This window comes from Bombus pyrosoma, linkage group LG10, assembly GCF_014825855.1.
Source record: "Bombus pyrosoma isolate SC7728 linkage group LG10, ASM1482585v1, whole genome shotgun sequence".
Lineage (NCBI taxonomy): Eukaryota > Metazoa > Arthropoda > Insecta > Hymenoptera > Apidae > Bombus > Bombus pyrosoma.
Genome location: NC_057779.1, coordinates 14,088,290 through 14,156,357, shown reverse-complemented (window position 1 = coordinate 14,156,357; position 68,068 = coordinate 14,088,290). Strand labels below are relative to the sequence as shown.

The 68,068-nt window shown below is 31.9% G+C and overlaps 5 protein-coding genes and 1 pseudogene across 8 annotated transcripts in view; 3 read left to right on the top strand and 3 right to left on the bottom strand.

Annotated features, from left to right (window-relative positions):
- The first annotated feature begins 4,420 nt into the window (after positions 1–4,420).
- LOC122571569 lies at positions 4,421–10,213 on the top strand. The gene is made up of 3 exons (XM_043735494.1): positions 4,421–4,707; positions 6,017–6,175; positions 8,722–10,213. Exons 1-3 carry the CDS (start codon positions 4,647–4,649, stop codon positions 8,961–8,963), a joined length of 462 nt encoding a protein of 153 aa, XP_043591429.1. The 5' UTR covers positions 4,421–4,646; the 3' UTR covers positions 8,964–10,213.
- Positions 10,214–12,137: 1,924 nt separating this feature from the next.
- LOC122571846 (protein spaetzle 3) lies at positions 12,138–45,772 on the bottom strand. 2 transcript variants are annotated; one of them, XM_043736081.1, is made up of 8 exons: positions 45,673–45,772; positions 30,078–30,571; positions 29,171–29,668; positions 27,798–28,029; positions 16,692–16,816; positions 15,524–15,814; positions 14,719–14,844; positions 12,138–14,650 (listed from the first exon to the last, which is right to left on the bottom strand). In XM_043736081.1, the coding sequence occupies exons 3-8, from the start codon at positions 29,653–29,655 to the stop codon at positions 14,458–14,460; spliced, it is 1,452 nt and encodes a 483-aa protein (XP_043592016.1). In that variant the 5' UTR covers positions 29,656–29,668; positions 30,078–30,571; positions 45,673–45,772; the 3' UTR covers positions 12,138–14,457. The 2 variants fall into 2 exon arrangements, with proteins under 2 accessions (XP_043592016.1, XP_043592015.1); XM_043736080.1 differs by lacking the exon at positions 45,673–45,772 and adding an exon at positions 35,507–35,898.
- On the top strand, positions 44,286–50,426 carry LOC122571719 (annotated as a pseudogene).
- Positions 50,427–51,688: 1,262 nt separating this feature from the next.
- On the bottom strand, positions 51,689–53,781 carry LOC122571847 (GATA zinc finger domain-containing protein 14-like). Its single transcript, XM_043736082.1, has one exon. The coding sequence runs from the start codon at positions 53,770–53,772 to the stop codon at positions 52,372–52,374; it is 1,401 nt and encodes a 466-aa protein (XP_043592017.1). The 5' UTR covers positions 53,773–53,781; the 3' UTR covers positions 51,689–52,371.
- Positions 53,782–53,974: 193 nt separating this feature from the next.
- Positions 53,975–57,413, bottom strand: LOC122571845 (ring canal kelch homolog). 2 transcript variants are annotated; one of them, XM_043736078.1, is made up of 9 exons: positions 56,968–57,412; positions 56,612–56,758; positions 56,036–56,440; positions 55,704–55,957; positions 55,375–55,602; positions 55,041–55,213; positions 54,821–54,961; positions 54,464–54,719; positions 53,975–54,173 (listed from the first exon to the last, which is right to left on the bottom strand). In XM_043736078.1, the coding sequence occupies exons 1-9, from the start codon at positions 57,036–57,038 to the stop codon at positions 53,983–53,985; spliced, it is 1,866 nt and encodes a 621-aa protein (XP_043592013.1). In that variant the 5' UTR covers positions 57,039–57,412; the 3' UTR covers positions 53,975–53,982. The 2 variants fall into 2 exon arrangements, with proteins under 2 accessions (XP_043592013.1, XP_043592014.1); XM_043736079.1 differs by lacking the exon at positions 56,612–56,758 and having other exon boundaries at positions 56,968–57,413.
- Positions 57,414–58,794: 1,381 nt separating this feature from the next.
- LOC122571844 (dual 3',5'-cyclic-AMP and -GMP phosphodiesterase 11-like) overlaps positions 58,795–68,068 on the top strand; it is a 151,091-nt gene continuing 141,817 nt past the window's right edge. For both annotated transcript variants that reach the window (XM_043736075.1, XM_043736077.1), the window contains exon 1: positions 58,795–59,137. The gene's annotated coding sequence lies outside the window, so the exon portion shown is untranslated. The remainder of the gene's footprint in view (positions 59,138–68,068) is intronic.

The following is a 68,068-nucleotide window of genomic DNA, read 5'->3' as shown; positions in this document are numbered from 1 at the left end:
TGCTTCATAACGCTATACGTTATACCGTAATACTATATAACGTTATACGATATAATGTAATACTATATAACGTTATACGTTATAACGTAATGCTACATAACGCTATACGTTATAATGTAATACTATATAACGTTAAACGTTATAACCTAATACTACATAACGTTATACGTTTTATCGTAATGCTACATAACGTTATACGCTTTATCGTAATGCCACATAACGTTATACGTTATAACGTAATGCTACATAACGTTATACGTTATACCGTAATACTATATAACGTTATACCATATAATGTAATACTATATAGCGTTATAGGTTATATCGTAATACTATATAACGTTATACCTTATAACGTAATGCTACAGTGCTTTATATCTTATAACGTAAACCTACATAACGTTATACGCTATATCCTACTACTATATAACGTTATACCTTATAACGTAATGCTACATAGCGTTATAGGTTATATGGTAATACTATATAACGTTATGCGTTATAACGTAATACTTCGTAACGTTATAGGTTATAACGTAATGCTACATAACGTTATACGTCATAATGTAATACTATATGACGTTGAACGTTATTACCTAATACTACATAACGTTATACGTTTTATCGTAATGCTACATAACGTTATACGTTTTATCGTAATGCCACATAACGTTATGCCTTATAACGTAATGCAACATAACTTTATACGATATAATGTAATACTATAAAACGTTAAAAGTTATAACGTAATGCTACATAACGTTATACGTCATAATGTAATACTATATAACGTTAAACGTTATTACCTAATACTACATAACGTTATACGTTTTATCGTAATGCTACATAACGTTATACGTTATAACGTAATGCTTCATAACGTTATACGTTATACCGTAATACTATATAACGTTATACGATATAATGTAATACTATATAACGTTATACGTTATAACGTAATGCTACATAACGTTATACGTTATAATGTAATACTATATAACGTTAAGCGTTATAACCTAATACTACATAACGTTATACCTTATAACGTAATGCTACATAACGTTATACGTTTTATCGTAATGCCACATATCGTTATACGTTACAACGTAATGCTACATAAGGTTATACGTTATAACGTAATGCTACATAATGTTATACGTTATATCGAAATACTATATAACGTTAAAGGTTATAACCTTATGCTACATAACGTTATACGCTTTATCGTAATGCTACATCACGTTATACGTTATAACGTAATGCTACATAACGTTATACGTTATACCGTAATACTATATAACGTTATACGATATAATGTAGTACTATATAGCGTTATAGGTTATATCGTAATACTATATAACGTTATACGTTATAACGTAATGCTACATAACGTTATACGTTATATCGTAGTGCTATATAATGTTATGCGTTATAACGTAATACTACATAACGTTATACGTTATATCTTGTTACTATATAACGTTATACATTATAACGTAATGCTACATAACGTTATACGCAATATCGTAATGCTACATAATGTTATACGTTATAATGTAGAATTGCGTGGTACATATTACGGTATATAGTATTATGTTATGTGGTATTACGGTATATAACTTTACGTTATATGGTTTTATGTTATATAATATTATGTTCTAACTTATTACGTTATATTGCATTTCGTTATATAGCATTACGTTATAACGTAATTCGTTGTAATGTATTGCGTCATGTTGGAGTCCGTTGTATAGTATTACGTTAAATCGTATTTCATTAGATATTATTACGTTATAACGTAATTCGTTATAATGCATTACGCTGTATAGTATTACGTTGTATAGTATATCGTTATAGAGTATAACGTTATAACGTATTACGTTATATAGTTTCACTTTATATAGTGTTACGGTATAAGGTATTGTGTTATATGGTATTACGTTATAAGGTATTACGTTATAAGGTATTACGTTCTACAGTATTGCTGCTTAACATATTACGGTATATAGTATTACGTTATATCGTATTACAACACATAGTATTATGTTATAATGTATTACTTTATATATGGTATGACATTGTGTAGTATTGCGTTATGTAGTGTTACGTAAAAATGTATTACGTTGTAATGTAACACATTGTAATATATTTCTTTATATAGTATTACGTTATATTATATTATGTTATATTGTATTTCCTTATACTATATTACTTCTTATTATTTTGCGATATTTTTTATTTTTTTATGTTTCATTACATGATTTTTTATTTCGTCCTATTGCTTCATGTTGAAGTATGTAGCTCACTCCCAGTTTTTCCGTAGTATTTTCTTGATAAAATAAATTTAACTCGATTTTTTACAGGCTCGATTTTGTGTTATGTTCTTGATTGACTAATAATTTAATTTTTTGCAGAATTTCATTGCAATGTGGCTTATTATCTGTTATAATTTTAACATTAAATACAGACGTTCAGAGTTGCTTCTGGATAGAACCTAGTGGAAACTACGAAAATGTTGTTTACACTTATAAGCGATGTTCGGTCGATGTTACAATGCAGGAAAATGTAACGGAAACATAAGCTGGCAATTAATAGCGCAATTAAATAACATTGATGTCGGTAGACTGCTGATAATAAGCTGTTTTCTCTCTGCGCTTTATATAACTGCATGATATTATTAATAATCTTATATATAAATTTACAAGAATTCCGAAATATATCTTCATTTCCTTAAAAATCTTAAAATTATCGAGATGTGTTTCACATTACAGATTTACATCTGTTTCGCTTTCCTTACTCTACGAGTAACCTGTACTAGATAACGAAGCATTTTTTTCTCTGTTTTCACATCATATACGCTTAATTTCTGAAAGAGAGTACGACGATGTTGATTGGCCGGAAAAGACTGTTGACTTACAAGTCAGAAATTAAATGGCTTTATGAATGAACAGGGAGACAGTCTACTCGATGTAACCTTTGTATCGATGATGGTGATGTTCTAACCAACACCTATAAAATCGTGTATGCTCGGATGTACACATCTTTACGTATTGACGCATCTGGGTGAAGAGGGGGGGATTAAATGCTCGAGTCAATTCGGTAATGTCAGGCAGGGTTAAACGATCTTCTGACCCCTGACAAGTCTTTCTTAACAAGTCGGCAAATTCACTTTACAATCCAGTTATTGGACATCTGTAACCAATTGGAATTAAAATAAATTGAGAACATACACAACAGTTTTTCATGCAACTGATGTAGCGATGAAAGTTTAAAGTCATTGCAACAGGAATAAAGTCATTGAATTCGATTTACAATCCAATCGAATATATCAAGAGTCTTATCAATCTTAACACTTAGTTAACCAAATAGGGAGATCTCCCGTCTGTAAAGTACAATACATTTCTGCGTGACCAAACAGGGAGATCTCCCTTTTTTACTTTTGCAACGCGTTTTCTTTTTCTTTTCTTTTGTTATTATCAGTTATTGTTTACCTGGAATTGTTCCCAATTAATTGCGCCACTTTCTCTGCTCTTATAAAGGACAGTATATAATAAAATACTAATACTAAAAATACTAAAATACTAAAAAATATTAAAATGCATTGTGAATTTTTAATTTCACGTTCTAGTCGTGTTACTTATCTTTAGTCACCTATAATATTTTTAATTTTACCTATATTTTTTTATACTTTTAATTTGATCTTTTATATAAACAATATGTGAAATCGTTATATAAAATCATTACTACAAAATATAATTGACCACTTAAATAATTTTTAGACTTCTTTGTTTTTTAAGTAGTGACTATTAATCCTGGATACTTTGAAAAATGCGCGATAGACAGCATATAGGTTGGCTTGCCCGATCGCGATGAGAAACATATAGCTCGCTGTGGCGCACGCGGTTGGCTAAATGTTAATTACTGGATGATCAATAATAATAAGTCGTTGATACTCGTAAATGTTTAATAATAAAAGATTAACAATATTGCAGCACGTGGTGTTCTACAAGAAAAACTTAACGTTATTTAATTGTTAATTCGTTCAGATTTCCATATCTCAATCTGAGAATCTTCAAGTTCTAAACAATTGCGTATTCCAGTTTCCATCGTAAACCTCGAAAGACCCTAGAGAGCGTTTAACCGGTCGGTAATTGTCCTAATGAGTCCAATGAGGGCCCCGAGCAATGTTGTTTTCTCTTCCCTTCTCCCCCTCACTCCTGGAATGTAATTAGCGTTTCGTCTGTTGCGTTCTGTTAAAAGGCTCCTTTCGTTGTTTGCTCTTGACTCCTACTTCCTTGCGCTTGCATGATCCACGGAGGGGTTACGGAGTTATTACATGCGATATGTTATTGGACTGGACCGTGTTAGCCGCGTGCCCCGAGAAGCGCGGAGAAACTCGAAGAAGAGAGGGAGCAAGGAAGAAGGAGACCGTGTGTATGTTCTCGGTTCTCGGCAAAAAGGGGGTGTTGCCTCTTCAGTAACGAAGTGAACACTGTCTGTGACGCTAGCAGTTTCTCTCTATCTATTTCTGGATACACATGATATCGCCTTTGACATCTTAAGCGGCTGTATCACTCACGGTGTAAAGTATTCATCGATTAGATTAATTCGGAAGCCATACAGATACGAGAAGTGATTGAATCAACATGTCCTCCAGATTAACATGGATGTTGGTCATCTTCGGCCTGGTTGTCCTTTCGCAATCAGGTAAAACAATTAGTAACATGTAGAATACGTCTTAATATAACAATATAATGTAATACGTATTAAATATTTTGATATATAAAATTAAGGCCAAGTGAATAAGTTAACGTTTCGTATATTTGCATTATTCTTTAACCGCGTATCGTATAATTATCTAATAATCTATTGTTGAAGTGCAATAAATTCGTGATATCGCTAGAAATAACGATAGTTTCGGTACGACAGAAAATTTATGAGTAGAATATAAATTGAAAGACTCTTATGTCTATCCTTAAGGGATAGTTAGAAAAAATAATTGGAAAATGAATTGTACGAATTGTAATTTAAAGAAATAAGAAAGGCAAATTGTTTCATAAATACGATATAAATGTATCGATTCGTGTGAAACAAGCTATAAAAAATTTAAAATATTCGGAAAAAATGAAATTTGTAAACTAATGTCGAGTAACAAAGGTAATGATTTATTTGGCCAGTAAGCAAGATTTACGTTACGTTATTTGCTCATTAAACTCGACCATTACTATTCTTGTGTCCTCGCTTGCTCTACTGACGATTTTAATTATTGCTTTTGTTTTCGTGTTAGTATGTTCATTATTATCGTTTTATCAGATATATTAAGTCGCCTATTGATGTCATTTGTTTGTTTACTATATGTCGCGCTACGTCATGCCCATGACACAGTAAAATAAAAAACCAAGTACGAGTAGTTGATATAATAATGTAACGTTATATAATAATATATAACATTAATATTATATGTTATAGTATATAATATCAATATTAATATTAATATAAATCAGTATAAATAAAATCATATTAATTGTTATTGTGATTATTTAAGCGGAGTGTAAGTTTGCGGGAATTATATGCAACATATTCTATATTCGATTAGTAGATGATCAGATGATGATCATACTTACGTATAATTTGTAAGTATCGATGACATAATACAAATTGTATAGAGCAATTCCATTCTTAACCATTCCGTCATTTACCGCTATAGTATGGGGGGGGGGGGAGCGACGGGAAAGAGCGAGCAATCGTCAAAACATTTTATAAAATTTCTCAGAAAAGTTCTCTAAATATTTGATTGTTATAATAAATAAAATATATAATAAAGACAGAGCTAAAAATGTGAAAATACTCCAAAATCGTATTTAATTAAATGATACGTATATTTAAGAATCATGTTTGAGATTTAGTACCGTTTAAGATATGACGCAAGAAAATTTGCTTAACAATATATTTTACTTTGTCGCATTTCATATGCTATATTTACTGATATTTAATAATGTATTTACATATGTTATAGGTTTAGCTTTACGATGTTGGGATTGCGCTTCCAACAATAATGTACTGTGTGGTGATCCACTGAACATTACAGAACATCAAGCGGCGTTTTATACGAAACTTTGCGAAACTGGATCTTACGAACCGGTAAAACATGTATGCAGAAAAATTGTGAGAAGAGGTAAGTGGTTTGACGAATAATTTATTAAAAAATAATTTATTCTTGTCAACGTTGCTTTACAAAAAACATATTTCTGATGTAGCCTAGAAAATACTAAAACGAAATAATTAAAAATTGTGTACTGTCTAATATAATTTTTAATTCATAATATAATTGCAAATTAAACTGCAAATGATTAAAAGTTTCTTTGTAGAATTTTTATTAATTTTATATTTATACTTAATTTTTTTCGAAATGCATTTGTAATAATAATAACAATTATTACAATCAATGACTTGATATAGTGCGACTGAAATTTGAATGTGCATAAATGTGCTCATATTTTAAGACATCCTGTTTCGTCATAAGCATAGCAATTTATTACTCAATTACGTACGATGTTCTCACATTGGATGACGTATTTGATATATGTGTATATACTACGTGAAACTAGAGAACATCATAATCTAGTGTTTATCGTCTCCAACTTAATCGCCACGACATACCATGTTTCACTCGTGAGTCACAGCACGCGCTGCTGCGTTCTACACTATAATCACGATAATAATATGTTGTCAAGGTCAAAACCGCGCCCGTGTTAAAGAAAAATCACTCACCGTCGTAAAATTTTGAATATCAAGGTTAATCCTACTAACGTAGCCGTAATCTTAGGATTAACGATATTCATACATGCATGATAACTGAGAGATTAATAAAATTTGTGTAACATGAAAACGACAACAACATTTGGAAAATCAAAGTTACTTAATAAAATAAAATGCATTTGGTTTGTAGTAACAATATAAATAACGATCGTTTGATTGCATAGACATTTGTATGATTTTCATTTTCCAGCAGACTTTATCGAAATTTTAGAATATCTTGTAATGAAATATAAATTCAGGAAGTAGGTAGAATACATAAAAAATGCTTTATCGGTTAATTCCTTGTTTTGGAATATTTCGAGCTTTAAATTGTTTATTTTCGAAGTGAACAATAGCTACAATAATTTTTTTACTCGTGTTTCAAACCAAAGAGATAAGTTAGATATTATTTGCTCCATTAGAATGTCTTTTCCTCGTTTCCGATGTTCGGTTTATAAAGAAATCTGAGTTTATTTAAATGCGCAATACCGTAATTATTTCCTCAGTCTACTTCGTCATATACTTTGAATCACGAGTATTACACAATCTATTGCACCATATCGTTCAAATAACACTACGTTTTAACAGAAACACAAAAGGAAACGTCACATATAGCATATTTTGTTATGTGTACATACAAGCGCGATCCGGAAATTATTCAAACGTATACTACGTATGTATCTATTTGTATTCTGTTACGTAGTACGCAAATCTTTCAAAGCTGACAATAATTTGCTTCAATATCACATTGTCATCGGAAACTAATAATCTCATGATTTTATACCATCATGAAACTCATCCATCAATATAGAGGATATTTTCTTTAAATCAATCATCCCGAATATTTTCGAAATTGCTGACAATAACGAAAAATATTTCAAATAAAAGTTGAATGGTTTCGAGGTGCGCATGATTTAATTTATCACGTAGCTGATGTATGAGACGAATAAGATTTCATTTCATACTAATAGTCTAGAATTCTCTTTAGTCTCATTTTTCTCTCTTTTTGTCTCATTCTTTCTGTATTATTTTCTAGCAAAAATATGCTTGTCATTTTAAAAAATACACATATTATATATAAGTGTTATAAATTATTATATCTCCTAATCTAATGTTCCTTTCACGAGCTGGATAATCTTATTAATAGCTTAATGATTTTATGAATAATAGCAGCAACATCGATCAATACGTTAAAAAAATATGTTTCCGTTTAAAAGTATGAGATTTCCTTTCATGTATTTAACATTCGCCCATGTAAAAATTGTTTACACTAAATAATACGTCCCCTGAAAATATTTTACTTCTATTTGATACACCTTCCAAACTTAATATTTCTATAAGTTTTAATTTAAAGGAAAAGTTTCAATGAATTAATTTAAATTAATTTTTTTAGTTTAATTCTTTTCTAATATTTGTATTTATTAATATTACATAATATATTATATATAGTATATAATACTTGCATTTACTAATAGTTTTCAAGATATTTATGTTTGATATCAGGTACGAAAGTATGCACCTTTGAAGCGATCAAACGCAAAGATACTGTCTAAACATACTTAACAGATTTAATTGAAAAATATAATACATATTACAACGTATTAAAGCTATTAATTAAAGATTTGATAAGTATATATAAGTTCGTCTTTTTCAAAAAATATAAATACATATTTCGTAATTAATACAATATGTATTAGTAAAGATTAATAGAAATTTTTAATGCGCTGTGGTCATGTATTTAATAACAAAAAGAACTATAAACTAGATGCACGAATTTTCATGAGTTTAATTATAAATCACAGGATTGCTTTTTTGCCTTTCTCGTTGCTTGCGTTCATACTTGAATATAATATCTTAAATATTTAATCAGCTATACTTTTGAAACTGTCTAGAGAAAATTCCAACGAGTACTTTTGCTTGCAGAAAATAACGAACGAGTAGTAATACGCCAGTGTTCTACATTGAACGTCGATGAAGCAGACATCACCGATGGTCCTTGCAGCACTACAATGACTTCAGGTCGAAACATAATCGAGTCCTGCCATATTTGCAGTACCGACCTCTGCAATTCCGCGACGGGCGCGTCGATTACGCAATCGCTGTTCATCGCTGCTCTAGCCATTATCGGCTATCGTTCTCTCCAATCGAAATACGGTATCCTTTAACATAGTGACATTCAAGCCCGTAATAAAAATCGTTACTTTTAGAGAGCAATTATACGAAGGAGCGCCATTTTAAACGACCCTAAATTCAAACGCAATTAGTGTTCCGCAAATAAATTTTATTGACCATTCGTCACCTTTATGTCCTTATCATTTTCTTGCACTATAAGAACAATTTGGCCAATTTATCGATTAATTAATTAAAAGAATTGCTGTTCTGGAAGCGTAAGACAGTTTAAAATCTTATTAGCGTAACGAATAGTGTCAGTGTTAAAATGGTTCTACGTAATCAGGATCAGTTCGTTAAGATTTTATAGTTAGGCATACCTCGTTAGTCGCGTACTAATTGTAAGTAGAACGGTTGACATATATTACAGTAGTTGCGTAACTGTGCTGATAGCTTTACTTAATTTCTAATCGTCTATTTAATTATTATATCTTCATACGAAACTACTCTAAATAAAATTAACACTTTTGTACAATTTGTGTATATAAATTCAACACGTATGGCGTGATTGTACAATAAAGGATTATTAATTTGAATTATCCTCTGCCTGTCGTGATTATACTCTCGCGTCACGATTAGTAAGAATTCTTTAATCGATTGATTGAAATATTCTTCATATTACACGCAAATCTGTATAAATAAACTGCTTTCTCTCGTTTTTATCTAATTTTGGGCTAAGATTCGTTGTTATATGTCTTTTCAATCTTGCGTTTACTTGCAATTTCTTTCGTTATGACGTTACTTTAAGATTAAAACAAATTACTAACAAGTAAAAAAAATTAGCTTATCAGGTATCCGTCCAATGTATAGGATAATCCAAAATTTTTCTTTCATTCCGCGCTTAGCGAATGTCTGATTAAATTAACATTTTGTTATATATGTACCATTAAAATTCTATTACTTAATTAGATTTGTAGATTAGATTGCGCATTGTGAATAAATTTGCTTTCGTTGTTGATCATTTCTCTTATTGTTAGGATAAAGTACAATCGTCTTGCCCTTTGTAATTTATAAAAATTATAAAATCCACTGTATCTGAATTTACACGTTCCCTTGTCGTTTAAATCTTTGCCTATATATTTATTTTGTATATATTACAAGATATTTTTATCGAGTCACACAGTTTTCGGTGATAGTCCTAAAATCTCCTTATTTTTATGCTGCTATTTTCTATAAAAAAAAAGCAACAGATCACGCATTATAATAATCTATGTTATGAAAATAAAAATATTATTTGATGATAAAAGTTCCATATTTATTTCTTTGAACGTAGTTGAACATATGAAGTCATATTTATTTCAAATGACAGCGTATAACAGAAAAGAATGTATATAGACATCAAATCTAAGAATCATCGTACAGGTTATCCCAATCTTGATTGACATCTCATCAATCTGATCGACATTACATTTTCTACCTACACTTCTAGCTACATATCGATGAAATGTGTTGTCAAAATGACATTTATAATAACTCCTTTATTTACTATCAAGGTAAGCTTTAATTCCTTTAAACAGAATCGACGTTACGAATCTTCATATTAATTTTTTAACACGCGTTTCTCAATTCCTATCCGAGAAACTTTTTCTATCAAAATTCCCCACGAGTGACACGATATCTGGTGCCAAAGAATTGGTCATATCCGACCTACTTATTATTAAGATTAATGTTCGCGATTAATTATTTCGAAAAATGGCTCCGTTATCATTTTATACTTTTATTGTATGTAGACTGCGAATTTTTATGCAGATTCGTATTTTCACGAACATAATCGGAGAAATAAAATCTCCATAGAAAATTGTCTCACCTAACGAACATTATAAAAAACATTGTAATTTGAATGTTTTATATGTTTTTTCGTATCATGCGCATTCCGCGTAATATCGCACTTTCAAATTTTTTATGAAAGCACAAAAATCCGCAGTTTAGTTACATCCTTCAAACAAAATATTTATGCTCTTGTGATGTCCTTCCCACATAGAATAAACTGATATCATTTAGTGAAAGAAGTTTGTGATACACTGTGATTGGCTCACATCTCAACGCGGATTTTTTCCTTTTCCGAAATGCACATTCCGAATTCACCACGTTGATACGTGATTTTCACACAATCAATTGCCCGCCAAATAATCCATTTGCACCGGAGGTCGAAATAACTCGCTTTGGACGAGACATATATCTCATGATGCAATGACGCTTTGGCCGAAATACCTCACACCTACGTTCTTCGACGTTTACAACGGAATATCGTTCGTCATCGGTCGCTTTTGGTTATAATAATGCTATTTTTGCTAGTTTGCAAATTGAGAGAACTGAGTTTAAAGTTTATTCAGAAATTTAGTATCATCGCGCGGAGTTAGGGCTTAAAAGAATTGAATATTTATTGCTTTCTAAATAGAATTTTTATCATATTATCGTAAGTTTATGTCGTTTATACCATCGAGATATATGTGCGTTGGTTAATTACATTTTTTTGAAAAATAGGGTTAGACACGTGTTCGCAATTGTTAGAAAGAGGAATCCAATATAATCTACATCAACTTTCGTAAAATAAAGTACTGACAGCCTGTATCAGGATATCATCGTTAGATTACAAATGCTTACATAAATTCAAATATTTTTATTAACGTAACTAAAGAAATGAAATCTAGACATAGAGATTTGTTTCATCATATGATATATATATATATATATATATATATATATATATATATATATATATATATATATATATAATAACTCGTATTTATTTAAATATTTTCTATAATTTGCATGTTATCTATTTTTTGCACATATAGATTGAAATTTTTCATAAACGTATAAACACCTGCAGTCTAGTTACTACTTTTTGAATATCGAATTTTATAACAGTTAACGTTTAGTAATTTTCAATAAAATAACACTGAGAATGAATATATTTCTATATTTATAATATAAAAAGCTATATTTCTATATCTATAATAATTAAAAAGTATTAGAATTAATTCTTGTTTTCGATTCTTCTATTTGATCATGGAAATTGTCATTCTTCTATCCTTTTCTACCTACATATCTTAAATGGTCCAAATTATTGTTTTCTTATGTTAGCCATTACATAGGACCAGGAAACTTGGTTAGATCACATATTTTAGACGTTCCACGCAATAATTGCAATAATTCGCTGCACAAAATTCCAGGGAATAATAATTAGAATTTATTTCGCGTATGTACAAAATTCTATTTTACCGAATATAGGAATATAATGTGTTACATATGTATGTTTGGATCTCGTTGTTTGCGGTTCGCGTACATAACTTAATAAATATTTTTCTAATTCGTATTCTAACGTTTCTATGCAATTACATTTATACACGCTAGTAATTATATAGATTCGTTACACGGTATTTGACTTTGAAGATACATATCCTAGAAGAAACAGTGAAACACGGGTAATGAATACAATGATCTAACTGCTCTGACGAAAAGGAAATAACAACGTCGATTACTGAGAATTATATTTTCTAGATTGTCAGAAAGAGATTGTGACAACAGGATACGCATTCCAACTAAATGACCGCGCATATCTACTTATTTACTTACAATTAAACTAGAGGGAAAAAAATGTCGACGTGAACGATGGAGGACAAAACGCGAAGGTTTCGCAGCAGAAAAGCCTCTTTTCAATCGAATGTAATTATCTTGTCTATCGTATAAAAAAGTATACCGAAGGTACCATGGAACAAGTTTTTCATGTTTTTTACATTCGAAATACGCAGCACCTTGATACACTAAAATTTAAATGCTGCTTTAAATTGATACGAGAGCGTCGGATATCTTAGTTGCAAGGGAAGGTCATGCGAAATTGCCGATCACAAGCAAATTCTCTCTGATAAACTAGACTGTAATTAACAGGAGAAAGCAACAAATGTGTATTACTTATTTATAAAAATATAGAGCTAAAAAATTTTGATCGCCAATATATGAACTGTATTACTATTGTCACGTTGCCATTAAACAAACTGACTGAAATTCGGATCTTTGTTATTACGATTATCTTATTTCGTTACGTTTAAAAGGTTTACGAAAATAGTACTATAGTTTGTTTACTGTTTTAAATACTATTGTTCTTTTTAACGCTGTTGTCTATTATCACAATAGCAATTCGAACATTATTACGTCGATAATGTTCATAGCACGATATAATATGTAGTTGCAAAAAATTATTGTAATTGTCATTCGAAAATTGAAATGAGCAAGAGTCGCATAAATACACAGCTGCTAATTATAAAGCTATGGCGTGTTGATTATACGTATAGTATGTCTACTTTAAATGGATACACTCTATCATTTCTCTAACTATTGAGAAAATATTATTGAACATTATTGAATTCGCTTTGAAATATGTAATAAAGTGACATCAATATTATAATACATAACAAATATTAATTTAATATTCAAATCATTGGAAATAAGAATTTCAAAAATTCACGTATTCCAAACAATTTTTACATTTATTAAAACATTTTTTTCACTCTTTCAGTGGTGTGTATACGTTTAAGTCGGCCATACTATACTTATATTAGTTACATGTATCGCTAAACCGGGCTGTGATATTATTCATATAATTCAGATGACCAAAGGACACCCTTTTTCATAATTATTTCTGACTTGTTTATAATTTACAGCCAATATAGTACATAATATATGTGTTAATATGCATCTGTTCCTTCTCATATTACTTTTTGCTATCCTTTCCTTATTAATTAGTTGCCTTGATCTTACACTGCTGATAGATGTTTGATAGATCGTTAAATTAGTAACAAAAATTGTATTAAATACGATATCACTAGACTGTGAATGTTTATGCAAATACTTTATTTTCGGTACTTTGTACGTACAATATCTTTCTGTGTGTTATGTGCGTTCTGTACATTTTTGAATCTTGAAACTTCACATAAATGCATAAACATCCGTAGTTTACTACTGATAAGTATTATTTTACAATAAATGATGATAGATAACAATAGACAACTAATAATATAACAAATTTTCCCTAATTCGCATTACCAAAAAGTATTGCAGGGAAACTAATAATAATATCTATTCTAGTTCATAATCTACTATATCTGTTTATTTAATCCTTTATATAACTTAATCCTAATAATCCGACAAAGAAAGGGATACACGTTCCTCAGTAGGAAGAGAATAGTACAATATCCTTCAATAGTTTCTAGTACTATATTCATAAATAAGGCGGATTTTCTTAGCGAAATGTAATAATCATTAAACATATTTGTTATGCTTAATTGAATAAATGTGGCGGAGTTTTATCCTATCGAAACGATGGCGTTGTTGAAACCTGCTTAAAGCAAATTCTCTCTTGCCGCAATTCAATTTCATTTCGAAGACAATATCAATCTGCGTACAGTGTTCTAGCTTTCTTCGTAATCGCAGTTGAATCACGAGTTCGATCGTGACGCTGTAAGAAACTTTTGCTCGTAAAAAGTCATGTTAATTTCGACTGTTAGACGAGGAAAATTTGTTCGGAACCGGGTCGCATCTACAGACGCAGCAGGAAGGGAAGAGGAACCAGTCCATGAAGATACCTTTGCAATCGTTGTCAGGGTCGTACGCAAGTAATCGGTGCCACTTGTACTTTTGTTCGCAACCGCAATCACCAGTACAGCGGTTTGTCTGAGTTTTCCTGCAAGAAGAAAGTTTTTGAAGAAAAGTTCCGATTTCACATAAAGTCGCGTATGAAAACACACTTACGAGCAAACTTCTTGGTGAATGGCCTGCTCGAAATGCTGTGTGTTCACAATGGCACGAATTTTGCCAGCGCTGTTGCTGGCCCAATAAGGAGTTACAATTTCCACTTTCGATTCGCATGCATCGATTCTGAAAATATTCGGCAGTTTAATACTTAACGTGACTACGGTTTTATTTGTCGTGGTAATTTTCTTTTCTATCTACAACGATAGTATTAGTATTGTTTTCGTGCTAATATTTCTCATTTGTCCTGTAACTATAAATAATAGAAAAATGTTACGTAAATATAAATTGTTTGGAGCTTTATTAAAAAGTTATAAGAAAAATGCAAACTATAGAGAGACAATCACATAATCACTCCTTGTTGATACACAATTTTAAAATGTCCTCTATTCCCGCCAATGAATACAAGAATGTAGATGGTAAAAAATGTAATTTATCAGTCGACAGTGAGTCAACATTAATTCTTGGATAAACATTTTCATATTCCAAGTTCTACATCCGAAAAGGTGTAGTGGTATAAGCAAGCTACAAATCTTTTCCTTTTGTCGTGTTCTGTTTAATATCTGTTTAATAATAATTTTATAACGAAGCTTAAAACGACCTATTTTTGTATAATATTTATTTCTTGCTTATACACGTAGGATATACTGATAAATTTTGGCCAAAAAAGAACTTCCTATAAGTAAAAAACTGCATCGATAGAAGGAGAAAGAAATCAATTCGAATTATTATCTTATTAGAGATTAGCGATTAGTCATTAGCGATTTTTAGTAAACCTATAAACTCAAGCTCTCAAAGAAAGTACCTGCCACTGTCATTACGATTCTTTCCAGGAGATTGTCGGGGATTTCTGGTCTTTCTGATATTAGCAAAAAATGAGTCACCATCAGCCTCCATTTCCGGATCCAGTTCGTCGCGAAAACTAGGTCCACCATCGGGGATATCATGTTTTGTAGCTTCTCTACTTTTTCGTCTCCTACGTGTCCGATGACTGGGCTCTCTTGTCGGAGAACCGTATCCTGAACTCATTTCGAAGTCACCGTACATTCTCTTCATTAACGCCTTGTTTTCGTCAATAAAACGTTCTATCCGTTCTCTAAAAAGTATTTTATCGTTTTAAATTTCATTATCTTATGAACACCTATTAAACATTCTTAATGCGAGGAATATGTTGCATGAAACGAAACGTAATTGCATAGGAAATCTGATATAATTCTTCGTAACAAAGTTCAGGGTGTGGGAAAACTAGTTGTAAACTAGACTAAACTTATTGCTTTTAATTGAGACATTGAAAGCATGACATGAAATGGACGAAGATACATTTTTTCTGAATCTGTTTAGCGTTTATTTATTCTAATAAGCTGTATTAATCGTATAAACATGTAAGAACTCGATTTTTCTGCGTCAAACCCAGATAACATAACGAAATCAACTGTTGCGCTGGATATTTTGTGGTCACATTTATTGTAGACAACGAATCAGCTTGTTGAGTCGAAGTTAGTCCACTTTTGCTCTCGATGCTTCAATTATAATACGGCTCATTGTCAGCCAAACTTTTTCTTTCAGTTTTGAAGTGGCTTCTACAAAAATTTTAATTTTCCTACAGAAAAATCAATAATTAGTAAACAAAATTGTTTTTGAAGATTTGGAGATATCTGTAAAATGTCTTGCTTCTACTATTTCTAATTGTATTGCTAATAATGTTATATGTAATATTATGAACTAATTACGTTAAATACTATTTTCACAGTATCACGTTGAATGTTACTACGAAATATTGAATATTAAATGTGATGACATATGATATTGCAAACGAGTATGAATCTTCTTTTATTTTACATCCAACTCTAACTATGTCGTTTATGTCATAACAAATACCTATTAATTACATGCTAAATACGTGGTATTAAGGTAATATAATAAAATAATAACGTAAACATAAAATATTACTACGTTGTTGTTACAGGTATTACATTGGATATGTGTTTCCGGCAGTTGGACAGAACAGCTGATGATATTTTTTAATGCACGGTACACCACGTACTAAATCTCCCCTCAATTCGACTCCCAGAGCAACGGAAAGTGCGGTCCAAAGAATCTATAACAAAAATATAATGTGTCTTAAATTCGCAATATTTTATTATTTAATTTGTTGTCAACTATATAAACATCGCAAATCTCGTTATTCGTTGTTACAAATATGGGAATATGGTCAATTATTTCTTGTATTCAGTCCTCGAGTTTTCATCTTCTACATCTATTGTAACTTAAAGTATATTAATTTTTCCATTTCTAAAATACATCATCCAGGTACAAACCTCTATTGCACAAATAAACAGGTGCGGCTAGTTCGAAGGTTATTTAATATCGATTAAATTTATGTTGTATATTTACTTAGTAATTACAGTAAATAAGTATACGGTTCGAGAAAAATTGTTCTAAAAAGTTGCAGCAGTATAATATTAGTCGATATAATAGAAGATGCAATTTCGATATGAACGTAATGACTCGTACGTTACGTGATACGATGCGATTTACTTCGTCGCGAAAGATTTCCAAATAAAATATAGAAAATACTGCGATAGAATATATAAAATTCTTGTAGTTCCCGAAACAGAAATTCAAGATAAGAACGGAGAAATACTAAATAGTTAGGATATAAACGAGTGACGAAAATATGTGCATAAAATGATCGACATCAAACAACCACGCCTCGTGTGAGTCGGTGGCGTGTTTGACCATTTCGATCGTCATAAACGTTCGCGTTGTAGACATGAGCCGAACGAACCACCCTTTGGTCGTTTCTATCTCTATTCAATCAAGGTTTGTATCAAAGAAATGTGAAACGACGTCTTCAATCAGAGAATATTCGTACGATAACACAAATAATACACAAATAATATTCTGCACAATAACCGTACGATAGGAAGTTCGACATGAACATATTTCGTAAATTGTATAGTATGTGGCCTACACGTCCTCGTACTAGATGCTTTGTAGAATAAGGATGGTAAAGATATACGGAAAATACACTTCGGTAATGTCATGAAAACACCTACGATCAACCGCAAGGACATCTTCATCGAGGAAATAATTATGTGTCGGCGCGACAGATGTTAACTTGAAATAAAATAATCGAAATGCACATACGAAGATCGCAGGATGAAGATACAGGATCTGATCGAATAAAAGCGGATACTATGTACACTGTCGTAGATGTATGTACATTGATGTGTGCACATACGATATGTACATCGTGTTCCAAAACAATACTAAAAATTGTATCTTCCTACGTTATGAATAGAATTAAAAGAACAATGTTATTACATAGAAACTGAAGTTGTGAAAATAGCACTATATCAGCGATGCTTATCAGATCTGTATATTCTAACTATGTCTACGCTTTAAATTCATTGAAAGCTCCGTGTTACATTCAAAGGGAAGATATGTGTAGTTGTAACATTTGGGCTTAAAAATTTTGTTCTCTGTTTATGAAGAAATCTGAGAAAAAAAGAATAGCAGTCAGTTACTTACACTTCAGTTTAAAAGGATGAGAACACTTGTTTAGTATGATGAAAATGGTACTTGAAGTGCATCGTGACGAGTAAAGAATGTATCCGATGAAAGTCATTTCAAGCCTTCAAAAGTAATAGGGAATTTTTTGAAGGCAATATAAAAATGATACGAAACTAATAATTCGCTAATAATTGGATTGAACATATTTTGTAGTGAATACTAAATTATGAATTGCTTCAACATCGATATATCCTCGATTTGAAGTATTTAACTATATAACTATATTTTAAGTATTGTAAATTTTACATAAACGCGCGTACATTCGCGATTAACGCCACGAATGATTATAATTATAGAATTGCTGATTTGTACCGGAAATCGGGTCCGTTAATGATTATCGTCCTACACTCACGGCTCCGTTGAAGAATCAGTAGGCGTCATTCAGTGACTCGAGTCAGTCTGGAACGTCATATGTATGAGGAAAGTATGAGCAACGTGATGCATTGCCCGCCAGAAATGAATCACGTCGTGTTTCTACGCCAGTGAATTGCAATCTCTCACACGATTTGAATTAAAAAATTAAGTTACATGTGATAAGCAAACAGATAAAATGACACGTATGGTACATATTGATTTATAGCTCTATTATTTCACTGTATTCGTCTTACAATTTTTTAATGCGATAGATTAATAGTTAAGTGGTATGTAAATAGTAATTGTGAATATGAAAGTACTTTAATATGAGTTAGGAAATCGAAAAGAAAAAGTCATATAAGCTCGTAGAGGTGTTAGGATATTAAATTCAAGCAAATTCTAATGATCTGTTCTTATCGCGACAATACGATAGTACATTTTTAAATTCCCATAATCTTTCGTGATAAATTACTTTCATATAAATATTATTTATTTTATACCTACGATATTCACAAAACTAACTAATTTTAAATTATCATTTTGTATTGTATGTGATTTTGATATGAGTAAATGAAACATATGCTAAGCTCGACTTTCTGTCTAAGGAAGAAATATAATAACATCCATGCGGATGCTTTAATTACTGGATTATAAAATAATTTAGTCTACTATACTGAAAAAAATTATATAACATGGAGATCTGTAATTGCTGAAAGGAGGAAATAAACGTAAATGTGATTTGATAAGAAAAAAATGAAAAAATGTTTTTAGATCTCTGTGCCTTTTAATATTTTCTTGTTTACATATAATGGATTTTAAATTGTTTGTATGTATTTCGAATCTTATTTATACGAAACAATATATGAAATGGAAATCTGCATAAAGAAAACAATTATTTATTACATTTGTTACTACCAAATAAATGTTTCCTACTAATAACACTTTACAAAAGAACCCAGTTTTTATATTTGCATATGAATGTCCTGTTTTCTGTATTCAGAATACAACGCAAGCAACGAAATAACATAAATTCAACAGAATGAAAATGTTGTCAAAGCGAAACTTTTTCCGTTAATTTTATTTGTTTACATGTGTGTTTAATATAGATGCAATTTATGAATACTGTATGTGTGTGTGTGTGTGTGCGCGCGTGTGCGTGTGTGTGTGTGTGTGTCGCACGGAATATAAAATATTAAAATGTAATAATATTAAATAGAATTAGTTGAAAAAAGAAAGAAAATGAATTTTGTATACTTCTGAATGGTTTAATAAGCTCCAAGATTTTGCGATATAAATTTATTGGCAATAACTATGCGAGTTAATAATAAAAAGGTTGGTTTCATTTAACGTGCGATTATATGTATAATATATAATGCAAATTTTTATTCCTATTAGCTTGTAACATAATATGAAAAAATGCAATTTTTATTAACGTTATATTACAAAAGTGCTTTAAATCATTTATTTATCTTAATGAACATGTAATCATGATGAAATCTGAAGATCACATGTCGGTTGCGTAAGGACAGTTATAAAACTGAATGACTTACTCAATTTAAGTAAGATATGTTGATTTTATGGCATACTATAATAAAACATTTATTTATTTAATGTACCATCAATCTCTTGAAAAATTTCCAAACATTACCAATGTTTAGAAAATTCTCTCATATAAGGTTGTTTTATTCATGTAGCTGGAATTTTTACAAACATGAAGTATAAAATTTAAATATTTATATTTTATATTTGTCCATCACGATACTCTTTGCTCTACGCCAACCTCATGATTCCACTAACAAAACAACAATATTTTTAAATAATAATAAAAATAAGCAAAAATACTTACTACACCCTTTTAATCATATGCATATTTCACGTGTTCGTATGTACACATATTTATACATATAATGTTGAACAAAATTATAAATTTACCACGTTTTTGAACTATTCATTATTCCGTAGAAATGTACGAAATTAACGGGGGATGAATGTTATATTAAATTCAATTTTATATTATTTACGTAAATAATAAATTAAAATGTCTAGTAAAAAATGCTGTTCATTATTTACACAAAAATTATTTGTAAAACGACAAATGAATTTGTATTGTTCACTTATAAAAAGCAATGCCATTTTTAAGTAATTGGAATAAAATAGTTCATAAAGTTCATAAGTTACTACTTAATAACGAATAACCTGTTAAAAAGTTTTCGTTTTCATATTGCTGACAAACTTTACTTTCTCTTTTTAGCACAATTGTAACTTGTATAGTTTTTGAAGGTATATTTGAGAGGTCTGAACTGGCTGCCTATTCTACTTAGAAAAACAGAGCAGTTAAATGAAGGCTTAAAATGGACAGTTGTCAGTCACATCTCGTAATGTGGATAGATATTGACAACACGCTATTATCAACCGACTGACGACTAAATGAACAAGATCTGAGCTAATTCAACATTTGAGTTAGTCGATTTTACGATTTGCAATTCAGCGCAATCTTACGGCTCGCTTTCTACATCGAAAAATACCATATTTTAAATTGTAAAGCAGAAACACTTTCACACATTCGTCGCGTTTAAACAATTCTATCATTTGACTAGACGATCTCTAGCAATTTCTATTAATTACGTAGCAAATTTTGTTGCATGTTAAAAGGAACAAAGGAACAGCAGCGAAGAGAAAAGCAACATCATTCCAACGTGGAAAAAAGACACTACATATTTGCAGTGTTAGTAGAAATTTCTTGCTTTGCGTTGGCGTGAACAAACACATAGGCCGTCACGTAAATACTTGGGTATAGTACATATAAACATACCGCTGCGAATATATCGCCGCGAAATATTCGTCGTTGTCATAGATATGTGTACTTCGCATTAGCCCGAAGGCTGCAGTAAAGTTTCGATAGCATCATAGATCCTATGATCGATTTATAAGGCACTTAAAATTTAGGAAAAAGGTAAGACAAAGAATTCCGGTTAGTCGTACTATAAGGAATATACAAAATGAATATTATTATTTAAAGATTATTTCACTGTTAAGAAAAAACAACACAGATGCGTATTTTATGCGTCATTATTGTTTAACGCGTTAAATTAAATACGCGTCATTATTAATTAACGCGTGAAACATTGTTTACTCTTAAGCAAAGAACGTATTAAAATTGTAATGTTCAAAAAAGTTTACTTTAAAGCATCGAAATACATATTTATACCTAGATAGTCTTTTATATATTTTATAATAAATTAGTCTATTGTACCGTTTACGAATTTTTGAAAAACGTATAAGATGACCAATATGGGGAGAAACTTCGCCATTAAGTAAGTCTTTTTCTATAAAAAAAGAAATTTTATACAATAGATATGAATCGATTCAACTTCATTATCGAGATAAGGAGATATATATCGAAGTACTAACGTATTTAGACAAATTTAAATATTTTTGGTACGATGGTACAAATAAGAAGAAATCCCCACGCTTGAGCACATCAAATATACTCAAGAGTACCATGGTCGTACGCAGTAACGTATTTTCACATACAGATATTCCGCAAATGTGCGATATGTATTAGCAGACATTCGTTTCATTGGATCTCATTTCTTTGAGGGCCAACTCACAGGAGTATCTCAAACAGATCTTCTGCAACATTGGTTATCCTTGTGCTTAGATAGCGCGCAATTAGAAATACAACATCGTTTATGGACGAGCACGATAATCCACCTGACTGTGTTACCAGAGACGTAACACTATTGCTCAATGAGACTTTTGCTGATCTATAGATTGGAAGAGTCAGATAGAGATACACTGTGACACGACCTCCACATTAATTTGACTTTTCCTTCTCAGATTCTTCTCTTTGGAGCTACGAAGTCGAGGACATGTCTAATCGAAAAGCTTGATACACGCAAACAGTTAAGAGGAAAGATCGATGAAGCTATTAAAGTTAGCAATAACCTCCTGACACTCAATGGACATGGTTGATAAAAGCACATCTACTTGTTACAACAGAGACACACGAGTTTATTTTAAACAATATGTGCAAATATCACTACAATGTTGCACCGTCAACGAGCAATTTCAAATAAATAAATAATAAATACAAGTTGTTAATCTTAATATAGGTTCATCGGTACTAATTATAATATTTCGTCATTCGAATGAAGACATTTATATTGGACAAGTGGTGAAGCAAATACTATAAACACGTTCTAAGTTTAATCGCATTGATTTTAAGTCGATTGAACGATTTCTGTCGTTAACAGAAATCGGTAGCTGTTCGTATTTCGAAATGCTGTCGGTCACTAATTTCAATTTCGCTTGCTACTTTGTAAGTCAGAGATACTTTGATATGACAATCTCGATGATAATTTTACTTTATATAAATCACATACGAGGCTAAATGATAACGCAAAATTGCACAATTGAAGTAGCTGATTTGGTAATTTGGTAAATTATTGGCAATTTTACAGTTGCTATAAATGTGAATAGCCGTTCAAAGAAGGGACAACAAATTACGCGGCTTTAAATAAAATAAATAATAATAATAAATTACACGCATATTACTGTCATAATATAATAGCTACGTCTATTCTATATATCTATCTATAATATTGTACCTACATACACAAAAAATTTGTATAAGTAACAAATTCGTAACTAAGGTTGCACAATTAAATTATAGTCCCGCTTTCGCTAAAAAAAAGGAAGAAAACATTTAAATGGATACAAGCTACCAGAACCGTATGTAAAAAAGCATTTACTAATGATTAAGAGTAGACCTGAACAGTATTTATGTCAGTCATAGTTGCAAACAAGGAACTTAATTTCGGTGTTAAATTTATCTTCAATAACTACATATCTCACTCATGAACCGCATATCTGAGCTAAATCCGTCAATTTACTTTTATGAAGTGGAATACCTTAATTACGGCGACTGACAAAAACAGCCCGCACGAAGTCGTAAAGTCGTAAAACGACGCAAGAATCACGTGGAACTGTGGAATGAGCGTGGAAGGTTAAACATATTTCTTTTTAACTTTCAGTGATCAGACCGAGGACATCGACCAGAACGCTTCCGAACTGTAATACGATTCTGCGAGTCGTTACATCGTTACGTCGTTATATCGCTACGTTTCACAATCGATGATCACGAATCGATTTTAATACGTTTATGCGAAGCAAACAAACAAGAAAAAAAAAGAAGAAAAGAGACATCGTATTGACATTTATTGCGTGTTATTACGATTAATTATATATCACGAGATTCGAGTGTAATAAACGATCAACTTGTAATTGAGCATTATCTTCTTTTAATCTTCTAAATACTGGATGCATTACAGAATTGTTCCACGTACTATGTAGGCTAAATGTTAGTACCTCTGCAAGGCCAAAGCGTAATAGTGGACAGCATAACAGAGAAGCATAAACTTGGCGTAAAGGACGATTATATTAGCTTATACTTCGTTATAAATAATAAGATTGATTATAAAGAATAATATGAAGGAAAAACTGGTCAAAATGCTGTAATAATTTATGGAAACTAGTAAAAGGATGGCTTTGTACACTACAGTGACTTTGTATTTAATCATATTTCATATGTCATATAAATCGCATTCGGTAAACAAGAGGTGGAGTAACATCGATTTTGCAATTACTACATTCATTAATTTAAGTAAAAGAGACTACTGTTTGAAAATGGCTGAAGATTAATGTTTGTTACAGATAAAAAGCTATTAACTACTAACAGAGTGCGGTTGACGTGGATATAGAGAAATATTTGTATCTTCCGTCATATAAGAGTCATGCTCGATTTTAATTTCGAATAGACTGGAAAAACCGGATTGCTAGCTCGACATTTTTTCCCAATATCCAACAATGGAGATCTGAGATTTATGATTAGATTGTTCAGTTCTATCTCTATACGACAGATATTTGTTTGAGCATCGTTGCCTATTCACGAAATTTCATTCGTGCACGTAATAACCATTTTTATTAATAATTCCTAATGATCTGAAAACAAAATTTATTTTGTTCTTATGTTCTACACTGTTAATTATTCTTAAGTAAGCGCAATTCGTCGTAAGTCGTCTTTCCAGATCGCAATTATATAAACGAAATAGTCTATATCTTTACATAATTAGAAATTTTTAAATAAAATGTTCAATTCTTGATAAAACTATTAGATAGTACAACAAGCATTTAATGACGCTTTAGGATGTAACATTAGAGTTAGAAATCGGAAAGCTTGTAAATTCAAATTTCATTTACTGCATGTTGTGTAGTAATGTTATCTTAGTAATAGTGTTGATCTTATGTAGTAGTCTAAAGTAATTTCATATTAATCTCGTATATAAAAGTTTCAAGCAATTTCACAAGAAGAATAAATTTAACCAAAAGCATGGTAATAGATAACGGGAAATTAGCGTTTGTCTTTCGCAAGTAAATATGTGATGATAAATTGGTTTGTCGATTTAAACAAATTAACAAGAAATGGAACGTCGGGTCAAGGGGTTACTGTTTCAATGCCAGTACATCGATTGACCTTAAAGTTGGTATTGCACCAGGGAATTCTTTGCACGGTGCGCAATTTTACAGAAATGTACGACCACACAACTAAGAGGGGATACATGCAAGACAGTTGGACAGGTGTAAGCGAAGTACATGCACTCGACCGATCGTACATTTGCGAGATTCTAGGGAAGATATTTGGGGTCATGGGTGCTTCCAAGAAAATGTCACGCCAGTGATATAGACTTTGAATGTTCCTGTAGCCACGGCCGCGTTCGATCACCTTTCAAACGATCCTCGAACACGAGCCACGGTTTTTCAAGTACGAGTCTTGGACTGCGACATTCTCAAGGAACAAATTGTACAAAGAACTGCCAGCAGAGATCACGGTAAACATTTCTGAATTAATAAACTGCAAACGTTTTGTCGTTATTTAATAAATCCATCGTCTTCCTGACAGAACGATCTTTTCGTCGTAAAGAACAATCTTGAGTTTTAATTATGGATAATCCATTGTTTGTATCTAGGTGTAATTAGAAGTTTGAGTTACTCTAGAAACGTTTCGAGTAATAGTTAGTGATCTGCTGACGAGTCAGATATTTGGAATTTATGAAAAGCGCGTTAGTCACGAAGGTTGAGACAAACGTGCGACCTAATTCTGAGATCGGGATTATCTAACAAATTTGTTGAAAGTTGTGTCTAAGCTTGACGAAATCTACTTATATATTCCATACTCGTAATTCGTGCGTGAACAGCTCAGTATACTTTCTACTCACAACGAATTCTTCCGCTCAACAGCCTATGAGTCACACCATACCATTGTCACTCGGCATTCGTAAGAATTGTATGAACGAAATGATATTAAAACAGTCGGCGTCTCGTAACGTTTAATGATTATACGTTGTAATTTATAATTATATTTTATCCGATTTCAACTTGCACAAAGCTATTTATCGGTATAGAAAGATATAATTATTGTAAATATATTCTTAATCATATAAAGAGTAAAACCAAATACGATAACCAAAGAACGATAAACAAGACGTTTGAATAACTGAAACTGTGAATAACAGTGAAAACTGAAAACCAACTACATCGTCGTTATATTTGTGACAAATGCTTTTTGAAAAAGTTGAAAGCAACTGTATACTGTAGTAAGAAAAATGCAGACACGTTTTGTCCTATAAAATTTTGGAAATCAAAATACAAGTGAGAATTAAACAATACACGAAAGACGCTGCCTTGTTATTCCTTCATGAAATAATATCATTTTTATCATTAACTGGCTTCAGGTGTCGAGAGTCATTTGTGCTCCGCACCTATACATATTACAGTCACATATTTTGGTTTCTACAAAAATAATGATTCGTGTTTTATGCTTTGTACTTGAACAATTACATGAAGAATCAGTTTTCTATTCAATTTGGTCTGAGGAAGAATATTTTAAGCTATCCTGGATGATTGAGAAAATCAAGCGCGTTTCGTCCAGTACTTGTTACTAATAATCTTATAGGTAATTGTAAAATAAAAATTAGATAATTAAAAATATTAGTCGTATCATATTTAGAAGTGTATTTCTAATCAGTAAGTAATCAATCGTTCATCAGTCAATGATTGTAAAGAATCATACGGTCAAAAAGTATTATATAATTTAGCTTACTCTACGATGAATTTTTGACTCTTTATAGTTCTTTATTAAAGCACTTTCGGATATGAATTTAGTTGAACTCGTTTCATCCATAATATTTGGTACTATATCAACTTGGTGTGAATCCTTTTGGAACTGAATGGCTGTATTATAGTTCGTAAATTGGACAAATTACTCTATAAATTATATTGTAATATATTACGCTACATAAACACATACACGTAACACACATTATCAAAAAATTTTCAGTGAAAAAGAACATGCAGTGTTATGTAAAAGAACACAAGATGACCTGAATTTTTTATAAGGGAAAGATATTTTAAAGTTACGCTACGTTTATCTCTCTTTTAGTCGCTACACATTCTCTGTTCATATTAACTTGAAACACTTTTTTGATAAATTGCTACGAATACTTCAAACACAATGGACTTCACACACAATTAAATAATATGACATAATGTACGAATTACATTTCGACGATATACTTCGTATTTTTACGACTGTTTCGATTCAGATTTTCGCTTACACCTTAATTTATCTTTTATCGAAACCTACGTGTATGCAGTTCGTGCATTCGAAATTAAAGAAATTGTATATCATGTTTCAAAGCTCCGTCTAAAGCTGTAAAATGACATTGTTTCATTACCGGAGGAAAGTTCACGGGAATTTTAAAGAGCATTTACACAAACCAAAATTAAAGAGGAGAAAGCCAAATTACACACGACCTCATTAGCGTCATGTCTGTAACACCGGAGATTTTTTGTAAGAAACTTTTACAGGTGTCAGTAGCAAGACGTCATTCAAGTCATCGTAACATATAATACTGTAAATAATTCAACAGAGGTCACACGAATATTTTGAAAGATTAATTATCGAATGTTCTTATACTTGTTCTACTTGGCAACAGAGTTGCTAAGTGAAGGTCTCTCATTCTCCAGAGACGTTTTTAAAACGTTGCATGCAAAATGATTATACGCCATGATGTTGTTTTCAAACTTACCGGTATCTGTACAAATGTACCATTGTTTAGTTGAGGATACGAATACAGTGGCACTACGGGGACCGAGCCATTCTTTAAAAAGATTGGACCTTGAATGGGTGTGACGTGAGCGTCCCTTGGTATCTCTGGGTCTTTGTCGTCGTAGTAATCGTCGAAGTCGTCATCATAGTCTAAAACAGCGTGAATCGAAGTTTTTGTACCAGGTCCACTTTCACCGTTAACTCTCGTATACCTTTAACAAAATAAACAAAAATTGAACAACGAAATACTTGGCATTTTCATCGGATTATAATTATAAATTACGATATAAGAAGTAAATTTGATGTGTAATTTTAACACATTAGCGGGTTCGACGAACCTTTCAGAGATTCTTATGATATACATATATATATATATATATATATATATGTGTGTGTGTGTGTGTGTGTGTGTGTGTGTGTGTGTGTGTATATGAAGAAATATTACGTAAGCGAGGAAAGTGATTGAATCGTATACGAAATAAAATATAAGAAAATGTAAAAGTATGAAAAGAAGCGTGAAAATTACAAAAGAATACAAGCTTAATGCCGGTAAAAAAGATTAAAAGGATAGCAGAAACGCGTACTTTCCGTGTTTACCGAGTTGGAAAAAGGGACGATAAATGACGTACTTTTATGATAATTGTTATTAAGTTTGACAAAAAATTGTGCTCCATATTTAATAATACATATCTGGAGTAACGCAGGATGAAAGAAGCTATATCGTATGTATGGATCGATGACATAATTGGCCGAACAAGGGAACGACAGTGACGGGCCAGCACACGAGTCAGATATTCGTCAGAAATTCATTAGGAATGCATGGCAAGCAACAAGAAAGCATTCAGCTGATCGTTACATAAATAATTACGAGAGCAATTAAGGTTGCTATACGAAATGCTTTCGCTGGTTCGGCAACAAATGATGCTTTAAAACGAAAATATTGGTGTACTCCGCTACATAGCACATTGAGTTTAATTACACGTATTGCCATGTAATTAATTAACGGAAAAATATGAAATTCAAAAGAATGGAATTATGTGTCACCGTGTAATATAATCGATTTAATTAATTTTCTTTTAATTATGATTCCCTTAACGTATACCGAAATTTCTACATTTTCGTCAAATTAAAATTCCATCAAGCAGCGACCACGCGTACACTGCTTTTTCCTCTTTTTGTTTCGAAATTTAAGAAATTGTTGACCACATACACTCGCATCGACAACGAAGAGTGTAGATAATAACTTAATAACGCCAAAGTTACACAAACAATCACCAAATATGAGAGATTACAATTAAATCGATTAGATGAAATGTATATAATAATAAAATATTATGAATCTTGCGAAGTTACCCATTAGGTCTATCAGGATAGCTCTCCTGTTCCGGTATTCTCGATGTTCGAAAATTATCTTGATCCCTCTCTATCGAAACTCGTTGCTGTTGTTGTGGCAGCGACGGAGGAGGTCTCATTTGTTGCTGCTGTTGCCGTGGTTGCGTTCTTCGAAAATCTTGATTGTAATTCGCATATCGACTGTCTTGTGTCGATGAAAAAGACGAATCTTCGACGAACGTGTTTGTATTTCTTTGTCGGTTAACGGTCGACTGACGTTGTCTTTGTTGTTGTTGCTGTTGCTGCTGCTGCTGATAAGCAGCGGGCGGTATATACGGTTCATTTTGGAAAGGTTCCTGGTCATTAAAATTTGGAGCGGGCGCAGGCGGAAGTACGGCATTCAAACGAAGGTTGTTCACTGTCGACTGTCCTCCGTTTTGTCCACTGTAGAAGAATGGAGTAGGCGTTGCCGACTGATACGGCAAGGTAAAGTTGACCAGTGACATTTTTACTTTTATTCTGCAAACAGACAAAGAAATTCTCTCAATCGCTTTGAAACAATATTCCAGTCCTTATTTAATTCGACAGTTTGCTCGGACTCTTTTTATTTCTGTAACATGTTCCCAAAACTGAAAATACGATTTAAAGTCGAATACGTATATTATCGTTACTTTTTAGCAGCTTATATACAAACACTATAATAGGTATTCATTTATATAGAGTGAGCAATATTTCTATAATACTACGATACTAAAATATTAAACGTTAAAAATAATGCACAAATGTGTAGAGTTTTTGATAATAAAATTATATAATATTTATAGAAAATCAAATTCGAGAAAGAAGTGTACGAAAATATGATTAAAGTTTCAAGGTGAAAATAATAAAATTATTTATTCAAATGTATATTCAATATATCTTAACTTACCGTAGAATCAGGACGACACTTTAGAAGGAAATACAAAGTCGCGTCCTTCGATTGTGAATTTTCAGTTTTACACTTTCAGCTTTGATGATCGTGATTTTGATCGTGTACAAAGTCACGTCTCATTACCATAAACTTCATGATCAACCAGGAACGAAGAATTTCGGGATTACTGTTCAAGATCTCAAACGAACTGTACGTTAATTATTTCAGCGATCGATTTCATCGAAATTCAGCTATAATCTTTCTTTAAAAGTGTTATATCACCTTCGAAAAATTCCTTTAAACACGCTTCAATTTCACTGACATTTTTAACGCTATCCTACGTTTTACAAAATCAGACAACATAGTTGATACTTGAAATATAGGTTGATTATTCGTAACTCGAAATGTTAAAATTTTTCTAGATAACGCGATTAAGATTATTCGACGAAGATTAATGGCTTCTTCCTTCCTCTTTTTTTCTCACGTGATGCTTGTGTTGCCGCGAAATCGACCTGAAATGACAAAGAAATATCAATATTTCGCGAATGTATCGCTCACCGAAGCGTAAATCATTATCGAGCGTAAGTCCACAATTTTACATGAGGGTAATAAATAAATGTATTGTGTCACATTTCGTTAAAAATACCACGGGTAAACTTACACCGGTGACTTCTACCTTTAAATTGTTTAAGGAAAATATAAAGCATAACGGTGAAAAATTATTTCAAGCGTAAGAAAGATTGAAACACAGGACGATCATTAGCGGAGGACAAGACAATGTAATGGTCATGGAAATCAAGCTGGATGGAGAAATATAACAATTTCGTAACAGAATGTCGTATAGTACCATAATAAATTTGATTTTTATGAAAAACGTTATAAATGTCAATTATGGAAATATGCAGGTTAACGATACAAAGAATTACTTATTTGCCTTGCTCACGATGCTTTATTAGACATGCCACTTTAACGATAGTGACAAATTATACTACGTTATGCTATAACAAAAGCTATAAAAATTATATTTTTCGAACAACTTTATAGAATCAACTCAAAGAAATCGGTTGCATACAAATATGTGTATTTTGAACGTATTACAAAGTCGTCTTTAATCGATAATAATTAATATCAATAATATTCTTTCATTGCGTGTGTTAACAATTTGTAAAGAATTAGTAAAGAAGGAGGAATATTTATATATTGATAGAAAATATGCAAGACAGAAATAAAATGATACCTAATAATAGCGATTATTAATGTTTTCTTAGTTGTTGCTATACGACGAAGAAATTTAAAATATATACGTATAATATATTATATTATAACTAATAATTAATATATAGTATAAATAGGATATATACTCTTTTCAATAGATATCTTATTACATATAATATTTTATAGATATTATGCAATATAACATAATAATATAATATAATAGATATTTTAATATATCCAAATTTTTAATATATCATAATCATAATTTTCAAATATCGACGTATCACGATCTTAAATTAGGATATACCGCGGTAGAAACAACTCAAGGTACTCAAATTACCTGAGGTGGAGGTCTATCTAATGAATAGATTACGCAGCGTTACTCATAATACAAGTCTCAAAAAACAATGTAGTCATGGATATTGCGTACAAACCGCGTGCCTTTCTAATTGGCTTGCAATGGACGACATTGTGTTTTTAAGTATCTAGACTTTTAATAGTTTAGACTATTTCTTCGAAGGAAATAGCGTTGCTACAAACGTCATTGCATGAAACATTTGAGTAATTTGAGTAATTACAAGATTAATTCCAAACTATAAATTTCGAAATGATACACAGACACACGCGATCTTTTATTCCGTTAATCCAAATATAGAGAAGAATTAAAATATTACTTTAATTGATAATCAATTATACGTAAATTATGGCATGACAAATACACAGATGCTGATCCAGGATAATGTCAGTGTTAGTTCCTCTATATATCTTAATAACATCATATATTGAATATAACTTTAGCGAAATATAAAATAGAAATACTATATCATTGGAATAAAAATAATCGCTAATGACCATAGTAGTTGATGCGACTTTAAGCAAAATAAATAACTGCATAGCGATGATACTTGTTGAGAAGTAACGTGATGAGACAAATGATATTTATGACGTAGAATTAGCAGTATCAATTTATAAAACCTCAATGTCCTAATCTGATAATAATGTGTCATATCACGACGTTGGAATTACGTCAATACACTTATCCATAATAACAAGTCACTTCCATTCCCTTCCATTAATCACGATTTATGGTTCAATGGACAAGAGAGTGAGTCTACGCGAAAACAGGTCGAAATAAGTCGAAAATATGGGATATGATTTTCTTATGAAACGCTTCGTCTTTGAGAAAATTGAGTTTGAGAATTTGTTAAGTGTGTACATATACGTAAATTTGGTTAATACCCAACTGCATGTATAAATAATCAATAGATAGAAGATAAATCACAATTTTTTCCTTCAAGATCTCGTTTACGAATAAATGAAGTTTGATCGTGTCTAGTTAAGAATTAAATCGGTACTTAGTCTCTTCTTTTCTAATTCCATTTTCTCAAAAATGGAGTTTCGAGAAAATATCTGGTCGCCCACTTCTGCGTGATATACATATTGTGTATATATATTAAACAGTACCGAGAAAATTTATTTCAAGGCAATCGGACGAGTTTCGTGTAATATGGTTAAAAATATGAATATGAATAGGAAATATGTCGTAAATTTTTAAATGTCGTAAATAAGATTTTTAATGCTGACATAGTGCACACGTAAAGTAATAAGAAAAGAGTTACTACAAGTCATTACTTAGTAGCGATAAAGAAAATATGTCAATTTTAGATTGAAAATTTCATAAGGGAAATATTAATTATCGAACAATAAAAGAATGCCATAAAAATTAATTTATTCGTATAATATTTATATCAGGAACTTCAAGTGCATTCACTTTAATTGACTTACATGACATTTACTTTACTTTCACGTTGCATGAAATAATGTCATAAAAATTAATTGGTATATATAATATTTATATTCGGAACTTCAAGTGCATTTACTTTAATCGACTTACTTGATATTTACTTTACTTTCGCGTTACATTTACTTGATCCTATGCGCAGCAATCAGTCGCTTTATTTTATTATACAAGACATAAAACCATACTTCGTAAGCAAGATCGTAGTATTTTAAGCTATTCTATCCAAGTTCATGGAAACTTAAAAACACGTTCACCTATTTGCTTCTGAAAGTATCTCGAACAATTTGTTTTTAACATTCGGAGAACTACGATTGTATCCTTGATTCTAAGACCCTCGATATTCCAGTTGAACAGACATTAGCTAAAATTATGTCATTGAACGATATCACTGCAAATAACAATTTCCTGCCAACGTTTTTTATATATATAATTTTATTTTATATATAATTTTTTTATATATTTTTGTTTTATTATATATAATTTTATATATAATGAGTTTTACATAAATCTGATTTCGCTTTACTTACACTTTTTCATTTGAATTGTTTAACGCGTTCTATCTTATAAACCGTGTTTGTTTTTTTTTATAAAAATGTGTATTTACATACATATGTTACACCTTTCATTTCATATTATTGTCCGAATAATATTTGTCAGTAATGCATAAATAATGATAAAGATTATATATATATATTAACTTGTTTATTATAATAATATACGTAAATAAAATATAAATTATAAGTTATGTTATATTTATAGTTCACTCAGGAAACATGTTTATTGCACTTCGTGATATCTATATATAATAAATTAAATATATTTACGAATACATAAATGCTCATATATTGTATATTTATATATACGGTATAAAAGAAGGACAAATTTCATTTATATAAGGTAATACAATTTTTGGACATCATATTTCATTCATTTATGGAAAGCATCTTAACATTAAAATAACCACATTATACGTTATAATGCAAGACACATATATATTACACGCATTAGCACAAAATTAAAAAATTACATTTACTGTACAATTAAATATATTACTTACCAGATATATATGTATTCGCTAAAGTTATACAACACGTTCTTACAACAAAAAAAGAAAAGAAAAGAGAAATGGCTAAAGACAAAACGTTAAAGCGCCTGTTCATAATTTACAAATGTTACTAACGATGAATTAAAAGAGTAATCGAGGCGAGTAGTAGATGTACTAAACGCGCGAACGATAAATCTGAAATATACTTTCAAAGCACGTGTTTTATTTGAAATAATCTTAACTAGCCGTGAAAATGGATAAAATGCGATGATAAAATCATGACCTAGCAGACATTTGTATATCCGTTTAAAAATATATATGTATACTTCAAATGACAGTCAGTGTCGTCTAATATCTTTATGAAAGAAAATTATGCGAACGCGTCGGCGTATGCGTGGCCACGCAATTGTTCATACGAGAATGGGATTCGCGCGCGTGTACCACGTGTCTTCCGAAGATGCCTGTGAGATGCGAAAGCGATAATGACTCCGTTGATTTACCGGGGAACCGACAAAATTCGACCATAGTCGAACAAGTTTGACCGTTCGTCACTTTCGCTCATCGAATCGCTTTCTTCGAAATCGAATATGTAAACTGTGCTTTCACCTAAAAATAAATCGCGCTCCCACTGTCCGGTTTGTTAAAACGTTTGCTTTCCTTTTCGTTCTTATACACTTATTAAATTCAACCTATCAATTTCATTATCGTCTTCAAGGTACTATTCTCTTTTATTGTGTTATCGATTAATTAAATAAGAGACACTGGGATGGTACATCCTCTGTTAACGATAGTTTTCGATGTGATTACAAAAATGCTAGTTTCTTCGAGGCGGAATGCTTTTGGGCTGTTGCTAATCTGAAGTATTCGATGATTCAAGAGTATACGAGTTAGTCCGGAACGTGGATTAGAACCTGTTCACGATGTCTGTAAATATTTCTTGTTAACTTGCTTTGTATTAGAAACGAGGGGTTCGCTCTTATAAACGTATAAGATACGTATGATAAAATTTGTAATTCGTGAGAACTGTGAGTAAAGTTGAACTTTAACTCATTGTTTCTTTCTGTTGAACTTAAAGTTGAACTGAAACATATGTATGCTCCTAAACGTTAAAATACAGTACCTTGACATACGTGACCGTAGAGACATGGAAGTGCGTGAGAAATTTTTCTAAATAAACAGAAATATCGAGCATCGCTTCGAGTATGTCTCGTTTTCACATCGAGCACCTGAAATACCGCTACATCATGAGGTTAATTCGGCGCTAAAAATTATTTACCCAACATATCGATTATTTTATTCGGCACTGTCGAAGAAGCTTTTTAATCGTAACTGGAACATCGACATCACCGAGATACATTGTTACGAAAAATTCGACGGTCAACTTACCGGATTCAGCGATGCGTTTTAGATTCTTGTGGAGCTCGGCAAACTTAAAACGGAAACACGGCCAACACGCATCGAAACAAAAATCTCATCCGTTGCTTTCACTTTTGGTAATCGAGCGATTTTCAGGCGAAAAGCAGAAGCTGAAAGCGAACGAGAGAGAAACGAAAGACACGGAAGTACGTGACACGGTAAAACGCGATTGATTAACCGGTGGAATCGGGCAGGAAGAAATCCGTGGAAATGCATTCGCAGAGGACGAAACACGTGCTTGCTCGTGCGCGAAACACGAGCAGCTCGTCGAAATCGCCGAGAGGCGTGCGTGACACCGCGCGAAACGCTACGTTGGCGAGCGACAACTGAAAGAGAAGCGTTTTAACTTTAACCAACTCTACACAGAATGGGGATAAAGAGAGGTGTCCCTCGATCATGAAGAGTAGCGCGGCCTGTAAGTTCTCTCTCACTTTTCGCTCCTTGATGTCCCTCTCTTCTGTCTCGTTGCTCCCTACCTTCGATTTCGATCGTTGCTTCACCTTCTCGCAGGAAGATCGTTTAATGGAGCATTTGTTTGTTTTCTTTCTCATCGTTTTCTATAAATTCGTCGATGTTCAAAAACGATGGCTTTCTTTTTAGTCCGCGCAGTTCAGCCGCATGTACTATATAGGTATTCATATATACTTTGCATATCAATGCCATGTACATTCAAGTATCAAATCTAAAAAGCAAAGCAAATGGTTCGCTCTTTTACTTTTATTTTCTATTCTGTGATAATAATATTTCGCATCTCATGAAATCACTTTTAGCATTTCGTATGTTTTATATCGACTATATTTTTCTTCCTTTATTTTTTATATTTTATATTTCTCATCTGCAAATTTTACTCTTTACGTTTTCTCTTATCTCTGCATGCAGATCGTTCATCATTTATTCGTTAAGGGACGAGTTAGATAGAGAGAAAGAAGAAGAGAATTTCTCACGAAAAGAACGTTTTATTACGTACTATCCGCGTTCTTGTTCTTGCAGCATAAATAAAGCATTCGAATCACGGCCGTAAACGCGGCGCGACGAGACGGTTAAACGTAATCGGTCTGTTTAAACTGTTTAAATGCATCGCTTCCTTTCCCATTATATATATGTATAACGACTCTCTTACTTGCATCTAATCTCGCAATTCGGTCTGACGGGTTGTTGCGACTACGCAACACGAGCAAAGATTCACGCCGTTCGATGTTCGAGCGCCAGATGAAGACGAAAAAGAAGAAAGAAAGCCAGAGGGGAAGGAAGGTATCACGAGGTTGAACTGTATGGCAACGAGCAGTTATTACAACCCTATCACGTGTCTACCATCGTTTCAACCGTCTTTTTTCATTCGCGTGTTTCTTCTCTGTCGAGGGACATTTTTATCGCGTTCTCGAGGTGCCTTCTCCTCTCGAATCCTTTAGATGCATCGCGCTCCAGAACCTTTCATTTCTTTGCACGTAGAACGGTATAACTGTATCGGAATCTGCAAGGGGCCCACCTACGTTCACCTTCTGTGTTCCGAGATACTGTACGTGTCTATCCACGGATGCTAAATGCTCGTCCCTAGTTTCAAAGAACCACGCGTTCCATTATTTGCGGTTTCTAACTTGAACAGGTAATGCGAATACATGTTCAAGGAAATGTACATATCTTCGGTTTCATTCGTCTCAAGGCTCTTTCTTTCCATGGTATTTCCGCTCAGTTGCAATGGATACACGTAGCTCGAAAGGGAATTATCAATAATAATTAATGCCGTAAAATCTTCCCTAGAATGTATTTTTTTTATATCTTTTTGCGAAGTAACGTTTCAATGATCAAATTATTAGCGTCTAAAAATTTGGAATCAGTTCGAATATATTTAAGGTTTATGGAGAAAAAAAATAACGTAGTTTGCTATTACTTGTCCTTAGTACATTTAGTATAGGCTTTCCGCGAATTAGATAGTTAATTTCACTTAGTATATTTGAAATTTTTGGCTACATAAAAGATTAAATATGAGAACGGAGAAAATCAACGATACTGTAACAAGAATCGAAATTCTGAGAACATTTTTAGTAAATATAAAGCAATAATCGTAATCTATCCTCTTTGCTATGGTGTATAATAATTTAAAATATGTAAAAATTCAAGCATCTATTCGTCTGTCTTTTATTTAAAAATTCTGGTTCACTTTTTCTTAAACAAGTAATCACGAATTTTTAAGCGGTAATTTAATATCTTTGATGAAATTAGAATACCTGCTAACTTCTACAGAATTTTTGGAAAGTGTATTGCAATTTTTTCCCAAAAGGATACACCGAATCCCTTCGTATATACCATTGAGAAATCGAATTTGTAAATCTTGCTAGGAAAATCAAGGGAATACATTTGCAACCAAGTGTTTTTAAACGACGCTATTTCATTCTTTTAGCCAAAGCAGAACTAATGAAGCGTATTTAACACTAGGTTTACGGGACCCGTCAATTTGACGGATTTCGAACTCCGAAATGAAATATCTCAAAAACCATAGCACCAATTTTAACCATTTTGCATCGTAAATTAATCATTTCATCTAAAGAATTTATACACAAAATTATTTTTTCCTAGGCTTTCTAATTTTTTAAATCTGTATGTAGTATACCTATCTCTACGGGATCCGTCAAATTCACGGGTAAACGAAAATACGCATTTTTCTTTAAAAAATCGATTCATTCAAATTAAGTCTGAAAGAAACAATATTAGGCTTCATGTTTAAATAAATTATTAATAAATAAAAATCTTTTTTTTAAATTATCACTAAAAAAATAATAATAACATTAACGATACAGGGTAATCATATCTATTGAGCGCATTTTTTACAAATACACTGAATGTTGTTTGTGCATTTTCCGCATACGATCTTTTTGCAANCTTGGCAGCTTTTTCGCACTTCTGACGTTGAAGGTGACAGAAATGAAGCGTCTGATCTTTGGCAAATGTTCTCCTTGTTTTCTCCAGCTAATTCCTCGGCTAAACAAAATATGAATTTCTTTCTGGATATTTTCGATCCGGTGCACTCTTTATATAATATCCACGCGTTTATCGCTGCCAAATCCAAAATATTGAAAAAGACTTAAAGGGGCCATCGGAAACTCCCTGCTTTCACACTATATTTGCGTGCCATTTGATCAACAACGTCCACACCAAACTTTGTTTTATTGTAAAAAGCAATGGTTTCTGGAACACGTTTATAATTATCTTCTACTCGTACACCTTAGAAGGAGGACTTTTACTTTAGGTTTACTTTTATACACAGTCACCTTGTCCTTTTTTTCCTTCGCTGTTTTTTGGCAGTTCTCTTTTATTCGACCGGATGGTCCCAACCAAAGTTGTTTTTTGTGCAAGCAATTTTTTAGCTAGCGGGATGCTTGTAAAGAAATTGTCTGTCGTTATATTTCTGCCTCGTTGTAAATATGGTTCGGCTAATTTTAGTGTTACAAACTCGCCCAACAGTATTGAGCATCGAGTTTCATCTTTCTCCATATAAGGAAAACCATTCAAAATATATTTTGTTTGGACGTCAACTGCTAACCAAAACTTAATGCCAAATTTATGGGGCTTATTCGGCATATATTGTGTAAATCTGCATCGGGCTTTCGTTGGAAATAATTGTGCATCTATTGAAATATTTTCATATGGCCTATAACAAACCTGGCTATTACTTATAAATCTGTTCCATATTTCGAATATCAGCGCAAATTTGTCTATTTGTCTCTTGTTTTAGGGATTTCGTTGGCATAGGCATAAGCAATTTCGTTGAAGACGAAAATAAACACTCAGGCCATACAATCCGCTTTAGGTTACATTATCGAGATCGATATCAATCGCGATTGAGAGATGCCGAATTGGAGGCATCTTAGTAAAGACTTTTCTTTCATTGTTATATTTATTATTGGAGGAATCACTTTACGAACGAAGCAAACATATAAGGTTTATTTCTGAAACCAACTAATCCGTCAATTTGACGGGTCTCGTAGAGATAGGTATACTACATACAGATGTAAAAAATTAGAAAGCCTAGGAAAAAATAATTTTGTGTATAAATTCTTTAGATGAAATGATTAATTTACGATGCAAAATGGTTAAAATTAATGCTATGGTTTTTGAGATATTTCATTTCGAAGTTCGAAATCCGTCAAATTGGCGGGTCCCTAAACCTAGTGTTAATGTTATTGTTATTTTTTTAGTGATAATTTAAAAAAAAAGACTTTATTTATTAACAATTAATTTAAACGTGAAGCCTAATATTGTTACTTTCAGACTTAATTTGAATAAATAGATTTTTTAAAGAAAAATGCATATTTTCGTTTACCCGTCAATTTGACGGGTGCTCGTATAGATAGGTATGTACGAAACGCCCGTAAACTTAGTGTTAAAGCACGAAAGTAAACATAATAAGGAACAATCTTAAATACAAATATGAATTATTCAACCATAAACAACGTATGTATTTTGCTATGTCTATTAAATGCAAATGTAGATGCCTAAGAGGCGGAGGGGGGAGAAGACAAATAAAAATCGAGCAATTCATTCGCGTGGCAAGTATGCGCAGGAAATATCCTCAGCGAAAGTTGTTAAGGAAAATTACAATGAGCTAACCGAATCTTTAACCTTTTTCGTATCTTTTACATTTTATTCGCAAAGACTTAACTTTCTTAATACAGGTGCGTATCTTATTCTCAGAATCAATTGACAAATGTTTGTTCATCGGTGTAAAAGCGTTCTGTGTAATGCTTGTATTGTGAAATCGTTTGTGCATGATTATTCTCTGTTCTCTTACTGTGGTAAGTAAGCCGTATACGAGCAACGACAGCGTTAGATGTACAGCGATAATAGCAGGAGAAAATAAAATCCTTTATGCGAAAGAACATGAAACGTAAGGGGTGACATAAAAATATGATTTTAATAGATTTGTTATTCGTTTGAGAATGTTCCGATTCGATACAAACAGATATAATGATTCACGTAGTTACAATGAAACAAAAGTGCAGAATGGTTTTCCTACTCGTCACTTTACACACGTAAAAAGAATTTTACGATACCTACTACTTATTTGCGATACATCGTTACTTAAGTATAATGTCACTCGTATAAATTATTTGGAAACTACAATAATTACGTGAGACAAGTGCTTCGCGCTATTTAAATACAGAAGTGGTTTAAGTTAATGCAATTAATAAGTACTTTCAAAATTGAATTAAGGAGCACAACTCTGTTGTTTTCATCGCACAGTGTGCAAAGAGTTCTGTGTAAAGAAAATGTGGTTTAATAAAAATTTGTCGTCATGTTATAGGATTATATAACGAGCATTAAACACCTATATCATAAACCTTATGCTAAAAATTTGTTCCATTTCTTATTCTTTTCACTCCAGAATATTGAATTTACATTGACGAGGTTCAAATTGCGATTTTATAAGGAATCAACGTTGTGGAGCATGTAACACAATTTTCTGGAAATTAACCATTTTTACTAGGAAACATCAAACAATATACAATTTATCGCACGAATTTGCACAAAGGGACACTGTCAAACTGATTTGTCGAAATTTATGCCGTTTCTACGAAGTGCGTGCCAATGGCGTTCCGTTTCTCTTGGGATATGTACATTTCATATCGAACAACTGATTATTTAAAGCAACGTAAATGTCTCGTTAATCGTTGCTTATACAGATCCCACAATTACCACTTTGATCATAATTTCCGCATTGAACATTTATTTGTTGCTGGTGCCTGAACCAAGTTACTTGATAAGTAAATAGAAGACTGAAAAATCGTACATGATAGATTTCCTCGGTTTCTCTTTCGCTTTCGTCATGATGCAACCGTAATCTTGACATCCTTAAAAGCTAATGATTCGTGTCGGTATTTTTCATATTAGAAATTATATTTTCAAAAGAATACCTGAAGCCCGTGTTCTAAATATTTCGCGTCAGTAAGATTTTGTTTCCGAGAAAGTGAAGTCTTTACTTTGATTCATTGCTTTATAGAACTAAGAAAGTAAAAGGAAGAAGCAAAAACACGTTTAATCTAATCAAAAATTCGAACAATGAGTTACGAATTATTAAGCTGCGGATGTTCGTGCAAATTTTATATGTCAAAATATGTGAAATGTATACGAAATTGACGTAAAATTAAACGTGTCAAAGATATGTGAAGATATATTAGAAATAGTACGATATAACCCTTTTCAAATTCCTAAATTACGTCTTATGAAATTTAACATGGAATTTTTGATTGTATAGCATTGATCTATTTTCGGTATATTATACATTGCTACCACATACATATTCGTACGAATCGTAAAACAATATAATTTGCGCATATTAACTTTTGTCAAGCTGAAGCTAAAATTGAAAATAGAGATACAAGTCTCGACTCTTTTTATCGGATTTTTACAGTGACGGTGGTTCCCGAGATACGGCTTCGGCCTTGCTATCTTTTAGATACATCTCGCACGTACGTATGGTACAATCACTTCGTGAAATTGAATGTACGATAGGAAGAACTTATGTTACTACTTAGCAAGCTATAAACGGATATAAAAGAACACAGGCTAATGCGAACGATTTTCGAAGGTAATGATCAGTATAATCATTGCAAATAATTGTAAAAACATACGATCGTGTAAATCGCTTTTATCCGATAGTTTTTACATTCGGTTGTTCGTTTCATATTTTCTAAGAATTTTATAAAAATATCGATCGTCAATCGAATACGCCTTTACTAAAATTGTAACTAAATCGTAGCGGAACATTTTTATGAAAATGCGTTATAAGTACTGTATTAACAAGGGGATTTTTCGTTATGTACATCTTAAATAGGTAATTTTTCTATTCGTTGCATATTTTGTCGATACTAGCTGGCAATAATGATATGTAAATGGGGTTGTGATAAATTATAGATCGTATTACACGCATTAACTTAGAATTACGTAAAGAAATAGTAATATTGAAAGACCAGGATATGATCTGGAATAAATCGGTATAATTAATGAGTTTCAGAAACCCATATTGACAAACCAATCAGCCTTATAACTGCTACCTCTGGTTTTGTTTCGAGGAATGTAATGACCTGTTTCACCAAGTAATCGATTTCATCGTCGCGTACGCTACTAAAGAAAGGCTGATAAACATCGATTTCGATCAACGACCAAATAACTTCCTGTCAATTTCTGCTCCACCCACTCTACAAGGACTTCTTTTGCCTTAGGCGTATTTATTGCAGGAAACTATAAACATACAAACGTAAAAAGTACTGGTCCGGAACCTTAGTCCATCGTATATTACTATATTAATCATGTAGTTATTTTTAATAACTCGACATGACTTTTACGAGTTTCTTTGGGTGGTAAATAAAATGAGATGAATATCTTGAATTTTATTCTACAGATCTATTTAATTCATACGGTGTAAATGCTTAAAAGCTGCCTAATGTTTCAGATTTAGTAATATACCGATCATGTAAGTGTTTGTACATACAGGTATTAATTTGCCAATTGATCACAACTAATTTGAATAGTATAACTTTTTTCGAATTTCTATTATTTTTATCTAAGGACACCTTAAGCTTTAATAATAATAATAATAAACATTTATTACGAGTTTTTGCGTATAATATAAAACGTAGATGTGTCTATCGCGTCGTATCAATTTAGAAATTATATACTACGATATAAAATGTACATGATCCGACCGATTAACACGTACAAGCGGACATAAAGTGATTCCTTATGAAAAAATAAGAATACAATTTTCGGGTATCAGTTTTCGGGAAAATCGATTTTGAAAATTCATCAAATATGCAAGTAGGAGACAAGTTCTTTAATCGAACACGTTCAGACTTTGTTTCCTTCGAAACGAAGCTTCGAGAAAATTTTTATCCTACACTTTCCACTTATTGTCGCACATGAAATAAACTCCCATCGATTGTCAAAATTCCTATCTTTACTTGCGAATTAGACGATCACAATCACGTATACTTAACAAGATTCTAAACTCATTTGTCATTTGCTAAAATGCAACCCCAACGCAATTTCATTTTTGTTTCGAGTCACAGACTCTCTAATCACTTTATTGGTATCAGGAAATTTAAACCACCCTGTATATACCTACTTATTTTCGTTGTAGCAATTTATTTATAATCATCTATGTACACTATATTTGAAAAAGTATATAGATCGGTAATCTCAATGTTAAAAAGCGTAAGAATCATAAAAAAATTCGTACAAAATACCTCGCATTTATTCGATGCAGCGGAGTATCGGTTACCCGGAGTTCCGTATTATTCGAGATATTTCGAACTTCAGCATAACTTCACTTTCTCCGAAATTTCAACTCGAGGAGTACGAAAGTGTACATAGGTATCGTGAAAGCAGTCAAACCTTTAACCGACCAAATAATTAATTAGACCTAAATACGTGTACAACGTTACATCATCAAAATCTTTCCTATGATTTTATTATACAATTTACGAACACTGACAGACCTTTCCGTATTATCCGAGTTTTCGATTATCCGAAGTAGACCCGATTGATCGAGGTTCTACCGTATCTCAAGATGTTTTAAATCAACAATTTTTTTCAGAATATACGACCGTAATGTTCGAAAAATATTTCGTGATGACAAAGGGTTACACTTAGACTTTTATCTTCTTTTTATTTTACGATTTATAAAACCGCGAAAGTTTTATTTCAACATAAAGATTTGAAATAATTGCGGTATTGATCGAGATTGAGATTATTAATGCCAGCAGTAGTAGACCATTCTGATTGCAATCGTTTGCCTCTAACTTTGATCTTAGATACTAAGCATCAGATAAACATCGTTTCTCCAAGTAATTACAAACTATGGTAATTTGTCTTTTATAAACGACTGAAATAATTGCATGATAATGATCAACCACCGAATATGGTAAATCGACGATTCGATGTGATTTTACGCGGCAGTTATCGAACCTATTATTCAGAATATTGCGGTAAACGAGAGTTCAGTGTCACTGACTTTGATCATTTTAACGTCGCAAACATCTGACGATAAGAAAAGATAAGTTGCGAAAATTTACACGATTAGTATCTTAAAAATTCTGAAACGGTAACAATACTATAATAAAATAGGATCGTAAATGTGATACGCGTAAAATGCATCGAAAACGTCAGAACCAGGAACGTGCATGCCGCGTGAATCGACACACGCCAGTGAACCCGAAGAAAAGACTGACAATGAAAGGGGGTCAGATGTATGGTATAGGCGCAATACAGAATAATTTTGCACTGTTTACTCTTTAGCTTCCTATTATAGATTCGATGAGAATTGAATAATACGTATTACTGCAAGAGAATGTTTAAGATAATATCAAAGGAGAAATAGAAGATTTGAGTGAGCGCTGTAAAATCGAACATATCGGTAATTAATTTTATAAATATTAAAACTCTGTTCAACGTCTATCACAATGTTTTATCAAAATCATATTTGAACAATTGTACAATTCGTCGCAGAATTTGGCATGCTGTATATTTAATTTACGGAGTAAAATGATGCTATGAATCATTCAAAAATATATCAACGTCAGTCAGTGTGAATACCAATAATTTCCTCTCTTATGTAATTCATTTAATATTATAATTATATAAAATTTCGATCATGAGAAACCGAGTAGTATAAGCAAACCACAGATCTGCATTGGCACAAATGTGGTCCTTCAGCGAGAAATTCGATTACAGGTATGTTTGTGTTTTATGTTATACGGGATACATCCTCGGATAAGACTCGTATACTGTAACGAAGCGTTGAATTTAATATAACTTAGGTGCTCTTTAACGTCTATTAATAACGCTAAACTTTCACAGGTATTTCTAGAGGTTGTATAGCTATCATAATAGTTTATGCGCGCAATAAGAAATTAGTCAGTGGTCCAACGTTAAGAGCAAATTGCCAGAGGAAAGGACGCGTACCGTTACATACGATGGTAACCCCGTAGAAAAACCTGAAAGCGGACCAGATGCCTGCTGCGCAAAGGCCCGTGATAGGTATATGCACCTCGCTCGGTTCCTTGTGCAATCAACAATGAACAACTTGCAAACGATTGCAATATAACGTAGTACGAGGGACACGTGCAAACACCTTTCCTTACCCTTGGAAGAAGGAAGCCTCTGAACGAGATCGAGAATTATTGCGACCACTTTCCATCGTGTACAACGCAGATATGCAGTGACGGGTAAAATTCTGGAAATCTACATAAAAATTACGAAATTCTATTAAATGGGAATAAAACTTTTATACATTTTTTTCCTCTTATTCTCTGCAATTTCTTTTATTCGACATTTGGTAAATTTTTTATCATTTGTGAGCTTTTCTAAATAATTTTAATAGCAAAAAAATTATCTATAATATCTTAAAAATCTATCAACGGAAGTTGGTATTTGTTATGTCTCAAATACTATACAATATAATAATATTATTTCAATTTCATACTTTTCTTACTCTGTTTGCATTTTGATTAATTTTACTTATACCACAATGTGATATAGTGTAAGCAGCACTTATTGTTTCCTTTTTTTCATTTGGTTTTAGATGTTTCTTTAGATTTTACTTGTATTACTTATGTTATCACGTATTTACGAATTCCAAAACGTTCACGAAACATGAAACTATTCTAAAAGGTAGTGAAACTATGAAATAGTACGAAAATTCGAAACATCTTATCAACGAATAATTGGAAATTTAAATTTCAATTTGTTTAAACTTTTTTTTGATGTCCGAATTTTTAAACATTTTATGATGATTTTATTTTTCATGAAATTTCATATCCTATCAGATGTTTCTTACTTATTTTTATTATTTATATCTTTTTAATTTTTATTATTTTAATACTTAATAATACTAAATACTTTAATACTAAATACTTAATAATACTAAAAGTAGCAAAGATGGTACGCGTATGTATTGTTTAAAATCTTAGAATGGACGCGATATAAAGAAAAATAAATTCTTGAATAAGAAAAATAATATTCTTCAATGTTAAACTCGTTTACGAGCATGCATTTCAAAGAATTTCATTCCATTTAAAGAACGTCAAAATTTCTACTTTCTACTTTGCAAAGAAATTTATTCAAAATACACATGAAATGACTCGGCGCAAGAAAATCTTAAATCTTGCACACCGGTAACTCTGTAAGATTTAGATTGGAAAAATATTTATTTTCCTTTTCTATAAATACAGTTACTTCTAAATCTATTAGTGTTGTACCACCCATACCGAAACTAAAAAATGAAACGAAATATAAAAATATAAAATATAAAAATAAAATAAATATCAAATGCAATAGATATAAAATTTCACTATATATGCGAAGTTTAGGAATAGAATATTTTTTACCTGATATCAACATATACAAAGTGTTTCATAATAAGTTGGCAATATTTGGGGGACGGATTCAGCATCTAAAAACAATAAAGAAAGTCGATATCAACATATGTCGTATTTCACATTGTTTACGATATATAGCGAGTTTTGTGTTCTATCATTTCGTATCTAATTACTTTCACGTAAGAGATGCACAAGATGACTTCCCTGCATTTCAATGCATGCGTAGAGACATATTTTTTTTCCTCGAGTTTGTCGAAAGTCTCGTTCAATCTTATGGTAAAGTAAACATTTCAACACTTTCGATAGATATTGAGTATACGATGGATTTCAAGTATTCCCACAAATAAAAATCCAATGAAGCTATACATTGAAAGGAGAATCATTTTGATTGTCTCTCGTGAAAGTAATCAAATACGTCGTAAGTATTCTAATATTATATTCGAGGGAGGAAGGAGATTAATATTTTTAATTACGAAGTATATAAATTTAAACATATGTCAATAATTAAGATTTTAGATGTTTAACTCGACCAAGAGTAAAATGATATAGCCACAGAGGACATCCATTTAAACGACAAAGTAAAAGATATGCGTGTCGACTCATCGATATCGTATCTTGGATTTTCCCAATTACGTGTCCTATTTTAATACAATTAAATATCGCGTAAAACATTATAAATGCAACCGGAACCAGGACCTCATTAAAAGAAAATAAAAAAGAAAGGGTGCGCGCGTGCACGTGGCACGAAGACTAGATTTCGTAATTTCTCGGTTACACATTACACTTGCACGACAATTCCGTGATTCACGCATGGTTATGCCGCGTAGCGATAGCGATAAATTATTATTCTGTATCTATAGAATCTAACATGTCATCGTTCTCCGGCTGATTTTTACGAATGCATGGGAGATTCATCTAACTGCGACATAAAACAATAATCGTTTTTCGTATAAAAGAAAGACTCTGATATAATGGAGTATCATTATATCGTTTCAGTCAACGACTTCTGTTCTAACATGTACAGAGAAATATACGATTGTTCCATCGGCAATTCTTTCGTTTGTTTTTTATTTGTTCGTTAGTAAATCGTTAATTTTTTTCTTTTTTTTTTGGTTTATTTCAGACCGATCGGAATTCGAAGGTGACAAGCATATCACCAACGCCCACATACTTCAACTATCGTTCCGACCATCGATCATAATGAATTAACAATTCTGACGCAAGAAACTTGTGCTTCTCTTCTGTTACAAATATTAAACGTATGTGTTCCGAAACTATATTTCATTATGGTCTACTATACTCTACTATACATATAGCATTATAGTACATCCGGATCACACGATCAAGAAACGTATAAAAATTGTACTAACATAGATATTACATTTTACAGTAATCGCTACATATACGTGCTTAAGAAATGTATATGAGCCAGAATATAAAATTTGATTGCTGACCGGAATGCAAACATTATCGATATCAGAGAAAAGGTGAACGTAGCCTTTCTCCTCGTTTTAATTTCACACTGGCGAGGTACATAACCATTCATGTATGGTATTCTCCAACGTGCATTTATGTTAAATAACGTTTTTAAAAGTAGCCTCGCTGAAAACATTTATCATATGTATTATGATTGCGATAAGTCTTCGACATCGTCGCTGATTATGGAATTCTGTCAATACGATAAGTGCAGCCAAAACGATATCTTGCGTAAACATAAGAATTTAACGAAAATGAACATTGTTTGAAGTAAAATAAAGATATTTGGTCGATGTTAATAAATTGTCAATGATTTATCTTGCGTTCATAGAAATATTAAATATTATTTCGTAAAAAGTGATACTGCATTAACTTTTGCTAACTACTTATCGAATGCAATTTGAGTGAATTGAAATTACAAATTTCTAGATAACACAAAAGAAACTTGCTATAGAAACTTAACAATTTAAAGGCTTTATTTAATTTTTTACCATCCACTTATTAAGCATCAAGCGAGTTCAGACTTTGTAACTATTGATTCGAATTAGAAATCTCTGCTTATTGCTTTATAGAAACTTTTGCCTATACAACATATAATTTTGCACCGAGAATTTCCAACAGCTTCTTCAAAATAAACAAATGATCTGAAAGCTGTTTGCAAAGATTCAAATCGTTAATGTAGAAATAAATAAATTTAGTGGAATAGTGGCAAACGAAAATGTGGATGAAAATAAATGTCAGATTCTCAGTACAGGAAGGGTTAAACCACTACTCGAACAAAGTATCGTCGTATCTGAGCGCGTCTGACCATGAGAACCACACCCGTAATATGTACTTGAATACCCGTGGTGCCAAGATACACAAGTTCTCTAACCGTGTACCGTACTGTATAACGTCAGAAACACAATAGCGTTTATCGTCATTCGAGTATTAATAACATTGTTTCTGTGATAAAACGAAATATTCATCGTTTTTGCAGATCACTGTCGTTGGTGGTGCACAAAGGCACGAACCTTCTAAAGAGGATCATGTATCTGTGCATCAGCGATCCCGAAACAGTTTCAGTGAACTGCGCGCTTAAATTTTGTTTACGAGGCTTTACGTGCGAATTCGCAGTAACTCCAAGACGGAAATGTCACAACGACCACACCCCAAATGACATTCAGAGTTCGACGCTCTGGACAAATCTTTGCTCAACTATAAATTATTTATGTATCCATATGTGTGTTACAAAATATTTAAATTACTTTTGATTGGAACATGCACACACACACAAGCAGACAGCGCTTATTCCTGTTTAAATGATTTGTAATTTAACTCTCTGTTCACTTTAATTTTTAAGTCGGCGAATCTTTATATGACTAATTTATTTTCAGCATTCGGTAAATTAGAAAAAAAATATAACAATCAGATTTAACTACACATAACAATACATCGATATTAGGACTATTGTAACACCAAAGTGATAGCAGTTAGCCTTCGCTTATGGGGGAGTGATCAACTTTTCTTAAAGTGCTTATAGATGTATATCGATTGTAAAGACATTTACTCTTGCAAAAGCGCCATGATGTATACTAATTGTATTGCAATTTGAACACGATATATTATAGTATGCTTCTTGTAATTTGTGCATTTTGATGTTTCTACTTGCTGCAATAGAAAGCTAATTGTAAGCGAAACTATAAGTAATTTATATTTTTGTATATAGGAAACAAATATTATTATGTTATTATTTTATATATTTATTGATATCTACGCCTTATCTACTACTCGTTTCGCTTTTATTGTTTTATAATAAAATTAAAATAAAAAAACGTTAAAAGAATTATATTTTAGTAAACAACTATATTATACGATGAACCGAGTATTTTATTAGATTTTTTGATATATATTCTATTATTTGTAATTCTACTATTTTCATTAAACATAAACCAATAATTGTAAATAAATTTTCCTCACAACAAAAATATTTTATACAAGTATTGATTTCTGAAATATAATCTGTATAACATAGTGTTACGATTATAAATCTTTGCTAAAATTTTAATGATTCAAATTAGTAAACAAAAATTAAATTTTTCTATTTCATAACAGAAATAGAAACAAATTAATTTAACACTTAAAACAACTGTATATAAATACCGATTAAAAGCCTCTATGAAAAAGCTTTGTGTACTTAATATAATTTTGAACGAATATAGATATTCAATTTCAATCGATTTATAGGTAATTGAACTTAAACTTGAAGATAATAATTTTGATGTTTAAATTTTCATGCTTATAATATTTGAAAAAAATAATTTTACATAGAGAATTCTGTATAATAACATATTTTATTTAATTGAACGTGTGCCTTAATATAGTCATTAATTATGAAATAGAAAAAATAAATATACATTTGGCAAATCTATCTGGTATTTTTCCTTACATTATAATTCAAGAAACTCATCCAACAGGTTTCCTTAAAAATTGGCTATGTTAGGCGCAAAAATGTTATAAATCCCACCTAAGGATTAATTTCTAAGTTATAACATATTCAAAGATATGTGTAAAGTTGTCCTTATAAGTTTAAACACTACATTTTACTTCGATAAACCTAATATAATTGCCTTAAATTCTTCAACAGTAAACTTATATTTATTTTCAATTATATCTCTAAACTTATCGAATCATTGAAATCAATGATTAGTATATAATTAAACAGTGTTAGAAAAACGGAAAATCCATTTAGAAGAGTAAAACTTTACAAGGACAACTTAATACTGACTAATAACATATCTATTTTGTATTTAAGTATAAGTCAATATATGTTTCCTATTCTAAGACATAAATCGCATGTATAAAAAGATTTTCATTAACTTTTAACGTCATTCTTTATAATAATAATTGCTACAAATTTGTACTTACAATAACTATCAAATTTAAATTAAAACTTACCACCTTTAACATATTCTACCGCAATATTGAATATAAAACGCTTTCTAAAAATAATGAATAATGATCTTAATTTTGTTCATTTCTTTAGTTTTTTGAAAGAATGCGTTTGCGATTTGCTTCGAAAGATCTTAGATACTAAAATTGAAAAATATGACAAAAGCATTCTCTCTTTGGTTCAACAATGATGCCCAAAAAAGGTACACATACGAAATTGAATTATAAAAATTACAATTTTTATACAATTCTTATATTCTTATAATTCTCTATATTATATGTATGTATATATTCTATGTATATAGAATATGTAACACTTAAAATTATTCATTAAAATTATCATAATAAAATTTGCTTTAACTATCATCCATTGTATAAAATTGTTATAAATGAATAAAAAATCATTAACTGAAGTAGTTTCTAAGTTTGTATAAAGTTGCATTGATGAAATAAAACTTCAATAATCATTATTATAATTAATCTATTTAATATTCTTGAACATATATGTGACTGATATTTATATGTACTAAAGTAAGAACATCTTGAATTCTCAATGCACATATAAAGCGATTTTATTGTCAGTATATGCATGAATTTTGAAATTGCATTGAAATTCTTTCAATATTTATACTTTTTAAAAAATGTTTTAATTTGAACTGATAATCTCCTAATAATTTTTCACTAAAATATTTTTTCTTTTCTAATCACTAATTTATTAATAAGACGAATAGATGAATAAGATACAAAATTACATATACTATGATCAATATCATTAATATTGAGGAAAGCGTATTTTTAATCAGATATCACAAAATATAACACTTCTCAGTTTTATCACTATCCTTTTTATACAAACAAAGGAATACAATGAAGATATTGTGTCTTGTATTTAGTAATTTAGTAATCTAACTAAAATTTAGTAATCATATTTTATGACTAATGGTAAATAATATTTATGAGAAATTAATACATGACAACAAATCCATACATCAAAATATAAACAAAATTTTTGTTTTTTGATGATATAAAGAGTATCATGCAGTAGAAATTCTGGAATTAAGTATCATCACTATCACTTTCTTGCTGCTGTTGAGGTTCTTCTTCCATTGGGGGAACAGTGTCCATATTTCTATCAAAATAATGAGGATTCCAAGCTGGCAACCACCTATGTATGAACCACCAATGCACAGATAATCTACCATGATTACATTCTGCTCTTTCGCATCTACCAAGAAACTGACAAATGCCAGTAACACTTCCGCTCTGATTTCTAATGCAGGAATCGTCACACGTATGTTGACGTTCTGTTGAACGATTAACTGAACAAACAGAAGGATGCGCAGTGGAAGAATTATGCGAAGAAAACATAGATCTAATGTTTGATGTACTAGGTTCGTTATTTGATAATGTACTAGATGCTGACGCATTTGACGTCGAAGCGCCAGGATCTACGTTATTGAATAGATTTCCTCCAGCAGTTGTACTTCCAAGAGCTGAAACACAGGGTCTACCAATATGAACTGTAGCATACAGTGGATTATTAACTGATGGACTACCTCTACTAATCCAATCAAGATATTTGCTAAATTGCGCAGCAGAGTTAGAATTGGGTAGAACTTTCCCTCTGCAAGAACAATTATTAGGATTTCTACAATGACATTCCGTCCTCGATGATTCAGCAGGTCGGCAAGATGTAACAGGCAATTTTACGTAAGAGTATTCACCGCGACAAAAGGGGCATCGACAATTCCTTGGTAACTGATATATGTAATGTCTAGAATTATTTCCAAATGCATCTTGATAACGTAATCTATTATGCAAGTTATGGCAATGATGACACAAATATCTTGTATCTATATGTCTACAAAATGAACACATGCAGTTATAACCAAGTGGATAAATGGCACGTCCAGTTGACGCGTAAGCAATATTTTCTGTCGAAAAACAGTTACGACCTAGCCTACCTAATCTATTCTGACAAAATTGATTAGATAATCGTGATGAATCTAGATAAAATTGTCTTGGCTGGTCATACTGATTTCTAGATTCCATGTCGTTTAAAAAACTTGGAATATAATGATTTAAAATATGGTATTTATAGCAACGAGGATACGTTCTACTACCACAAGAATACCGGTCGTCTATTCTTTCATATGTGTGGTCATCCTGATTATTTTGGGCCGTGGGTTCATTATGAGCAACTTCATTATTATTTTCAGTATTTTCATCGTCATCGTCGTCGTCATTATCCAGTCTTTCATAAATATTTTCTTCTGGTTCCTGTAGTTGTCGATTGCGATTATAATTATGAACTAAATCTACTGGATTTTGATAGTTTGGGTTGAGATTTGAGTGCATTTGAACCGAGCCACCAGGTCGATTTTGGAAGCCCCGTGAACCACGACCTATGTTCTGATAGCTATCATCTCTTTCTTGATTATTCCTATTCTGATTCATAACTGCAGCAGCTACCTCACCATTTTCGTATCGCTGACATACACAACGCAGACCTTGGCAGTTATGCCCAGCACCACGATATTGTTGAAGTACATTCTGGTCTGGATTCTGGACTTGTATACCGCTGGGCCCGGCTTCCCGTGATTGATCCGACGTTTCGGCACCCGGGTCTGTATTTTGCTCTAATATATGCCCAGCGGATTGTAATCCTCACATCGATGTTGTAGACGGCATGGGTTTATCGATTATTGCTACTCCTGCATAACTGCGACCAATTCCCATGCAAGTTGGAAGAGTTGTCCAAGTATCCGTTCTTGGAGAATATACTTCTACAGATGCCAGACTGGATGATCCATCATCACCACCGACCACATACAGAAGACCATTTAGTGCAACTACACCTAAAGAACAAAAATATTTTTCATATTACACCACTTTTGTAAGAAAGAATTTAACTTGTCATATAGATATCTATGAGTCAAAATGTTTATATTTCTTTTTCAAAAATAAAAGAGAACTCCATATCATCTTATGAATTTTGTTTTATCTTAAAAAATACAAAGTGTTTTGTAATTTTATAACTTTCCCTTGTAAGAGAAAATGAAGAGTATTAATATATTTTTGGAATTTTATGCTTTGTGAGGATATCTGCATAAATTCTCATAACTTAAACTAAAATAAAGGTATTTACCAGCATTTCTACGACAAAGAGCCATATCACTAACTGGAGTCCATTGATTAGTATCTGGGTTGAACGCTTCTACACTTTTCCTGACCAATGGACCATCATGTCCTCCTACAGCATATAAAATACCATCTAAAACACCAACACCAGCACCGCTGCGACGTGCCGACATATCAGGCACTGGTTTCCATTGATCTTTTTCTGGATTGTAACATTCGACACTAGATAAACATTGTCTAGATACCCCATCATAACCACCAACCTACAATTAATAATTTTCAATTTTAAGTATTTAAAAATAATTTGCTACCATTTTTATATCGTCTCATTATTTAATTGATTTAGTTTTATTAATAAGCTTACAGCATATAATAGTCCCTTAACAACACCCACACCAACACTACTTCTACGTGTTGACATTGGTGCAATTAACCTCCATTCGTGTGTTCTTGGATCGTAAACTTCAGCAGAATTAAGACCAGTTGATCCATCAAATCCACCAACCTAGTATTTTAAAATAACAAAGAAATATTGATAAACAAAATTAACAACATTGCATATATGTAATATATAAACTATTTACAGCATATATGCAATTTCCAAGGACTGCTACACCAAGCGTTGATCTTCTTGCCTCCATTTCTGGGCAAGGTGACCACTGGTCTGTAGCTGCATCATAAATGTCTACTGTTCGTACTCTAAGAGATCCATTAAATCCTCCAACAGCATATACACGGCCACCAAGGACGGATAAACCTGTATGTTAAACTTTATATAATAATTTATAGGAAATAAACCTATATGTTAAACATTATATAATAATTTATAGGGAATAAACCTACATATTAAACATTATATAATAATTTATAGGGAATCATTATACATTGGTTTCATTTAAAATATGGAATATTATTTACCAGCTCTACAACGACGTGTAGGTAACTCAGAGACTTGGTACCACTTCTCTTCTTTAAAATCATAACATTCTACACTTCTAATTGCTTTTGGAGCTTGTCCTCCTACAACTAATAACACTTTTGGTAAACCTCTAGGTTGTCTAGGTTTTGTACGAGGAGTTTTGAACAATGATTTTTGTTCTCCTTTAAGAAGGTGATACTTTAAAGCTTCGATCAAAAAATCTTTGCCTATAATAAAATGAAAAATTTATATAGTTCAGTCTCTTACATTAAATTATGGCAATAAAATACGTCACATCTTTATGTTTGGCATACATTTTGTTACTTACATTGTAAATTTGCTTTAAGAAGTGGTTCTTCCTCTACACGTTGTACTAAATATTCTTGAGATAATAAAGGTAAGCGTACATGTTCCATTAATTGTGCTAAATCAGCTTGTCTTTTTTCTAAATCATGATGTACCCATGATATTACGCATTCATACACTTTTTCTTCAGAAGGTACCATTAAGCAGTCACTGCAGATTAATTTAGCTACTTGTTGTGGTGCTAATGTTAAAAATTCTTCACCATCCACTACTTCCCTGTACGTAATAGAATATTTATAGTTAAAGTAAAAAGATATTTTGGCTATGTAGAAATAACAATATTTCAGTGCTTACGAGAAATGTTGTTCAATATAGCTATCTGCATGTGATAATAATTCTAGACAACCATGAAGGTCAGCAAATGCACGAATTCCTAAACAATTTGATGGATGTAATTGAGCTTGTAAGAAATCACAACATGCATCTCGAACATCAGTTAGTTGCAAAAGATTTGCAGCTGGTAATAATACTTGTACATTATCTTCAGTTACATGAACCTCTGCAGAATATACATAATCTACTAATAATTCAAGTGCAGAATAATCTACACCTTGTAACGTTATCCTTTCTTGATCTCGTTCCTCAAAACTTGTAAACATAGCATAAAAATAAGGACTGCAAGCAGCCAGAACCATTTTATGTGCAGGTACTTCTAAGCCTCCGTCTGCCACCAAAATTACGTCGCATAATAAATTTTTCCTAATAAATAATCACATTATTTTTGGTATTAAATATAGGCCTATAGATGATAAAAATAATCCAAAAAGAGGCTCTAATGTAATTTTCTCTTTTTTGGATTTTTATGACATGTCTTTTATATTATAGTAATACAATACATATATGATAAAATAAGCAGTATATGTTTCTTACTTTCGCATTTCATTAATAACATCAAATGCCCGATTTGTATGATGATGATTTCTATATGGTGGTTTATCTTTTCCACCTTCACGGGGTATGTGTTTTTGTGAACTTTCATCCAAAGAATTTTGACTAGCATATCTAAGTAACAAACAACTACAAAAAAATAACGTTTCATTACTTCAAGAAAATCAAAATTACAAAAGACAAAGATTTGTTTATATTTATTAATCAGAAACCCCATTCAACATATAGATATAGAAATAATGGAAAATATATTGTAAAATTATGACCTCAAGAATATCATAAAATTATGAAAATTGAATATGTGTAACTGAAAGAAATATTGTGTAATGTAATCTCACCTTCCCTTGTTTTCAGAACCATCGTTATTATTGGAAGCATTTTGCACTTGATTTTGTCCCGCCGACTCCATTTCGATTATTTAATTTCTTAATAAAGCCGAAAAATATAATTCTAATAGCTTAATTGATGACACAAATAAAGTTCGTTTATTTGTACAAATATCGATTCACTAAATCGAACAAACATCATCAAGTGTAGAATCAGCTGTGAAAGAAACGAAAACGACGCTTCCGATTTTGTTATCGGTTTACACCGAAACGCGAAGCGACATTTACAGATATATGTCGCGTGATATTGGACCGATAAGATGAGATAAAGAATTCACAGAGAAATTTATAACTGCCAAAATGTCAATAACAATACTCTAATAAAGGATATAAACACTAGGATCAAACTTTCTTATTCAATTCTCGAACGTGATTTGCTCGTTTCGTTGAAGAAAATACTCGATGGTGTCGACATCTACAACATACTACATGAATTATGTCGCTTTTTTTAAATTTTCATTTAATATTTATTTATTAGTGTTATTAAATTGTTTGATAATTAATAATTGCATATATAAATAATAATACAAATATAATTTAGATACACATATATAAAATATATGAGAGAAAAGTATATACAAAAGTAGAATATGAATAGTTTTGCAGTAAAAATATTCGAAGATACATACATACATACTATGCGCATGCGTATAGTATGAACGAGAATCTGATGTCATTTATTTGAAAATTGAGATATTAAATGTAAAGTTTATCTTTAGATTTAACAGATTCATTGAAAACTTTCTAGTCCTGTTAAAACAAGCAAAGTTAAGCTTCGTAAGCTAATTCAACATTGAATTAAATTTAATGTTTGTTAAATCTACAAAACATAGTAATAATTCATTTTTAAAAATATATAATCGTAAAAGTTTCTCGATACACATTATGTTTGCAAATTATAATGTTCAAGTATAATTGGCTGTCACATTTATTTATGTCTTTCTAATTATGGTGTGCTGACTGTGATTTTGCCTGCAAATGCTATAGAAATTACTGACAATTAGTAAATTTATTCTTTAACAAAGCTACATGATAAAGTAGTTCCATTTTTACAAGAAATTTTTAACAATCTACACAAATTACTTGCAAAGTTGTTCATATAACTTAATTTTCATGTTACAGTGCTTGTGTAGTTATATAACAGTGTGTAACATAATTCATCGTGAAGCAAAGTGCAAACTTATGTCATCGTTATATAGAATCTCCTTTACTGCAAAATATACCGTGAGAAGTTAAAACATCTAGTTCTACAAAGTTCTGCAATGTTATTTGTAGTTATCCATTATATTTTCAAACATGCCCGTTAGATTAATTACATTTTAACTTCTCTCTGAATTCAAGATAAAATATATTACATGAAATAAATATTTTGAAGTTACAAATTATGTACATTTCTTGATCTATTTAAGGGGCAAAAGAAAGAAGAAATACGTGTAATTCTATAACCATGTTTCGATATGTTTCGATATATGCTAAATTTACTCTTCACAACAAATTCAAATTCATTTTATTTGTCTGTTAAAAGAGTAGTGAGAACGCGAGCATTTAATACGCTTCACGATATTTGAGAAATAAAATCAGCTTTCGGTAAATATATAACACGAACAGTTTCGAAGGATTCTGGCAATAAAAGAATTCTTGTAAAAGTGTGATGCATCAGATACTTTGGCGACAGGTGAATCACTTGTTTTAGCAGTTTCGATATTAGAAGTGTTTCAAAGTTCAGGGCGCCAGGTGTCGCAGTTCGAGTAGCGAGGAACGAGCGCGATACGGCTCGTCAGTTACCCAGCAGATTGCTGTGAGAGCGTTTCGTTGCGCCATAAGAGGCGTCGATGGTTTCTTACTTAGTCGTTTCTTCTTCTTCTTTCTCGCCCTCGTGTTGCGAGAATTGGCGCGTCTCGAATTTCGAAATTCAAACAGCCGCGAAAACGGCCCTGTACAGATAGTACACGGTCGATTACACACCTGTAACACGAAAAGTGTTAGAGAAAACACCAAGAAACCAAGCAGAAAAGAATTTCGCGTGGATCGTGAAAGTCGATCCGGTCCTCTCAACGAGGAATCCTATTGGCAAGGAGCAACTTCTCCATCGTAACTTTCCTCGTTTTCGTTACTTCGAAAGGTACGTCGATTCGCAACTACATACATACAAACTGCCTCGATCGCGCCTTTAGTTCCTTTGTTTATCTCTGCTCAAAGTGCAATGCACTTTCCTGGCCTTTCTTGCTGTCCTGACTGTTTCCTGTAAATGTCGTCAATTCATTAAAGTCGAATTGAATCATAACGAAACCTCCGTAAGCTAAAGAATACCGTTATCGAAAATAACCTTAACCGAGCTCGCTCGCTTAATAGCTTCGAAAAATGATTATTAGATCGAACTGAAACTTTGCTAATTGAATAAAAAACTCTCGAAGACTATATTATCATTGTTACTTATAAATTTTTTCGAACAATACTGTTTGTTTATGTGCAGCGAAGAAATGCGTTTATCGATCGATTCTTATATCGATAATTTTTTTCTCCGTAATTGATCTTTTAATTGAAGCAATAAAATTGTCGATCGCCGACAATAACGATTCGCGATGGCCATGAAATGCACTATTACAAAAACGTATTCTTAAATACGACTCTTGAGTGCTTTGCTTCGTTTTGCACTTTCGTAGAAACACACGTGGTTCAAAGTCACATCGCGTGGAGAGTAGCGCTATCTCCAGGAAGCTTCAAGTTTATTTTATTTCTCTTCTGCTGCTATATGCACATTCCGACTATGTTTTTACTTTCCATTTAGAAATTCATCTTGCTGCACTGTCGTGTTTAACGAAACCTTTTACACAAAATAGATGAATGACTTGTGTCGTTTGGGTAAATCTTAATTAAATTAAATTAAATAAAATTAAATTTAGTTTATATCGTAATAAATGTATATTTATAGTACGTTATGTGATTAGAAACGCGATATATTTAATTTTATCAATTAACTTGTTTTGCAATTAGATTAATGTCATACGATACTTATTCGTTTCGCTCTCATCGATTATATTAGGATACCATGCTTCATTTCAATCGAGTTATCTGACATTTCAAAATATACGTGCGCTAGTATATAGCTTATAACATATGTAAATACAGCTCTGTTTCGATCTCTATTTAAAATCGTGAGCTGATGATATTATTTCAACAATTTCTTTGCGAACTTTTACTTTGGCATAGTTTGTTACATTTTCCGTCATTTATTTGTTTCACTACTTATAGTGAACACGAAAGAAAAGCTAAGTAAGGAACAATCGTACGCAGTTGCAAGTTATTTTAGTAGTTAGTCGAATATGATCGGCGAGTTACAAACAGCGCATGTGTTGCATTCGATTAGAATTAATTTTACTCTGGTATATTATAGTCCGAGCAATAATAATTAAATTTTATTATTACTGTTTCTATTCGCACGAAGCATAAACATCTGGAATATAGACTTAAATAATAAACTGACTGATGATAAATTTCATTCGTAATATATAGCAATGATCCAGTTATTTTATTACGTTTCTTATAAATTATAAAATCGAAATATCACAAGTTTCCAGCCATTACACATTTTATCCTCCGGTTATCACAAAAATAAAACCCGTTGTCAGTTTCGTCGATTTGCAAATTTTTGTAAAAAAGTAATTTTGAAATCTCCTAGTTTACTACGAAATAACAACGTTATTTATAAAAAGGTGACGATATTTTAATATATATAGGATCAGATTAAAAAAAAAAAGATACATAGGTTTTGATTACTTAGAGAAAAAACAAGAAAGAAAGAAAGGAAATGATAAAAATATAGCAGTAGTTATTGAAGGATGAAAAGTGCCGACAATGAGGAACAGAATGCTTCTAGTATATGTACACCATTGTTACAAGTTACAAGTGCAAGGTTACAAGCAACGTGCATTGTGTATCCGGACGATTATTTCCCCACTATAGTAGACGATCGTCGATTCGCTGTTTGCACAATATGAACGGTTATTTCCAGACTGTCGTCTTTCAGTTTCATACGTGGTTGGCCGTTTAAATCATTCGAAGAACAATTTTATTCTGCACTTCCCGTAATTCGTCCATCCGCGTAGACGACATTCCGACGCCTTCATTTATATTATCAAATCATTTAAGAATCTAAACGCGAGTTCTTTCAGTTCACAAGTTCAAATCGAAGCCTTTACATAATACCCTCCTTATAATTTACATTTCGATTAGCCTCGTAACCGTTATTTAGCTGACAGCGAGAAATGTTTCTGCAGATCTATTTGCGATTTAAGCATTGTTATTATCTCTGGATAAATACTCGCGCAATTGTTTTTATGATAAATTCCAACTGATTAGTTAAGTTCGATTTTTATAGTTGAATTGCAACGTGACTTTTTGCAGGATTTACAGCAGAATATATGAATTTGTTCCGTATCGTGCGTAGAAGTAAGCAATTGGGAGAGAAAAATGAATTTTAAGCTTTATGTGAGTTTAAATTAACTGTAATATGGAATTAACGTTTTTGACGTTTAACGAATAGGCAAATTAGTTATGGTAGGCCTAGCATGTGAAATGAAAAATTTGCCGAATCATCGAGACGCCAGGCTCCTGGGCGTAACACGGTGGCCACACGAAACAGTCGGAAATGAAAGTCGGACGATTTGATTTACGACGCTACCGTGAAATTTCTAATACGTGTAGGTACGTGCGATGATTGTCAAGCACAAAGTCTGACACTTTAGATGGTTACACGTGTTTGGCAGAAAAAACAGTGGCGTGAACGAATACTTTAGCGCCCTGTGTAATTTCAGAAGGCTAATTATATAAAAAAAATTATAGTACCAGTTAAGGCTTTTTACACTTTCAATGCGCGTACATATTTTATATTTCAATTTACATTAAACGTTTCGTCCACAAGCGCGCACGTCATCTTAGATTACTTTGTGGTTTTCATTGGCATCGCACGCATTATCTCTCTGCGTGCTCTACCGTGTAATAGCTTCTATTAAATTTGTACCAAATCGAACGTTCGGATTATGTGTAGATAAATATTCATATTGTCTTACAACTACGCTATATTAGATACGATATTCGAATTACTTGCATACAAAAATTGTACTTAGTAATACACAAATAAGGTAATAGAAATTTAATAATATAAAAATGTAAAAGTTAAATATAGGAAACAAGTGCCAAGCAAAATTAAATTGACGAATATTCTATATTTGAATTTGCTTTGTTTTGAAAAGGTAAAGAAACGAATTAACGACTATCTTCTTACTCTTTAGATCAACAGACGTATAAAATTAATTAATCAATAATATGCGGTTGATCAACCAACAGTGACGTTTTAATAACATTTTTAGCTCGTACGATGGCAGATATTACCTAGCTGCTATCATAGATTCTCTTGAACCCAAATCAATAATGCCATACACACGTGTATGCATCTGTTAAAAGTGAAAAATGTCGTCGTATTCTTGATCATACTTGGGACTAACATAACAGTGCCGACAATAGAATAGTAAGATATGAAAATTTGTTTTAAAAATCTATTGCAAAATATGAAGATCCCGCTCGTACTTTTGTGGATTTGCGCAAATTCTGTGCAATATATATAACTTTCCTATTCCAATAATTTATCAGATTTAACGTTATTCCGAGGTTTGCATTTAATAGCATCATCCGTTCAATTTTGTCTTATTGTCAATTATCAGCCACGTCAGAGAGGAAGAAATTTGCTAGAAATTATGTGCATTTAAGGTTAAAAAGATTTAGTAGAATATAAGGAAAAAAAAATGTGTTAATGAGAAAATTCGCTGTAGTCTACTCGCATGAATTTTGGAAAAAATTCCATGAAAGTTGTCGGAAGCGTAAATGTATCATTTGTGGAAGGTTAAATTTTACCTGGAGGATTTTTTAAATGCCGAAATTACTTTAAAAGGAACTAGATGGAAACGCTGTAACAGCTCAATTCCAAGAATTTTGAATTCTGGAATTGGTAATTTTTATACATAAATTTGAAAGAATGAAATTAGTGAGTCGTAAGGAAAGTGCATTAAATTATGTCGAAATTACTGTGATTAAGTATATGACTTGAAGAAATTACCCGCGGTAAAAGCTTTATTTGAAAGAAAAAAAAAGAAGAAACGATATTTCATATGCACTACTCTAATAATTTTGTTTCATAAAATGTCCGTATAAAGGGAAAGCTTGAAGGGGAACGCTGATGTGTTCAATGTTAAAAGTATCCGTAAAAATCGGAGTTCTTTAAACGCTCCCTCGAAGCATGGATTTTAATCCTCATAAAATTGCTTTGAAGATAGTCCGGCACAATGCAAATATCCTCTGTTCCTAATTTCAAGATTGTCAAATCGACAAAATGGGTAAATGGCTTTGAAGTTGATCAGTTCCTAAGCTATTCCGTCGGGCGCTGTCTTAAAAGGAAAAACCAGGGACCTTGCCTAACGAGAAACGTTCAAATCGATAATTGGAAAGCGATTTTTTGCGAATGAAAAAATATTTTAACTTCTGCAAAATCAAGAGAACGATGATGTAACAAACACGAAAACATTCACATTTTGTATTTGGTTGTTAAAGGTAATTTTGTTCACAGAATAATGCATTATATTTTATTCATATGTAATTGACATATCATTCATATCTGAACATGCGAAACAGAAGAAATAACGACGTGTAAGAAGTTCCTTGTAAAACAATAAATATGAATTCGTTGGAATAACGTTGTATGATGTGTCGATACCAGATACATAGAAACGAACTCGGAAAGGCCGAAAACATTTGTGGCATAGGTGAGTCAACGAGTGCAGCGAACTCGTCGCGAAAGCACTTTAGATAATACTGGATAGAACGCATATGGTTATCGCGCGGCGGCGCAACGTTATCGGATGGATTCGGGCCAGAAGTACTGTGAAACCGCGTTTATAGACAGCTAAAAAACATCAGCGAAACCCGCATCCGCTTTTTTCTTCTGGGGCTCGGTTTCTCCGCCGGAAACGGTGGTTCGTTTGTTACGCAGGAAATTTGCCTCGAATGCGCGGTATAAATGTATTCATTGATTGCACCCTCCCCTCATTTCGATCAAGGATCGCGGACGTACGTTCCTGATAAAATTGGCGCACACGAAGGTACACCTTTCTCGGTAGATCGATCGGTGAGTCATCTTTTCATATTTAATTATCGAGTTTCCTGTCGTACCCGGTTATGACGTTCGTCGGAGGATCACCTTTGAATTTTCTACGCTATGGCAATTCCATATATTGTATTCGTAACGTCAGGTTCTAATTACATATTTATTAATCGGTCTGTGTTCGGTCTCTTAAATTATTATAATTATTCAAGGTCGGGCTTATAAGCTCACTCGAGAAATCATATTAATGAAAGACGATTATGCATAAATATAATTGTGCGCAGATGTTGTAGATGTGTACGTACGTACACGAACGTATTTGTAAAGGATTCATGGAACAATGAAAAAATTTCGATTAAAGTGATTCTCATTATGTTACGTTAGAATACAAAGCGATTATGTAAGGCGAAATTAGTTAAAGCAAAATGTTATTCCTGTTGAAGTATGTCTCACTTCAAGGAAAACTCCACATCTTTCCCAAAGTTTAGTTTTCTTAGTCCTGGAAGCCATTGGGTATTGTTTAGCACTAAATCAATTTGAAGGGCCTCTCAGCCTCATAGTTTTCTATGAACATGCCTTGCACAGATGGTGCAACGGGGTACAGACAGGTCAGTTTTCCGTAATTGTACAAATACCCACAGACTCATGGCTTCGAAGCTCTTTGGTAAAGTAACGCTGTCAGTGTGACAACGAGCATACCCAAATTCACGCCATTCCATACTACCTGACAGCGAACCGTTAGGTTTTGACTTGACCTTTGTACATGGCCAAACATTACACTATATTCGTCCTTCAGGATCCTCCCCTTGCCCCTCAACGCAACATATAAAAACTGTAAGCATTCGACCACGAGACTAGTCTTTAGTTTTTAATCTTGAGTCTTGAGTCTTGAGTTTTGTGTACAGTTTGACCGTGATTTGAACAATTACTTCATTGTAATATTATACTTAATCATTTTCGTGAATAAAAGCCTACAGAATTATAAAAGCACAGTCAAGTTAAGTTATTGCTCAACTACTCCTTTTTTATCATTAATTTTACGTGACATCAGCGTGCGGATCTGGACTAGCATACACATTGTACTTATACACATTATACTTATACTTCATTAAATATATTTTTCTATTATACATTCATCCACGCATTTCCTCTTTCTCTCTTTCTCTCTCTGTTATGAAATAAAATCTTAACAATTCCGATGCTATATTCTCATGTTATTCTTATATTCTGCTTGTTTCTTTAAAATAACAAATTATTCTGAATCTTCTTCTCCTTCCTGTCTATTTTTATTCGTCTTTGCTTCTGCATGTCGCTTAAGTTATGCGAAACGCGCTTACCCATTTTCTTTACTTTTCCTATTTGCATCGATTGACGGAATAATATTGGAATAGCTGTTTCATTTGACATAATCTTTTTCCTCCTCTTTTTCACATTAGCCACTTTCAGTAATCTTTTTTAAAATACCATTATCGATCGCATTCTTTCACGTTCTCCTTGATTTATTCTCCGATAAAAGGTTGTCGATCTTGAATTCTACGAATCAATGTCGAAATATGATTTACACGTATATCTCTACAAATACTTATTTCACATTTCTAGTAATTGTTTACAATAAATGTTTCAAATTTAGGTTTATGCCTCGATGAGCGATGAAACTTTAATGATTTTATTCTAATTCTCTCAAATATTTATCAAACATTTAATAGTTTTTTTTAAGTTAAAACATAGTTACATCAGTTATCTGACTTTTATTGCTAGTTTCATCTTACTTATGTAAGAATTGCGTTTAACTTCTTTCAATTTCAATACTGAAGGACGTTTATTACCAATAAAATTGCTCAATGTTTGCTGAAAAACATTATTTTCTGTTCTTACATTGTATTCCGTGTAAATTACGATTGCCTATTATGTTCTGTAAATTACAGTTGCAGAATAGTGATTGACGACCAATCCTTTTAATGCGAAGTTATTCGATATTGATCGATTCGTCGACTTCGATGTGAAGAGACGCACACATACATTTCCAACAGCTTGTACTTCTGTAAACAAAGATTCTAGCTGATTACCAACGTGTTTACCATATCTTGGTAACAATTTTTATGAGAGATTTAATATATCTTTCGATTTCTTCTTTTCTTTCTTTCTTCTTTTTTTTTTTTTTATTTAATTTAATGCTCGATTTCGAATGTTCTAAATAAATAATATAGTTATACTTAGGTGCAATGTTTTCAGAATATTTCTGTCGAAGTTATTCACTCCGTTATCGGTATATTGTACATTTCGTCGGGAAGTACATTGGTTTTTAATCTGTTAGAGGAACATGCACATACGTACATATAGAAAACACATAAAACAAAGCATTGATTGGTAACGTAACATTTGGTTGGTTCGTTGAAATACGATCTTGTATTTTGCTTGAAACTGAAATTAAATATCACTGCCACGTAAGGTCGTTTTTTGTCTATGTATTATATAATATTAGTTAAAATGATTCTACGAACGAATATACGTATGTTTGTTTCTAGTTTATTTAAGGATAAATCTGTGATATTTTTTAAATTGATTAGTTACTGTCGCATTAACCAATATAATAAGTTATTAGCAACTCGGTTCAAATTATAGGTTGAGTAGTTTTTTACAAATTATCGGTTTGTGTTAAAAAGTTGAATGGTTGTAATGTTTGAAATATTTTGAGTTATCTTCTACAGAACAGTCGTATTGTTCATTTAAATCTTTATAATGTGAAAATCAGCTTTTGCAAATAAAATACACATTTGCTAAGCATTCCGTTGTGATAACAAAATCTTTGTATTTGGATGTAAAAGAAATCTTTTTTCTGATGTAAAGTTTCCATATTTAGTAATTTCATTGAGAGACGTTTGTTACGATGCATAGTTAATAATTGGCGAATAAAAATATAGCATGTAACAATAAAAGGACGTAAGCTAAATAACAAGAGTAAGATTTCCAGTAATACCAATGCGATTTATTTATTATATATAGCAATGTTTATAATAACGTTCTCTTGTTTTCAGTACCGTTTTTCCATGTTTGATCAAACAAATGTCTCGTAAATCGATCAACTTTATCAAATACACGCCTAATTTTGATAAAGATTGCGAATTTCAGGATGTAAAAATTATGACGCTTAGCGCTGTATTTCTATATGACTTTATTATACGAGTATTTCACGCGATAAGCTTTACTGCGATTTCATTAACATCTGTGACTGAAAACCTATGAAATGAAAATAAATGTTCGATTATTGTTTTAAATCCATAACTTTCTTATATTTCATTATTATGCATTACTAAATTATGATTGCGTTTTTTTTCATATTATAACTGAATTATGCTACATATTATACACAATTATCATACGCAATTTTGCCACATTTGAATCTCTTATATATTATCTTATTTCTTAATAAGATACTTTTTAAGAAATTATAACTGTATATTTTCTATTAGTTACTGTTGTATGATAAACGATGTTATTATTACAAGTTCGTTTCATCTTTGTGTATCGTTCGAGTTGACATAACTTTGAACAGAAATTGATTATTTAATAACTTCTTGTAAAAGTATTCAGTGTGCGTATACGACATGCGTTCACTTTTGTACATCAGTTCTGCCCGGGCAACCGAAGTAAACAGACGTGTGCTCCGGGGTAGTGATCTGAGAATTTCCTTAGTTTTTTTATTTTTTTTATTTTTAAATAAATCATTTTACAATTTGTCCATTAGGACATTTGGTAAAATATTATAGTTTGGGTTTTGATGAAATATAGCATGTGGATGGTTACCCCCAGCGGGACTTCATCTTCCAGGTTGTTTATTGTTCTATTGTGAGGTGTGCAGGGTGCTTCTTCTTCAGTCTTCTTTCTATTATTGTTTTATTC

Bases quoted from the DNA above. Each gene is read 5' to 3' on its own strand.
- LOC122571569 (XM_043735494.1), top strand. From the start codon at position 4,647: ATGTCCTCCAGATTAACATGGATGTTGGTCATCTTCGGCCTGGTTGTC. The intron at 4,708-6,016 runs GTAAAACAATTA...CATATGTTATAG, and splicing joins GGTTGTCCTTTCGCAATCAG to GTTTAGCTTTACGATGTTGG. The intron at 6,176-8,721 runs GTAAGTGGTTTG...TTTTGCTTGCAG, and splicing joins CAGAAAAATTGTGAGAAGAG to AAAATAACGAACGAGTAGTA.
- LOC122571846 (XM_043736081.1), bottom strand. From the start codon at position 29,655: ATGTCACTGGTCAACTTTACCTTGCCGTATCAGTCGGCAACGCCTACT. The intron at 16,817-27,797 runs GTAAGTTTGAAA...TTTTTGTTATAG, and splicing joins GTACATTTGTACAGATACCG to ATTCTTTGGACCGCACTTTC. The intron at 15,815-16,691 runs GTAATACCTGTA...AATACTTTTTAG, and splicing joins GCCGGAAACACATATCCAAT to AGAACGGATAGAACGTTTTA.
- LOC122571847 (XM_043736082.1), bottom strand. From the start codon at position 53,772: ATGAATCAGAATAGGAATAATCAAGAAAGAGATGATAGCTATCAGAAC.
- LOC122571845 (XM_043736078.1), bottom strand. From the start codon at position 57,038: ATGGAGTCGGCGGGACAAAATCAAGTGCAAAATGCTTCCAATAATAAC. The intron at 55,603-55,703 runs GTAAGTAACAAA...ATTTTATTATAG, and splicing joins TCTTAAAGCAAATTTACAAT to GCAAAGATTTTTTGATCGAA. The intron at 54,962-55,040 runs GTAAATAGTTTA...TTAAAATACTAG, and splicing joins TTGGAAATTGCATATATGCT to GTTGGTGGATTTGATGGATC.